Genomic DNA, 72,089 nt, shown 5'->3' on the forward strand with positions numbered 1-72,089 from the left:
ATTGAGGAATTTTTTTAAAAGAAATACATAAGAAGCATAATATGATAATTCTATCTAAATCTCATTATTGTTGGATGCACCTGGAGATGCAATATTTTAAAACTATGAGTTAGTATAACTTTACAACATTGAGTTCTCAATAAAAATTATGTGGGGAGAATATTACCAATGACGACTTGTTGAGAAATTTTTTTCAACTTTTCATGCTTCAAATGTGCTAAATAATGAGCTATTAAATGAAAAACCATCATCGTATTAGATTTGCTTCATTCCCTGAAGCGAATGTAGCAATATATAATGACATAATCTTTGACATGGATGTAGTAAGCGACTATGTAATAATCATAAAAGGGATGATCATAATAATTCTTCTCACCACTAGAAGTGAAAAAATGAAGATAAATAAGAAAAGAACAAGAATTCCCAAGATGACCCTTTAAGGAGTGAAGATAACTTATTGATAACTCTTGAAAAGAGTTATATTTCATGCCTTCAGACCTAGTTAATTGCATGTACTTAGGTACATCTAGTTGTATTTTAGGACATTTCATTAGTATTTTTAGCATTGCATTAGAACTTGGGCTACATTTAAATATTAGGTACTCTTAATTGCTCATGGAAGGGCTATGTTTTGTAGTATTGGCAATTGTAGAATGAGGAATAAGAAACAAAGGAGTGAAATTTTGTCAGGGCAAAATGGTGGTCAGATTGCCAACTCGTATGCCATGGCAATGCAAGGCTATTGAAATTATCCTAAAAAAGAAAAAAACAATTTAAAAAGACAAAGGAGGAAACCCTAGAGAGCGGACAAAAGGGGAAAATATCCTTACGCAAAATAGAAGGCAACGACTGAATAAAAACAGGAAGAGGAAAAACGAAGGCAGTCCTTTTCAGCCACCTCAGGACACTGCGCAGCTGAAGTGTGGATTGGATAAGCGAACGTTCTCCTCCCGACGTTCTTCCATTATTGCTAATATGCTCATTCATGAATTACAGTGATGAAAATGATGTTTGAGTTAAATTTTTTTTTGGCAACCTATGAGCTAAATCTCATAGGGTTGGGGTTACTTTGATGAAACTTTAGTTGTCTTTAATGGCTGCAGTATAAATATGAATTATTTTATTATTTCATTCAATTGCTTTATTCTTTAAAATGTATGTGAGCAATCCCTAGACATAGTTAACTGTGCAGCACACCTTAAATTAATCTAAAGTCTGAAAAGGTTAGATTAGTTAGACCATGGTTGAATGGTATGAGCAAATACTCGACAGATACTTGTAGTAGACTCTAAACATAGATTAAGGTTCATACAGAAGGAAATAGTGTAGGGTACCATATTAATGGCCTATAGACACAGGCAAGGTAACTTGAGGTTTCTGCTCTCGAAAGAGGCAGATCACTTTAGAACTCTTCTGAGTAGTAGGTTAAGTATGATTTTACTAAGGCATTGTTGATAGGAAAAGTAGATTTCTAGTAATCCCGACCTTCCCACTCAACATCGCGTAACCCTTATCTTTTGCTATAGAATCTTTGCCATCGCATTCTTAGTTATTTATTTGTTCATTTACATAATATTCTCATAGTAATTCTCATAATTGCCATTACATTTCTACTCTCATTGCCATAGCATTTCCAAGTATTAATTAATTCCACATATTGCATACATCACTATTTCTTTAATTGCCACTGCATACTTACCATAGCTTTACCATAATATTAATTGTATTTTATACTATAATAACTTGACCACTTTTGTGCCTCATACCAATCCTCGTGGGAACAATACTTACTCATCACTTTATTGCTTGATTCGATGTGTACACTTACACATTCACATATTATATTCACACGTGATAAGTTTTTGGTGTCGTTACCAGGAATCAACAATTTGGTGTAATTTGGTTTGGTTATTTTATTTAAATCTATTAGTTTTATTTAATTTAGTTTAATTTAATTTCTACAGGTTTGCCAGCAGTGTATGAGAAGAGGCATTCTTGCTAACAAAGAATTGAGAAAAGTGAGAAAAATGGCTAAAAACGGGAATGATCCTGGTCTCAACGATAATCTAAATGGTCCTAGTCTCAATGATAATCTAAATGGTCAGGATGTTAATCCTCCTATTTGACAAGTGATAGAAGACTGAGATTAGACCAATCCAAGAGCATGTTGTGCCAATTTTGGATGACCTGAATCCAAGGATAGTCAAGCCACAAATACAAGCTCAGCAATTTGAATTGAAACCTGTAATGTTTCAGATGGTGCAAACAGTAAGACAGTTTGGTGGATTTCCCATTGAAGATCCAAAATTGCATCTACGACTTTTTCTAGAGGTTTGTAACTCGTTCAGGCAACAGGGTGTTCTTGAATACACCCTGCGACTTAAACTGTTTCCATATTCTTCATGAGAACGTGCGAGGTTATAGTTGAATGCTTTGTCATCGAGGGCAATGACATCATGGAATGATCTTTGCTAGATATTTTTGCTACGGTATAATCCACGAAATGTGAATGTCAAGCTTAAAAATGACATTATGTCTTTTCAACAATTAGAGAGTGAAACATTATATAAAGCTTGGGAATGACTTAAAGATTTAATTCAGAAATGTCTGATGCATGGGTTTCAGTACTGGACTCAAATGGAAATATTTTATAATGGTTGAATGCACATACGAGAATGGTAGTTGATGCATCTGCCAATGCTACATTGTTGGATAAATCTTACAACGAAGCATATGAGATTTTGGATAAATTCTACCACAAGAGTTGGGATGTACAAGAGAACTGTTAGTACCATGGAGCTTGACGCAATTACTTCGTTGATAGCCCAATATCTTCTTTAGCTAACATGATTAAAATAATAAAAAAAATCCAACTGCAGTCCAAGAGATGAAATCAGGCGAACTGTCATGCGTTTATTGTGGCAAAGATCATATGTTTGATGAATTCCCATCAAACCTAGCATTGGTATATTACATGGGTAATTTTAACCGAAATAGTAATCCCTATTCCAACATTTACAATCTAGGGTGGAAGTAGCATTTAAATTTTAGTTGGAATAACCAAGGTGCAGGGAGTTCACACAATGTTGCAAGACAAAATATCCACAATGCACCACCCAATTATAATCATCCTATGCCGATGCAAAATGCTCAACAAGGCTAGATATCATCTTCTAATTCTATTGAATCTTTGTTGAATGAGTATATGGCCAAAAATGTTGTTGTGATTCAAAATGAGGATGCGTCTCTCCGAGCTTTTGAAAATCAAGTGGCGCAAATAGCGAACGCTCTAAATTCAAGGCCATAAGGAGCATTGCCAAGTGATACTGCAAATTCAAGAACCCAAAGAAAGGAGTAGTGCAAGGCCATCACTCTTAGAAGTGGCACTCAGTTGGATGAAGTTATTCAAGATGCCACGATAGAGGAAGACAATTCCAGCTGCAATGAGAAAAAGATCTCAGAACCTACTAAATGGTAGACAACACCTGAAAAGGGTACACAGATAAATGTTGCGATAGAATCAGATCATGTTGCCGACAAAAATGCCACAACAAAATAATATCAACAACCTAAAGGACGAAAAGACTTTTCCTTCAATGATTCAAGAATTATAAACAAGATATTCAATTTAAAAGGTTTTTAGATGTTTTGAAGCAACTTCACATCAAGATACCGTTAGTAGAAGCTGTGGAGCAGATGCCCAACTATGTGAAATTTATGAAAGATATACTGTAAAAAAATCACAGATTGAGAGAGTTTAAGGTTGTTGCTCTTACTGAAGGGTGCACAACAATGTTGATAAATAAACTACCTTTGAAGCTGAGGAATCCAAGGAGTTTCACTATCCCTTGTTCAATTGGAAATCATTATGTTGGTAAGGCGTTGTGTGATTTAAGAGCGAGTATAAATCTAATGTCTATATTTATATTTAGGAAGCTAGGAACTGGAAAAGCAAGACCTACTACGGTGACTTTGTAATTAGCTAATCGATCCTATGCCCACCCGGAAGGTAAAATTGAGGATGTGCTAGTAAGAGTAGATAAATTTATCTTTCATGCTAATTTCCTTATTTTAAAATTTGAAGTTGATCAAAATGTGCCAATTAATATTGGAACACCTTTTCTTGTTATAGGCAGAACTCTAATTGATGTACAGAAAGGTGAACTGACCATGAGGGTATATTTTAATGTTTTTTATGCTTTGAAATGTGTAGACAAAAAAGAAGAATGTCACGTTGTTGGTTTGATAGAAATAGTAGTAGAGGAATTCACCAAACTTTGCCACATCAATTCTAATAGTAACGAAGACTCACTATAAATGATTGAGAAGTAAGTTTAGAAGAACTCGGTGAATTTATGGAAGCCAAATAGATAGTGGAGAGACTGGGGAAAAAGTTTGACTCTTTAGATCTATCAAATCTTTCGTTCAAGCCTCTTAAACCTACTATGAAGGAACCTCCTACATTGAAGTTGAAACCTTTGCTGCAGCATTTAAAATATGAATACTTGGGAGATAATAGCACCTTTCCAGTTGTGATTTCTACGGAATTGACATTGAAACAAGAGGTCAGGTTGTTGGGAGTCTTGAGACAATTTAAGAAGGTATTAGGATGGACTTTTATTGATAAAAAGGGAATTAGTCATGTGTTTTGCATGCATAAAATCTTGTGAGAGAATTGTTACAGCAGGTCTATTGAGAAGCAGAGAAGATTGAATCTGATAATGAAGGAAGTTTTCAAAAAAGAGATAGTCAAGTGGCTTGATGCTGGTATTATTTATCCAATCGCAGACAGCTCATGGGTAAGCCTTATACAATGTGTTCCCAAGAAGGGAGGTGTCACAATGGTTAGCAATGACAATAATGACCTCATACCAACTCGCACGGTCACGGGATGAAGAGTGCGTATGGATTATCGTCGGAAGCTTAACAAGGCAACTAGGAAGGACCATTTCCCATTGCCTTTTATTGGTCAGATGTTGGACAGGTTAGCGGGAAAACTTTCTATTGTTTTTTAGACGATTATCCAGGGGTATAATCAGATTGCCATAGCTCCCAATGACCAAGAAAATGCAACTTCCATGTGTCCATATGGTACTTTTGCATTTAGACGGATTCCATTCAGATTATGTAATACCTCGGTAAATTTTCAGCGTTGTATGATGGCTATATTCTCGGATATGGTAGAGAATTTCCTTGAAGTTTTCATGGATGATTTCTCTGTATTAGGAAATGATTTTAAAGATTGTTTGAAAAATCTGGAATTGGTTTTGTGTTGCTGTGAAAAATAAATCTTGTCTTGAACTGGGAAAAATGTCACTTCATGGCTCATAAAAGAATTATCTTAAGGTATAGGATATCATAATGAGGAATTGAAGTAGACAGAGCAAAAATTGAAGTAATAGAAAATTTGCTACCTCCCACCGGTGTTAAGGGTGTTAGAAGTTTTCTAGGTCATGTAAGATTTTATAGAAGATTCGTTAAGGATTTTTCAAAGATATCTAAACCCTTGTGTACACCACTGGAGCAAAATAGATCCTTCGATTTTGATGAACACTGTCTGGTTGCTTTTGAGGAATTAAAGAAAAAGCGGGTAGCAGCACCAATTGTAGTAGCTCTAAAATGGACCTTGCCGTTTGAACTCATGTGCGATGCAAGTGACTATGTTGTAGGAGCAGTGTTGGGGTAGAGGAGAGACAACACTACGTGCAATATATTATGTTAGCAGAACTCTAACGGATGCACAACTTAATTATACCACCACGAAAAAAGAGTAGTTAGATGTGGTGTTCGCGTTCGATAAATTTCATCCTTATCTAGTAGGTACCAAGGCCATGGTTTACACAGATTACTCAACTATTAAGTACTTGGTACGTAAGAAAGTTGCCAAGCTGAGATTGATTAGGTGGATATTGTTACTACAAGAGTTTGACTTAGAGATTCGAGATTGGAAGGGCATTGAAAACCAAATGGCTGATCATTTGTCAAGGTTAGAATCAAGTTGTGAATATGGCAATGATAACTTTATTAAAGAAGATTTCCTAGACGAACAATTGTTAGTTGCCAAGGCATTACCTTGATATGCCAGCATAGTAAATTTCTTGGTAAGTGTTGTGACGCCACCTGATTTAAACACCCACAAAAGGCGTAAATTTCTTCATGAAGCTAAGCACTATTATTGGGATAAACCATTCTTATTTAAACATTATGATGATCAAATCATTCGAAAGTGTGTCCCTGATGAAGAAATACACAGTATTTTACAACATTGTCATTCAGCTTCTTATGGAGGATATTTTGGAGGAATGAGAACCGCCACTAAAATACTTTAATCAGGATTTTAGTGGCCAAATATGTTCAAAGATGCTCATGAATTCTATCAATTGTGTGCCCATTGTCAGAGAATGGGAAATCTATCTAGGAGACATGAAATGCCATTACAAAGTATACTGAAGGTTGAGTTATTTGATTTATGGGGAATAGACTTTATGGCTTCATTTCCACCGTCAATAGACAAATTGTACATACTTTTTGCGGTAGACTATGTTTCTAAATGGTTAGAAGCGGTAACCTTAGCTACTAATGATGCTAAGTCAGTACTGAAGTTCCTACATAAGAACATTTTTACAAGATTTGGTACATCTAGAGCCATTAATAGCGATGAAGGATCCCATTTTGATTGTAAATTGGTGGCCAATACCCTGCGCAGGTATAGGGTGAATCATAAGATTGCTACGGCGTATTATCCCCAGAATAATGGACAAGCTGAGATTTCTAATAGAGAAATTAAACAAATTTTGGAAGAAGTGATGAATCCGTAAGGATTAGTCCACCAGATTGGATGAAGCTTTGTGGGTCTATCGGGTTGCGTTTAAAACACCATTAGGGATGTCGCCTCTTAAACTTATTTATGGGAAGCCATGTCACTTACTTGTTGAGCTTGAGTACAAAGCATTTCGGGCTATCAAGAAGCTGAACATGGACCGAGCTACTACTAGCAATAAAAGGTTGCTAGAGTTGAATGAAATGGAAGAGTTTCGGGCACAATCATATGAGAATACTAAACTATACAAGGAAAAGACCAAGCGATAGCATGATAACAGAATCATGCCAAGACAATTTGAACCAAGACAATATGTATTATTATTTAATTCCAGGCTCAAATTGTTCCTTAGTAAATTGAAATCTCGCTGGTCGGGTCCATTTAAAGTAGTTCAAATATTCTCACACGGAGCTGTTGTTATCAAAGACATGAAAATGGTTGTTACATTCAAAGTTAATGGACAATGCTTGAAGCACTACTGGGGTGCTCATGTGGAGAGCAAAGCATCGACCTTTGAAATGCTTGAGTTAACCATTTTTTATTTTATTTTATTTTATTTATTTGCTTTATTTAGATTCATTTTTTTAGTTATTTATGTTCGTTGGTTACGTGCTAAATTTTTATTTAATGTTGTTTCATTTTTGATTTTTATACAATAGTGCAGCTTTTCAAAGGAAGGATAAAAGAATCAAACTTATTCGTGTGTACTGGAAGGACGATTACCATAGCATTACAAAAGAGCATTATGTCATGACAAATTGGGTGATGATGTGTTAAATTATCATGGGTTAATCGGGTAGAAAAGTCCAAAAGAGAGATTCCTTGAGCAGATTAACCTAATAATTTTTTTGAGAAGCCTTAGGAAGACAACCTATATTGTACGGCTATGTCATTTTATATTTTCTTCCTCAAAAAAATTTCTTTCTTTTCTTCTTGCCACGTCACAAACTTCCGCAGCACATTTCATCTTCCCTAAAACTGTCATCATTAACCATCTTTTTCCCTCTCCCCAATTGTTCACGTTTTACGATTTCTTTATCTTCAACATCTACTCCATTTTCTTTTCACTACATCTCTTAAAAATTTCTCTTTATTCTTTTTTAATGACTCGTGTTAAGAGTGCTTCAAAAACTGTTGAATCATTACGCACTGACGCTTCCCAACCAAAAACATTCTTCAACTCTGCTACGGCCACAAGGTACGCAAAAAATATTCTAAAACGTCCTTTTTGTTTTGAGTAATGATTCTTGTTTAAAGATTAACCCTATATGGGATATGATGAGTCTGTATCATCGATAGTAGAGCAGCATGGGTGGGGCATTTTTTGTTTGCACCCAGAGGATGCAAAGTAGTTAGGGAGTTCTATGCCCATGTGAACTCTCCTGATTCTTCTTTCATCTATGTGTGGGGCACTTCTATATTGTTTAATGAAGACCATATAAATGCTCATTTGGCCTTAGAGAGGTACAAGATGAACATACTGAGTTTGCGGATAATGTCACAATCGAAGGTTTGACAAAAGTTTTGAAGGATTTATGTGTTGAGGGCACACAATAGATTGTCTCTACTTAGGAATGTTACACTGTTGAAAGGGCTTCATTGAAACTGATTGGAAAAGTCTGGTATCATTTCCTGAAAAGTTGACTTATGTCATCCACGCACAATATCACTATTTCTAAGGAAATGATGCTTTTATTTCACTCTATTATAAAACGAAGAACGACTAATGTGGGAAAGATCATCTTTCAAGAAGTACATCGTTGTGCTGAGAAGAATGCTGAAAGTTTAAATTTTCCTTCTCTCATTATTGCATTATGCAAGACTGCTAATGTTCCTCTTACTGATGCTGAGGATATTACCCCTAATAAGGGTGGACTCACAAGGGTAATTTTTTCCAAGCTCTGAGGTAATGTCCTTGAGGCATTAACACTGTCTCGGTAACTCAAGAGATTCAGGCTTCTACTGCCAGTTGCATTCTTACAACAACACCTTCAATCACTCAGGGCTCAATCGACCAGTAATATGGAATTCCCTGAAGCAGCTAGAGAAAAGGATGCCCCTGTTTGAAAGCTAATAATACCAACTAGCTGAAGAGTTTGTCCATGCTAAAGAGCAGTAGGCTCAGTATTGGTCATATGTGAGGGATAAGGATTTGGAAGTTAAGCGATCTCTGCAAAAGAATTTTTTGAAGCCAATGCCATAGTTTCCTATCTTCCTCATGACTTTGCTCCCATCTGCTGAGACTAAAGCAGAATCAGCTCCAACTACTGTCGGAGCTGATTTACTAAATAAAAAGACCAGTACTGATGTTGGACAAACTATTGAAGAAATTGAGAAGTCAACATCCATTAAGCTTGGGAAGGATAAAGAAGAAGGAAAGGAAGGACAGAATGACCCTACTACTACTACAATTCCTGCCACCACAAAAGGAAAACCTCTTGTACCACCATCTCCACCAACCTCTGTGACTGCACAAGATCGTGCAATTGATCAGTTGATCTATGATCTCACGGAGACCGATAAGGAAGGCGAAAATGTAAATCCCATGAAAAGGAAGATGAGGTGCAAGGTCAGTATCCGCAAGTCCACACGAAGAACTAAATATAGTACCTACAATACAGTCTAAGCCAGATAAGTTCTTTTCTTTCTTTTGATGATCATGCATTTCATTTCATTTTTCCATACATTTGTCTATCCATAGCTATATTTTTGTTACATGCACATGCATTGAGGATAATACATCCTTTAGGTTTGGGGGTGAATTGTGCGTTTAGGTTGTATTTTATATAATATAGATGTTTTTCCATTGCATTGTAACCATCGAAGTACTATTTTGTCTATAATAAGTACAGTTTATACTTATGACGTTCGATGATGAGTTTATATTTTTTGATATACCTAGAACATGTGACAATGGATTGGGTGAATTTAGCTTAGGTTAAAATGCTTGAAAATTAATTCCTAAAAATAAGATGTCTCATACTCAGTGTCTTTTTTATTTTTGGATATGGTAAATATCTTTTAATGAACTTAGGGAATTTTGAAGCCAAGCATTAGTTATATTGTCACAACATTATGTAAATAAAGGACAGTAGACACTCCAATGTTTAGAATTGCCAAGTAGGTCGGTCAGCATCACTTTGTTTGCTCCATCGTGTTGTTGATTAGAAAGGTGAGTCTAAGCAAGAGTGTGTTTCATGGAAATAAAATTAGGGGCACTCCGCTGTAGCAAAAATGACTGAGTAGCTAAGGAGGTAGTTGCATGCTCCATCCATCTTTCTAGTAAAAAGTTTGAGCTTCATAGGTGACTTTTAGTTTAAATTGTGACATGATTGAGTACTCGGCAATTCGGTGTATGCTCCACCGTGATTGTTAAGTCAAAGAATTTTGTGACATGCTAAATCCCCTAATAATAATATCACTAAAAAAGCATAAATATGATTTATATATTCTGAGTAGACTTAAAGCAAGTAACTTATGTTTAGGTAATAAATGAACTAAGTAAATTAAAAGATGGTTGCTATAGTCCAAAAAAGAGAATATATGAGTACTTAGGAGATTCTGTGTTTAGGGAGAAATTTTTGCACTACCTTTGTTAAGTAACCATTTGACACTCGAACAAGTTTTAGGAAAGAAATGAGATTTCTGAGAGTTGATGTACTTATTTTTCTTCGAATAGCCTGACAGTATGAGTTGGTTCGGTGTGCTAGCAAAATGTTGGCATTTATGCATGCATGCATATTTTTCTTGAAGAAAAGCAATAACTAAGGTTTTGGGGTGTGATAACTCTTGAAAAGAGTTATATTTCATGCCTGCGGACCTAGTACATCTAGTTGCATTTTAGAACATTTCATTAGTATTTTTAGAATTGCATTAGAACTTGGGTTGCGTTTAAATATTAGGTACTTTTAATTGCTCATGGAAGGGTTATGTTTTGTGGTATTGGCAGGTACAGGATGAGGAACAAGAAATAAAGGAGTGAAGTTTTGTCAGGACAAAAGGATGGTCAAATTGCCAACTAGTATGCCATGGCAATGCCAAGAAGGTGACCAGACAGCATTTAGCGCATATCAGTTTCAGCCTAACTCTACTTGTACCAAATAAATCTACCTAGAAAAGAGGAGAAGATAAATATTGGGCTGTTAGGATTAACCTGAATAAGAAAAAAATTTTAAAAAGCCAAAGAAGGAAACCCTAGGGAGCAGACGAAGGGGGAAAAGATCCTTAGGCGAAATAGAAGGTAGCGACTGAATAGAGACAGGAAGAGGAAAAACGAAGGCAGTCCCTCTCAGCCATCTCAGGACATTGCGCAGCTGGAGTGTGGATTGGACAAGCTAATGTTGTCTTCCCGATGTTCTTCCATTATTTCTAATTTGTTCATTCGTGAATTATAGTGATGAAAATGATGTTTGAGTTGAATTTTATTTACCAACCTATGATTTAAATCTCATCTAAATCTCATAGGGTTGGGGTTACTTTGATGAAACTTTAATTGCCTTTAATGGTTGCAGTATAAATCTGAATTATATTACTACTTCATTCAATTGCTTTATTCTTTAAAATGTATGTAAGCAATCCCTAGGCATAATTGATTGTGCAACATACCCTTAAATTAATCTAAAGTCTGAAAAGGTTAGATTAGTTAGACCATGGTTGAATGATATGAGCAAGTACTCGACAGATAATTGTAGTAAACTCTAGACATAGAACAATGTTCATACATAAAGAAATAGTGCAAGGTACCATATTAAAGGCCTATAGACACAGGAAATGTAACTTGTGGTTTCTACTCTTGAAAGAGGCAGGCCACTTTAGAACTCTTCTGAGTAGTAGGTTAAGTATGATTTTGCTGAGGCATTGCTGACAGAAAAAGTAGATTCCTAGTAATCCCAACCTTCCCACTCAACATCGCGTAACTATTATCTTTTGCCATAGAATCTTTGCCATTGCATTCTTAGCTATTTATTTGTTCATTTACATAATATTCCCGTAGTAATTCTCATAATTTCCATTACATTTCTATTCTTGTTGCCATAGCATTTCCAAGTATTAACTAATTCTATATATTGCATGCATCAATATTCCTTTAATTGCCACTGCATACTTACCATAGCTTTACCACAACATTAATTGGATTTTATATTATAATAACTTGACCAGTTTTGTGCCTCAAATTAATCATCATGGGAACGATACTTACTCATCACTTTATTACTTGATTTGATATGTACACTTGCACATTCGCATATTATATTCACACGCGACACTTATGTTATCAATGTGGTGTGAAAGGCTATAGTTGTATACCTGTCGTACGCTTAAACATTAAGTTTGAATTGTACTTTTTTTGTGGATTGTGACACTAATTACTTAATTATTGGATTTCTTACTAGTAATAATTCTTCTCACCACTAGAACTGGAGATATAGAAATAAATAAGAGAACAAAAAGAGTTCTCAATATAACCCTTTAAAGAAGAGAGACAATTTATAAAAAGTCTTTGGTTATGTTCTGTTGTACACCTGAAAGTTTTATTATTCAATTTATATTTCTTAAAGCAAAGGAAACATATTTCCCATAGACAATACAATAGTATATACTATCTCTAGGGATAAGAAGCATTTTTCTTATTTGGTAATGAATGAACTAACCTTTGGTGATAAAAAATAATTTCAGGCTCTAGAAGAGCTAATATATTGTTACCCTATGTTAAATGTGGTAATGAAACATGTTAATCTTTCATAGTACAAAATTAATTCAAGGCTCCAGAAGAGTTAATACATTATTATCTAAAGAAACAAAATGATAATTAATACACTATGTTTTAGTTAGTCTCAAAAAAATTATTTAAAAAAAAAGATATATGTTGTAACAAATATCATATTGAGATTATGGATGAAGAGCCGATAGATTTCTACATATTACATCTATTATAATAGGTAAGAATTTTGTATTGGAAAATTTATTGTCTTTCCTCTTGTTTGTACTATACATATATTAGTATGGTTAAATCATAGTAAACTAGAAATTTAGTAGTTCAAATATACTAATTAGTTGGCATGATCAGTTAGACCATCCCAATCAATAATGATGTGGCAAGATAAGAATTTACATGAATATTTATTAAAGAACCTGTATATTCTCCATTTACCAGTTATTGCTTGTTCTCAAAGAATATTTATTAAACCTCACTAGCAAAAGTTGAAATTGAATCTCTTGCATTTTTTTAAAGAAATATGAGTCCATTTTATCCAGCAATTGGATGGTTTGATATGATTTTAGTAAATGCACCTACAAAGATAATCATTTATGAGTTATCAACGTGCAACCTGTAGTTTGTGAGATTACTTTCAGATTATGCAATTGAGACAATTCTTGTTAATGTTTGGAAGTTCATTTCTTAGGCTTCAATGATCATTGTAGGTTAAATTGTCGATGCGAGTAAATATCATAAAGTTGATGCGATTTCCCGAACCTGAGTCGAACCTAAAAAATATGCCAACGAGACCTGAACTTAAAAGTTAGGAGAATCGCTTGAATAGGAAGGACCATCTTAAAAATAATCTAAATGGATGGAACCTCGACCTCGTAGTAGTTGCAGTATAAGGAACCATAGCTAGATTAAAACTCCAACCCGCTTAACTCACAAGCTTACTAAAACCTCAGTATAAGGAAGTCGCCACACTCCGTGATGGGAAACAAAACGATAAGACAAATGAACACCACAAACTTTGAAAAGTTTGATAAGTTCGGTTTAGTTCAATAAAGAACCAGAGAGAAATAATCTCACAAATAATTTTTATATTCAAAAGATGGTCTCCTTACAATTGAAAAGTTTCAAACTATTTATAGACTCTTAGAAAGCTAATAGCCATATTTGGCCATAATGTTGTTCACACATAGAATTAAAATTCATTCATGCATAATGTTGATTTAGTGGATACGTGAAGGGTTACATTCTTCCCCCTTTGGATGTTCATGGACGTTCATCCTCTTGTGATTACATGTATTTGGACATTTATACATGTCTTTAGATGTGAATAGGCAATTTGTCCCCCCTTTGAAGTGCATGAATGGGCAAATTCATTCTTTTGAGAAGATTCATGTATGAGCACAATAAATGCTACCATTTTAATGTGGAACTTCTCTCCTTTCCATGCATGCATGTATAGATGAAATGTATGCTTCATTAATCTTGCAATTAAGGCATTTACATATGAATGTTGAGTGAAGAGTCAAGTTTATTCCTCAAATTGGTGCATGCATAGTTGAGGTTTATTGTGTACATTTATGGAGCTTCACCTCCCTTAGACGTCCATGCATATGAGCCATGCATGAATACACTCAAATAGTCATATTAAGCTCCCCTCCTTGCCACCATCCATGTATGTGAAGGATTCCTTGAATTTGGCCATTCATAAAATGCATGTATCCATGTATCTAGTCCACCCATACAAACAGTCACATGAACCAAAAATAATGGCATGTATTTTGAAGTTCCGTGAACATAATTGTGCATGCATTTGGCTTTAATGAAGATGCTTAAAGAGTCTTTAAATGGCTAGTTGAACAATCCCTATGACACACATATAAATAGATGTTAGATCATTTCAAACAATCACACATGAATCAACACAAAGACTCTATTTAACATGATTCTTTAACAACATGACCAACTAGATTAAAACTGGACTTTCAACATGACTAAACGACATACTCAACTAATACAATAGTTAAACAAACCCAATTGTAAGCAACTTAAACACTTGAATAAAAGCATGGCATAACTTATCACATGATGAAAACATAAGATAAAACAAAATCTGTGAATTAAAACGCAATGCGAAACTAAGACACATTAAAGACGCCAAAATCTAAAACATGTTATAAAACACAATTAAAACGATGAAATAACAAGGACACAAATTAATTATCATGAAAAGAATTGAACAAACTTAACTTTAAACAAGCTGTGGAAATAAAACAAGTTAAAAAGCATAAATGGGCTTTAAACGTCCATATGCAAGGTATTGCATGGACTTGAATGTTTTCATCTTGCATTTGGGCCCTTTGAACTTGGCCCAGTTTCGAGGCCTTCAAGACAAATCACATGATTTGACTGGAATCACATTAAAAGTCTGATATTTATGTGTATAAAATGGTTTGGCTGAATTAATAATTAAATGCCTCCAATAAGTAGCTAAACAGTATTTTTTTTAAATAAAAGTTTTTCTATATATATAAGGATATGATATTTTATATGAATTAACACTTATACGCATCATGCCAATAAGTTTTGATAAACACTCTCTATTACAATTGTCTTTTGGTCCTGAGTCAAATACAATCCATTTTATAATTTTGAATGTGAAGTAGATATTCAAGTTACTCCACCACAATGCACGAAATGGGTGTTCAAATAAAGTTGTGAATATATATTAATTACAAGTCTCCTTGTATTATTAGATGTTTTGATCCAATTGAAGATTCAACTATGATATGATTTCATTATTATTTTGATTTGACAATTTTCCTCCAACATTAGGGGGAGAGAAATAATGGTTGGATATAAAGTACTTAGAATGAATCATCATTATTTAGATCCTTATAGAAAGTAATTTGAAGCAGAAGTTCAAGAAAATAATTTACTTTATTACAACTTAACTATCAGATGCATTTACTGACTTTATGAGAATAACCGAGTGTTATAAACCAACTAATATTTTGATTTGAAACGAAGTCTTAGTAGGACAATATGTTAGAATAAATGAAAGTCATGCATGCTTGAAACATGGTAGATCAGTTGGTTTCAAAGGTAAAAATTAGCGTAAAAGAAAATAATAAATCAATATGGTCATATAGTGACGATAAGTGCTCCTGAAGAGACCCAAGACATAACAAGTCATTAAAACTCGAAAAGAGATTTAGGTACTTGAAATTGAATGTGAAAATAATGAAAATAAAGATATCTCGATAAGTTATGTCAATACGAGAAAATATAGAACCATGGAAATAAAAGTTGTCAACAAAAATTTTGCATACAATATTATTATTGAAATCATGAAAAGAAAGAAGATTTTGAATAAATATGTTGAGAAATATAGACATGGAATAGATTGGACAAAAACAAAAAGACACAATTCAAGTAGAATTAAATTGTGAAGTTTCTGAACCAGCAGTCTAAACATTTAAAGGTATAAAGTCGGTGAGGTACAAATGAGTAGTTTTACTTAAAGTATTTAGAATGCGGGAAGCATATAGAAATTTTCAAGAAATTGTTCAAATATTTGAGTAAATATATATTAAATTGATTGAACATATGTATATTATAGAAGGATCATGATTAAAGTTTGTTATGGTTATTATTGGAAATCTTGTAGAGATCAAAAAATATTTCTCCCAAGATTTTTCCTCACTTATGACTTAAATGCTTAGCAAATCCATTCAAGTAATCATTTGAAAAGTTAACATTCAAGATTGAATACGTAGAATTTGAGATATCATGTGATGTTGTCATGAAGGCAAGTAAATACGCTCTGTACTTATTTTCCCTTAATTGAGATTTTATCCCATTAGATTTTATTGGTATGGTTTTTAATGAGGTAGCATATTATGTGTATTATAGATATGTATACTATTTTTCCTTCACTAGGATTTGTTTCCACAAGGTTTTATCTTAGTAAAGATTTAACATGGCACATTATCTACCAATGAACATCTAAGCGAGAGTGTTATAAATATATTATTATTAAGTGGATGTCTATCAACTTCAAGATAAGATTGATGTACTTTAGGACTCTAATATTCAGTAGAAGTAGAGTTTTATTTCATTTATACTTCTTATGTCTATAAATATAAATTTTGGAGAAGCATTATAATCATCCCTATTGATGAATTCTTTATTATTTATTTCATAATATATATAATTGTAATTCAAAAAATATATAAGGTATCAAATCAATCCTCGTATATTTTACTGCATATTAAATTAAAATTTTATATCCCAAAATAAAATAAAAGTATATTGACTTATTTGGCCTTCCAACTTTAAAATATATATTTTAGTCCTTCATTTAATTTTTCTTTTCTTTTATCCTTAAATTAATGTTTTTTTGTCAAAACATCTTGAAATAAATGAAAAAAATTAACATTTATTAACTTTATTTACATAACAGTCCATGTGCATTATGAGTAATTAATTAAAATTTAAAGAAATTCTATAATTTTTCCTCTCAACTACTTTAGAGTGTCACCCTTCCTGGAAAGCATGGGTATCTTCAATATTCTTTTGAAATTGAAAAATGAGATATTATATGAAACAAATATTTTTATGATACCATTACCAGCTGTATCCCAAATTATTTATTTGTCTTCTTCAACATCATTATTCTAATCTTTCATAATATTAGATTATAGTAAAAAGATTATGGCAAAAAAAAATCATGACACACATAGGTGAAAAAATTTTATGTTATATATATATATATTTATAAAAAGATATTTAAAGATGAAATAAAGTTTTAGTCAAAACTAGATTATGGGGCACTTACAAGGTTTAGTGTAACAATTAAATATGACTTTAATTGAAATGGTAAAGTTGAGTTATTAAAAATCATTATGTTCTGGGTTTGAATCATCATTTGCAGTTTTTTTTTTAGATTTTATCTAAAAAGATAAAATTGACCTCAAAATAATAGCTAAAGCTTTTGATAAATTCTACACTAAATTAAAATCCGGTTGAACAGTGATACTAACTCAGTAAAAATCTTAAAAATTAGTATTGATGGTAAAACTATTAAAAATTATGGTGTATTAAGTTCGAATCCCATCAAACATATTTAAGTGTAAAATTAACATGGTTTTACACATTTTTATAATTTTCTTTACTATTAATATTTTAACTATTAATCTTGAATTCATCAATATAATTGTACTTGTGATACATGTGAAATTTTGAATCAATCCTATATGTTTGGCATATCGACTTAAAACTCTATCTGTATTAGTATATATATTTAACCTTTATCATATCAATGTAAAATTGTTTGTATTATTATATATTTAACGGTTGAAATTTTTTTAGTTAAAACGAGTAGTTAGAAATTTTTTATTTATTACAAACTTGGCATATATGACCTATATGAATGAAAATCAACTATGACGGTTGGATTCTTAATATATCAATCATAAAAAGTTATGAAGTATGCAAAATCATGTTAGTTTTATATCAGTGTAAGTTAATCCTTTTTTAACGGAGGAAGAATAGAATTCACATGACAAAAATATTCCCACAATAATGTTTATTATTTTATAAAAAGAAAGATTTTCAATGATTGCCCAACTGCGCTGGGACACGATTAAAGGTGACACAAACTCAATAAATCCCTTGAATATGGTATAGATTATTTGTCGAATATTTGAACTCTAAAAATTGTAAAAATAAAATGGATTTAGTAAAATAAATTTTGATGGTGGACTCAAATATTCAAATATATGATTAACAAAAGTAATGAAATTTTGTATATGGTCCAGCCTAAAATCTGTAGTGAAATAAAAAACAGAAAAATGAAAGTGATATCTTAATGCGAAATGCAGGGAAGGGTGAGCGAGTATTAAGAAAACAAAAAGTAAAGGACCAGTTATTCACACTTCACACAACCAAGTACAATTAACAATATATGAATTCCCCCTACCAAATGCAAAATTACAGGGAAATAAGAGAGAAAAGAACAATGTTTCTATGAATGTGGGGGAAAATGTTGAAGCAAAAATAAAAATGGAAATGCAAAATGCAACAGTTTCTTCAATAGAATGAACTCAATAATAAACATACAATACAATGAGAACTCTATCAAACCAAAATGAAAAAAATAAAAATAAAAAAAAATGAAAGATTGCTGCTGACATTTTAGTCTTGTACTGAAGATGGTGGAGCGCCTACGAAAGCAACTGAGTAAACCAGCTGCGATGACCCATCGTCTAGGATTTCATGTGTCTATGTTCTCTGATCGCTAGAGCGGCAGAGCTCCTCGATTTGGCTCGTCACCTCATCCATTGCAGGACGTTTGTCGGGATATTGAGCAGTACAGTTAATGGCAAGCTGTAAGAGCTGGACCATGTCCTCCTCCACATTCTGGTATCTGAGAAGTTCGAGGTCGAACACCTCGGCAGTCCACTCCTCTCGAACTACGGATTGGACCCATCTTGGGAGGTCTACTCCTTCCTCATTTGTTAATGCATGTGTGGGTGCCTTCCCTGTAAGCAGTTCTAGAAGCAATACACCGAAGCTGTAGACATCGGCTTTTTGAGAAACTTTACGAGCATCTGTTACCTCTGGAGCACGGTAGCCATCTACACGGTTGGGGGTCGATGTTGGGCCAGAAAGCTGAGCAGGACCAAAATCAGACACACAAGCTTCATAGGATGTAGTGAGAAGGATGTTGGAGGATTTGATGTTTCCATGGGAGATTCCTGGTCCCTTGGAATGGAGGTATGCAATGCCTTTGGCAGCTCCAAGGGCTATGCTGGACCTTGTATCCCAATTCAATGGAGTCCTGCCAGCTCCTTTGTTACCTGTTTGAAAATGGCAATTATAAAATTTCAGAGGTAGAAATTTAAGGGTTCTTTAACAAAGTTGCTAAAATGCAACAGCAAACGAAATTGTAAATGCTAGATCAGTCAATAACATATAACCAAGAAATTGATCTACAAGATTTAGCTGATAGAAATTCAAAAAGTTGGTCCATTCCAGCAATCAAAATTGTCAAGAAAAAGGAAGAACATCGATAATAACAGTGCCGCAAAAGCAAGAGTACAATGCCCGCAAAAGAAAGCCTAGTAAAGAAAGTGATACTCACCATGCAAAAGTGCAGACAAGCTTCCTGTGGACATGTAATCATAAACAAGAAGTTTCTCATCTGCACTGAAGTAATAGGCCCTTAATGGGACCAAGTTCTGGTGATCCATGGCTCCCACTACCTCCATTTTCTCCTTGAATTCCTTTTCTGACACCACCACATCCTTCAACCTCTTCACTGCAACAACCACCCCCATATCTAAGGTGGCCTTATAAGCCGTCCCAAATGTTCCCTTCCCCAAAACCTCAGCAGATGCCCTCAATAGATCCTCCAGATCGAATACCCTCGGCGCGTTCCCGAAAAACACCAACTTCTTATTCCCACTGCTCTTAGCATCGTTTTTGACTACCCCAGACAAGGCACCACCATTTCTATTATCACTCTCCCCTGCTGCCTTGTCTGCTGGAATTTCAATCTCAGCCAGTTTTGCAGGGGCTATATCTCTTGTCTCGGTTTTTTTACCACCCTTCCTTCTACATAAACATATCAAGAGAATCAAAACCAATAAAACACCAAGCACAGACCCAATGACAATACCAGCAATTGCTCCACCAGACAACTTGCTCCCACTACTCTCAGTTCCATCACAAGAAACCAAAGGCTTCCCGCATAAAGAATTCCCTTGAAAAGCACTCTTTGGTTTCCCTGATAACCCTTTCGGGATTGATCCGTTTAACTGATTAAAAGAAACATTCAATTGCACAAGCGAAGGCAACTTGATATCTGGTATTGACCCAGATAAGTGATTGTTCTCTAAAAACAATGTGCCCAACCTAGTCGAATTATTGACACTTTCAGGGATGGTACCACTGAAATTATTGTTTGCAAGATTTAACCGGATAAGGTTTTGCAAAGTGAACAAGAATCCCGGGATCTGACCCGAAAACCCATTCCCTTGTAAGTAGAGGTTTCGAAGGGTGGTAAGCTTGGCAAAGTCGGATGGGATTGACCCAGACAGAGCATTGAAACGAAGAGAAAGAGTTTGGAGCTGAGTTAAGTTACCAATGGCAATGGGAAGCTGACCTGACAGTCCCATTCCAGGGAGCCTTAACTCGACGACTCTGTTTTGGACACAATTTACACCAGTCCAACTACATGGGCTGCTTGAAAGATTCCACAAACGGATGCGTCCACCAACAGCTGCTCGAAGAGCCAACAAGGCTGCCCTGTCGGAAGCTAGATCTGAGCTCACACTCACCACCAATGTTGCCCATAAAAACAATGAAAAAACGATTAGCTTCATTGTTTTCGTTGCATGGAAAGAAAAAAAGAAGTGAGACAGAGCAAAACAAACGCAGTGTTGGGGAGTTGTTTTCAGATGGATTTAATGGGTGGTTTGTTTGACAAACATGGAGGTGGGAAATGGTTTTGTAGTTTTACGAATGAATGTGAATAGTTGAAACTTGGAGAATTATTAAAATGTTCTAGTTTTCTGGGAAAGGGAAGTTATGGAAAAAGATCGGGATCTAATAAAAAATAAATAAAAATTAAGCAAAAAGTTGGTGATGTTGATGAGCATTATTAACAACTAAAAACCCTGTAGGAGAAAGAAGCAAAAGTAACTACCGAGTTTGCGTTGGCTTGGCCGCCTACCTGCTTCCCTGTTTTTCTTTTTTCTTTATTAATCTCATTATTTTATGTATCCATATGTAATCCTAATATCATTCCCAATTTCCCTCTTCTTTCCTTTTTTGAGTAAAACCATGTATTTTTAAATTTTCGTATGAAACTATAATTCTACGTCATCTTTATTCCTTTTTAATAACAACATGACAAATCAAATTTTCCATCCTAATTTTTAACATTTTTAGTTAAATTTGAATTTTTTTCAAGAAAAAAAAAGTTAAAAATCAAGTGTAAAAATTTCATACAATTCTTTCTCCATATAGATGTTATGCAGCAATTAGTTAATTTTTTTAATTTAAAAATTCAAAAAATTATAAAATTATTTTCAAACTATTAAAAATTACTAAAATTATTTAAAAGTATAAAAAAACTATAAAAAATATTTTTAAATTATTTTAATTTTAAAAATTAATGAATTGTTAACGGGCATACATGTAGTTTAAAATTTTAAAAAATATATTAAAAATTTAATATCTTAAATAAATAAATTTAGAGTTAAATTTTAATTGTATGACAAATAATGCAAAATATATATATGATGAAGTAAGATATGATACCAAAAAAAAAAAGTTATATCCAAATGTATCATAAAATAAAAAATATCATGAATATGATACAAATACATAAATATTATAATATATAAAAATTATTATAAACTATTAATAATAAATTCTTTTTATGGATATAATAATGAATTTTAATGCTTTTAACATTAAAAAATACGATGAAGAACAAAATATTTTGTTTTCTCAATTTCTCTCTTTACTCCTTTTTCCTCCCACTCTTATTTACCCTTTCCTATCTCATCCAAAGCTAAAAAAGAAAAAAAGAAGAATAAACAGCAAAAAGTAAAAATAAAAGAATGAATCAAACTGGACATGTATTCTCTTTTTATATTATTTTTATAGATTTATGTTATATAATTTTTTATATTGATATACTTTTATCAAATTTTATATAATAAATAAAATATAAATGGTTTTATATTTAGTGCTTTTAGTGTATACAAATAAACAAGGGTAAGATTATAAATTTTTTAATTTTTTAAAAAATTTAAAATTTAAAATTTTTTTATTTAATGAAAATTTTTTAAAAAAATTAAATTAATATTTTTTATTTTAATTTTGGAGAAGAGGTATAAAGCAATTTTTCCATTTAGCCAGCCTTCCCTGATAATGAACTATTAAAATGTTTAATAATCTGTAATTGTTTTTAAATGTCATTAATGACATCTCAACATATGATTTATTATTCAGTATAAATTTATTTATTAAGGCATAATGATTTTTTTGACCCTTCAATTTTACATTAAAAAAGAAAAAAGAAAGTCATTTTTGTCATCCATTTAATTTCTCACCTTTTTTTAGCCTTTAAACTTGTATTTTTTTTATTAAATCACCTAAAATAGATGAAAAGGTTAATGTCTGTTAATTTTGTTGATATGACATACACAGATTACCACATGGATAACACGTTAGCATTTAATTAATTTTTATATTTTTTATAATTTTTAAATGATTTTCATGATTTTAATCTTTAAATTCTAAAAAATTAATTAAATACTGATTTGTCATCCACATGTATGCTACATCAGCAAAATTAAAAAATTTAATGTTTTCATCTATTTTAGAATGATTTGACAAAAAAACGTAAATTTAAAGTCTAAAAAATGACAAATTAATTTTTTTTTTATAAAATTAGAGAGTCAAATAAACCGTGTATGAAATACAAATCCTAAAATCTAAATTTAAGTAATGCTCTTAGTACTGATTTTAAAAACTTCAAGGGCTGTAGAGTTAAGCAAGTTAGTTTATTTTTATTCTATCGAATTTTAATATTATTATGGCTAAGTTTTGGATTTAATATTTGTTTTTAATTTTTATATTTTTTTAATTTTAGTTTTTATATTTTTTAAAATTTAAAATTTCAATTTTAAACCAAACTGTAATAGTTAAATTTGTCAAATCAAATTCGATTATTAGTTATGTATTATGTATAAATTGTAAATTTAATTCATGGTCTCCATTTTGATAATTTTTAATCTCCATACATTTTAAAATTTTAAAATTCTCAATCTTGACTCAAATAATAGCCAATAAATCTATTAACTAAAATAACGATTTTTTGTGAGTATTATGTGAAAAGATCAGGTTGACATGACATTATACATGTGATAATATGAACTTATTGATTCACATTTAATTAGGATCGAAATTTTAAACTTTAAAAAAACATTAAAATAAATTCGAAATTTATGCAAAATACAAAAATTAAAAGAATTTAACTATTTGACTAATTGCCTTTAATTGAAAGAGACAAAGACAATTTGAAGAAGGTTTAAAGATGTCTAAAATGAGTTTAGTATTAAATTAATAAATAATAAAATGGATTGAATTGATTCCAGCCAGATTTCTTCTAATTCTCACATGAACCGACCGACAACATGTTTTAAATGATCAAGTTGCTAAATTAAATAGAAGACAAATTCTTAACCAGCGTACTGCACCCACATGGTCACCACATGCTTTCAATTCATTCCAATCTTCTTTTTTATTTTAATATATATATATGTCTTTAAAAATTACAAGATAAATAATATATATTCGAATAATCAGAGTTAAAATAAATCTCGAAATATCAAAATAAATTTAAATAAAATTCATATGAAAATCCAACAAATTCCAATTCTTCAAAATTTGGTTGCAAACAATAAACAAATCCTAAATTACACTAGAAATGCATTTTAATGTATTTGGAAAAAAATAAAAGCATTTTGATCTTTGTATGTATAATTGAGTAAAGCACATTATAAAACCCCATTTATTTTTATTTTTTTCAATTTGGTCCTTATTATTTTCTGAATTAAAAAATAAAAATGTCGACTGAAACATTATTTTTTCAACAAAGTTGACATGACAATTCACAAAGCAATTTACATGTACTTCATGCTAATATGGCACTATTTGTCTTATATGTACATTAATAAATAATTTAAAAAATTATTAAAATATTCAAAAAATTAAAAATTTTATAATAATTCAAAAAAGTTAGCATGAAGTACATATGGATTACCATACAAGTTACCATGTTTAAAAAATTAACATTTTAGTCAATATTTCCATTAAAAATAGTAATTCAGCTCTTTTTTTGAAAGGTCGATAGTCAAATTCAACTTTTTCTTTTAAGGTTAACGGTTTAATCTGATTCTTTTTAAAAGGTTGAGGGCCAAATTTAACTAAAAAAAAAGAATAAAGGCCTAATTGATAAAAGGTGAAAGCTTTAATGGTTGAATTTAGCATTATGCCTTTAATTTATTATAATTTAATTTCATACTTTATAAAAAGGGTAAAGTAAACCATTAGTAACTAAATTATGGGTAATTTTTCATTTTGGTTAATTAACTAAAAAAAGTTACCATTTGGTCACTGAACTATCCAAAAGTTTTCATTTAAGTCACTAGGCTGTTAAAATCAATGATATATGGCTTTCTCTATTCACATTACTTGCACAAATCGAAAGCCCTCTTTTCCCTTCTTTTTTATAATTCAATTTTTTTTCATGAAACAGCTTTGGACATCATGAATTTGTGAACCAAAATTCAAACAACTTTTTTCTAATCTCTGACACTGACCGTCAGATCGACTTAGATCTAAGGTATATTCTTCTACTCGTTGATGGGTACCGATCCACTGTATCGATCGTCAAATTGTCGCTTAGAGCTCGCTGATAGAATTTAAATAAAAAAAACTTAGCAGCCCAGTGACTTAAATAATTTTTTTTTGAATAGTTTAGTGACTTAAATAATTTTTTTTGAATAGCTCAGTGATTTAAATGAAAACTTTCGAATAGTTTAGTGATCAAATTGTAACTTTTTGTAGTTAAGTGACCAAAACGAAAACTTACTCATGGTTTAGTGACTAACGGTGTAGTTAGCCCTTATAAAAAATATAAATTTAATTGTTGATAAAGAGATAAATCTCAAAACTATACATGAACTATGGTTTAATGTGCAATTTTATACATGCTTTGATTTTGTGTAATTTTATACATGAAATTTTTATTTGATCAAATTATTAACACAATTATTGATACAACATCATTGTATATTTATATATTGCATACATAAATAATTATATTTATCTAATAAAAAATAAATTTATGTATTTATTTAAATGTGTATGATTAAATCAAAATTAAATTTCTAAATATATATTTGAATCACAATTAGAGTTTCGCGTATATAATTATACCAAATTAAAGTTTATATATACAATTGGACATTGAATCACTAATTTCTTGCATATAAATTACTAAACTATTATTTTTTAGGTTAATGATTTATTAGGAAGATTTAATAATATTATCTAATTAGAGGTTATATTTTAATAAATTAAAGTAAATAAAAATTAACTTCTCGAGTCCAGAAGTTTTGCAAAAAAAACAAATATGATTTTTTTTTATTAGTTAAAAGTTTTTATCTCAAGGCACCCAATGATTGGACACATTTTGTTTAAGCTGGGATTGGAAGCTTCTCAATACAATTTTTTTAAAAGAAAATTACGTCCTATTATTGGATTTTTTTATTTAATATATACAAAAATTATTTATTTGCTCCATTACATAAATATATGATTAAAATGCATGAACTTTTAGTACACACAATTTGTTTTTTATGGGCTTTCTTTGGGCCCTTTATTTTTTACGTGGCTCAATGGGCTGCTACATCCAATCCAGATTTTTGTACGTCAACCAACGAAGCAAGTTTGACTCTTTATGAATGAAGACAGTCCACAATATTATTAATCTGAATTTGATAGGTTAATTAAGGGTATTATTTTAATATAAAATAGCTCACGAAAAATGTTTTATTTCTTTTATTTTTGGAAAAAAGTTTGACCATGAAAATTGATAATTGGAAATATTTTTTTTCCTACAAATTGACTTTCCTTATTTAAAACGCAAATAATTTTTCAGAAAAAAGAATTGTTTATAAGTAATTTGATTTTTATATAAAACTAGCTTTTATCCTAGTCTGATGTACGGGCTAATGCAATGTAAAAGAGGTATGTTATTTTATATTAATTATGTTAAGTTGTAATTATAGAATAAAGGTAAGTGATAGTTGTGGAGGCAAGATATGCTGGTTAAGCTAAGTGGCACTTGGAAGTGCCCACTGTGAGTTGATAATTTAATGAAGAAAATCCTTAGACTTGTTAATGTGTTGTTATATTAAAGATACTATGGTCTATCTATGGAAACCAATCCTTGGTTATAGAAGATTATATTGGATCTGAGTGAATCAATTCAACCATTGGAATGTGAAGATTTGATCGAGATCCTGTTGTTAATTTTGGAAAGCATGTCTTTGACTGATTGTGTTTTGAAAATTTATGTTGTAATTGCTATTTTTCAAAGAGTTACTTCTATTAACTTAGATTCTATGTTAGCAACACAAAAATAGATATATACTTTGAGGAGAAAATCAGATAAGTCTCTATGTTGACTCTTGTTTATATGATACTAATACTTGTAGATCTGTAAGAGAGTGGTTGAAAGATTATGTTGTGATCTTTGAGGTTACAATATGTTATGTATGCGACCTTGTGTGTGATTATTGAAGTATGTTTATGTCCGTGATAATGTTTGATAAGAATGATATGCATACTTGGTATAGACCTATTGAGTTCAACTAGTTTGATGTGAAGTATGGTTGCATCTGGATGCAAGGATTGTGTATATGTGTCTTAGTAATATGCAATACAATATGTTCCGATAAGAGTGGATCTGAGCATGATGAGTCTGTGTCTATCTCCGCGGAGTCGTTAAAGGGGTCCATCGAAACTATAAACATTAGCATGCTACTAACTATAAACATTGGTATAGACCTCTTTAGACGATATTAAACATACCGTATTGCATGCTACTAAGACGCATATACACAATCCATACATCCAGATGCAACCATACTTCACATCGACCTACTTGAACTCAACAGGTCTATACCAAGTATGCATATCATTCTTATTAAACATTAGCACGGTTATAAACATACTTTAATGATCACACATAAGGTCACATACATAACATATTGTAACCTCAAGGATCACAACATCATCTTTCAGCCACTCTTGCAAATCTACAAGTACTAGCATCAAATAAACAAGAGTCAACATAGAGACTTACCTGATTCTCTTCTACTGCAGTGTAGTATTTTTGTCTAAGTACACTTGTAATTTGTTGAATAGATTAGTTAATAAAACTATTCATGAATTACATTAATACTTTTTATATTGTCCTTAGATGGCTTTTTCATACAAAACAAAATGGAAGCAAATGTTGCTCACTGGTTGTTTAATGTTTAACTAATATTAAACGGTATTACATGGTCGGGTCGTAATACAGAAAGACAACATGTATTAGTAGACGAACCTAAACATGTCTTTAATCTAATCGAAAATGAGCAAATTGGTTGAAAGTTTAATATTCAGTCTATCAAGTCCAATTAGGGAGATGCCTTGTCTTGGGCATCAGAGCGGACGACTTCTAGAAGATAGAGACATTGATGTGACTAATTGGACTGATAGTACATCGGACTAGATCCAAGCAGAATAGATCTTGAATCCGTTTATAGATTTATTCATTTGTGACATTCATAGCATGGCATACCTAAATCCAAAATGGATGACGGACTATGTATGCGCGACTCGTACACTTTGATGTAAGTAAAAGCCTGAGTTTGAATAGATAAGAAACCGAAAGTTGGTACGCGTTGGGTGTACGACTTCTGTAGTACGTAACGTCATTCACAATAGTGGAATTCATAGCCTGAGACATGGGTGATACGAACTCACTTACGAGATGTAATTGAGTCGTTTGAATGCCCGATCGAAAATTAAGTAGTTCTCGTTTTAGTTTAGCAAAAGTATAATTTTAAGAAGATAGTCCAAAATAGGCAGCGGATAAATTAAAGATAGTTGATGGGAAAGATGGATTAAGAACTCAAAACAAGAAAGAACCCTTAATAGAAATTAAGGACCCGAATCTTATAAGTTTCAAGGTGAAAGGATGGATAGTTCGATAGGATCGTGACCCACTATCTAGCAAGATAGGAACCAACGATATAAGTTTAAATGCCACGCTCGGTTGAGTGATAAGTTCAGAAAAGAAACAAGGATGACGCCACTAGTTTAACTAGATAAGTCAAGTTGAATTTTAAAGAAAAACGAGAGTGAAAACTCACAAGTTTATAAATGTCCAAATTTCAAAAGTTGTTTCTAATGTTTACAAGATAAACTATTTATAGGCTGAAATATTACCAGATGAATAGACAAAAATCATTAAAAGCAAATAATTAAGCTAAATTAATGTTCAGCTAAAAATAATGAACTTGGTGAAGGGCCAATGCTTGTTCGTCTTGATTTATGTTGATAGAAGATCTAAATGTAGCTTGATTCGGTGTATGGATTTGAGAAGTGTAGGTGCATCGAATGGAAGGTCAGCTGATGAATGAACTTATGGGCAACTGATCGGTCTTGAAGTGTGAACATGCGGTTTTGTAGATGTGAACAACAACAAACGAATGACCACTTAAAAAGATAGCTGTTCAACTCATATTCTTTAGCAAAAATTCATGCATCATTTGGCGAGAGAAATGCACCAAACAGCCCAAGGTACATGCACAATCAGGTGCATGCATACTTCATTAATAAGCTACAATGTATCGGCTAGATACATGTATATTCGGCTGAATAATAGCTCCCTTTGTTCATGTATACTCCAGGTACGTTGCTCCTCATTAGATGGCTTCAATGAATCGGCTAAGTACATGAATGTTCAGCTAAGAATCAGCTCCCAACATTCATGCATTTTCAAGTACATGCGCCATATTGAATGAGCTTCATGGAATCGGTTCTGTGCATGTATTTGTTCCAGCCAATTGTTTTAATTCCTGTTAAGACAATTTAAAACAACTTAAAAACAAATCACACAAATAAATATTTAATAGGCTAAGACATATTTAATAAATGTAATTCAAGCTGTTGTAAACTCAACCATAATTAAATAAGCTAAAATAAAGATGTCCTAAGTCTAGCTAGCTAAGTGAGCTAGCTGATTTGAATTCAGCTTCCAGCAAGTTGAAAATGCTTCTTGTTGGTTCGTCCAGCTCCTTTGGAGCTTTCTCCCAAGCTTGTTCAACTAGAGTCGATAAAGACTCTTTAAATTGCTTAGCTCGAGCTCGAGTAATTGGTCCGATATGGAGCTCGAGGGCATCACATTTGATGTTAGCTAGGCCCGTTGGCTGGTTCGTATCAATGGGTAAATGATATCCTTTACATTGACTTTACATGGTTGATGAAAAGTAAATGTGGCCAAGAGTTGTTCATCCTTGCGATGAATGACTTGAATACTATTTAATAGTAATTGACTTTTCATGAAGGAAGATGTAATGGTTACCATGAGATAAAATATGATCATATTAGGAGAATGAATATTATCCCAAAGAGATCAATGATAGGGTAACACACCTATGACAAGGTCATTGGATGAGCACTGAGTAGTTGCTTTCGTAATGGCATGTCGTTAGGGAGAGCTCAGTTACGATACTATAGTGGAATGACTTCGTGACTAAATGAGTTTATAATTAATAGGCGAAAAGCCGAAACTTAATTATTAATCATTTGAGCCCTAATTACATATGTCTAATCGGTTCTTCCGCTAACTCATTGAAACCAGAAATAAATTGTGTGTTTGAATCGAAATGAACATAATGAATAGAAATAGAGAAATGAGAAACATTCAGGAATGATTATGGTTTTCTCTGAAACAAAGAAATGAAATCATTTGGAAATGAATGTAGGTTTCTCAAAATGGAAATGAAAATGAGAAATAATATATTTGCAAATGTACATGATTACTTAAAAATGATAGGAAGAATGTGTTTTTGTTTTTGAGTTATTTTAAAGCCTGAAAATAAAAACAAACCATTCAGTCATAGTGAACATGATGAGTGGTGAAATTTTAAATATTTTTTCAAAAATTTTACTAGGGGTAAAATCATTATAATTTTATCGGGGGTAAATTTGGAATGAGAAAATTTTTTAATATAAAATATTGAATTTTATTTTGGGAAATAGAATAACAGAATCGGGTTGGATCAAATTACAAAGTATTGGGTTAAAAAGTTCGGGAAGTACTCGTAATTAGACCTGATGTGAGAGAGGCCCAAAATCTCCTCATAGAATATGAAGGGGCGATAACCGTAGTAGGAATACTAGGGGATGTCGTCCACCCTACTCCTACTCTAAGTAGGAAGTTGCTTTTCTAGTTGAAATAAACTTCTACGATTCAACAAGGGTTATACTTTCTCTTCCTATAAATAGATGGCACCGGTAGAGCTATGAACACAATTTTGAGAGATTGTTACTCTGCCCAAAAATATAGAGACTTTATTCTCAACTATTAAATATACTTTTCCAGAATAAAAATTCTACCGGTTTCTATTAAAGAAGAGAATTTACATTTTCATCCCAAAAGGAAAAGAAAACTTTTTCTAGTTCTATATTTTGATTCAATTGGTTTGAACCCACACTCGAAGCAGTTTGTGGTACGAGAATAGCGGAGAAGATCATTTGGTTGAAAGTCGAAAAACATCAAGGATCCGTTTATCCGAAAACATAGGTAATATTTTGGTCTAAGGCTTATTGTTATAAATATCACAAACCGGGTCGGTTTTCAAAATTTTAATTTTCTGTTGTGCAAGAAAACTGTTTTCAAATTGGATTTTTTCCAACATATAACTTTTTGTATGTCATAGAGGCTTGTCACTTTGTGTATGTGTAAATGGATGTGGTGGTGAACTAATATAACCTTTTGTATGCAATTGTAGGTTGTCACTTTTGTATGTTTAAACGAGTGTGGTGGTGGAGTAATATAACTTTTTGTATGTAATTGCAGGATGATATAATGACATGGAAGTATGTCATACTAATATTATCACTTTTGTATATGTGTAAATGAGTTTTCTATTGTAATTGGACTCTTGAAAGCTGGCCATGGTTTGTTTGTTATGTTACTTAGATGCTGAGATGATGGTTGGATTATGTTGGTGCTACTTCTTTAACAATTTTTTTACAGTAGCACTCTTTAACAATACTATTAAACAAAATAAACAAAAAAAAAGAGAGAAATTTTGATACAGAAGCTTTGTAGATCTAGGTTATTGTTGTACTAAGCTTTATTTGATAAATTATTTTGATATAACAAATAAAATGTTTTTGAATAAAGATGGTTTTTAAACAAAGAATTAATGAAGTTCAAAGTAAAAACCTATTTTAAAGTCTCCAAATAATTTAGAGAATACTTTGAACACTTAGAAATATTTTGGGACAAGTTCAAAAATTCTTCAACAATTTTGAGTCAAGTGAAATTTTTTTAAATCGAGTAAAACCGTTTTAAATTGAGTGAAATTTTTTTGACTCAAGTGAAAAACAATTTAAATCGAGTGAAACGATTTTAAATCAAGTGAAATTTTTTTAAATCGAGTGAAACAATTTTAAATCAGGTGAAATTTTTTTTACCCGAGTGAAAAAAATTTTAAATCGAGTGAATTTTTTTTGACTCAAGTGAAAAACTACTCCCTAACAAAAAGAATCGATACTTATAAAAGCATCGATACCAAAATGCCATTCTGACTTCAAAGGAATTTGATCAAACAAATTTTTATCGATAGTTTGCAAAAAGTATCGATACCTCAAGAAAAATCATCGATACCTTTTTCAGTATCGATACCAAAATAACTTGTGACTTCGAAGGAATTTGAGCAAGCATGTTTTTATCGATACTTTGCAAAAAGTATCAATACTTACAAAATATTATCGATACATTTTTCGGTATCGATATTAAAATGACATTCAACGTAAAATTTGGATAAATTCATATTGGTGGCTGATGGTGGCGGAAGGTAGCAACAATGATAGTGGTCTATTGGATTCTGGAAAAAAGTTGGAGAGGAAGATGAAGATGAATTTGGGGAGACAGCGAACCAACGAATATGAAGATGGAGAAACTAAAAAAAATATATATATAAAATATTATTTCCACGTTTTAGAAAATATAAAAATAAAATCTTTTTATATAATTTAATATAAAATATTGTTTAAATATTTTATGTTAAATTATTATTCTTTTGATAGAATATATTATTCTTTAATATTAAATTGGTGTAAGAAATATATTAAAATATTAAAAGACATATTTACATTCGAGTATCTTTTTTGTTATTACATATCTATTCATCTCAACTAAATGTATGAATATTACTACAATACTCATTCCATTTCATTCCGTCTAACCAAATCACTGTTATATATTTAATTTCATTATAGTACTATTTCTTTCCCATCAAAACTCTATTAATTTCATTGATCCAAAAATGTGCATTAATTAGCGTTTTAGTTGTGGACAACGGGTATCTATTATTGCTACCTTCCAATTAATGTAGTGTGTCAAGGACAAACCTTGTGAGCACGTAATAATATACACAAGCTGATGATCACTATGTATATAAACCAACTGCTTGCAAGATCCAAACTTCGATAACCTCGTCACACTACAAAACTTGGTCTATAAATTTCCAACATTCCCACTGATTTCTCCACTTCAAATCAAATAGAAAATATTGAGAGAAGATCACCTAGCTTCCTAAATTAAGATGTCAAAGGCAAAGCTTGTTATTCTTGACTGCTGGGTTAGTCCCTTTTGCATGAGGGTTAAGATTGCTTTGAATGAGAAAGGCCTTGAATATGAAGCTCAAGCCGAGGACTTATTTGGCGGTAAAAGCGAGTTGTTGCTCAGCTCAAACCCCATTTACAAGAAAGTCCCGGTGTTCCTCCACGACGGAACACCCTTGTGCGAGTCCATTATCATCGTTAACTACATCGATGAAACCTGGTCTTCCCCTCCACTGCTCCCGCCATGTTCATATGGCCGAGCTCAGGCACGCTTTTGGGCTGATTTCATTGACAAAAAGGTGCTTATATATATATGACTAATTCTTTTAACTTGTTGGGTTAACTAATTTATGGTCCATCCTTGATAACAACATATTGCGAGTTGGGTCAGGTATTTGACGCATGCGGTAATATATGGAGAAGCAAAGGAGAGGTACCAGTGGAAGCCAAAAAGGAGTTCATAGAGATATTGAAGCAGTTAGAAGAAGCCTTAGGGGACAAAGATTACTTCATTGGCACCACATTTGGGTTCGTTGACATCATATTAATCCCTCTAACGAGCTGGTTCTTTGCCGTTGAGAAGATCGGCGGGTTTACGGTGGAGGCCGAGTGCCCCAAGTTTTCGAATTGGATGAAGAGGTGTTTGCAAAGAGAAAGCGTCGCCAAAGTAGTTCCACCCCCTGAGAAAGTGTATGAGTTCGTGTTGATGTTTAGGAAAATGCAAGGCATCGACTAAGAGACCCCGTAGGATGCAGTAATAACTGACGGGAGAAACAGAGCAATGATAAACTGATGTATTTTCTTTTTTCTTTTTTTAATAATTGGCAATGCCTGATGGTTTTATCTTGGTTTTACGCTTCTCTTCAATAATTAAAGCAAATAAAACGGAATATATACGACCAATTCATGTTGGTCAAATTCCACTCTAAGTTATTTGTACTCTTATAAATTTAGTCTTTTATATTTTAATTTGATTAATTTTTAATGTTTATATTTTTTAAAATTTGAAATTTCGGTCCTCACTAAATAGTAACAGTTAAATTTATTTGGTTAAATTTTACTATTAATTTTGTTTTGTGCCTAACGTTGTATATTTAGGCTTTCTTTGGATGCAGAATCAACCATGGTGAGATGAAATTTTAAAAGAATATTCTTTTTCCCTACACTGTGTTGGTGTTTGGAGAAACAATGGTGAGGTGCAGTTGAAGGTTTGAACCTCACTGCCAGCCTCATTTCCAACTGGAGGTAAAAGCTCCAGCTTAAACACAGTGGAGAGTCAAGTTTTATTACAGAAAAAAATACCCATATTTTCATTTATTATTTTATAATTTTATAAAGTATATTCTTTCCCAACCTTATTTGTTTTTAGATTTGGGAAAATCTTCAGACCTTTTCTTTTTCATTGAGGTTAGGTTCCCTCAATTCTATGCCAGAAATTTATTTCTCCTTACTTCCTCACGAATAACAGAGATAAATCCTTTGAATCTAAGGTAACCCATCTAAATATTCTCCCAAGATTCAAACTTTTTCTATCTTTGCTTCTATCGTTCATTGATTTTAACTCAATGCTTCCACAAGTTGTTTGAATTATTATTTTCTGTTTACATGATTATCATGCCTGGATCTGATTTAAAATTTTTATTTTTTTTCTCCCAACTAAAGAGCTGGAATTGTTCAGTTATCTATTGTATTGATTGGGTTCTTGTGATTTGTTGTTGTTCAGATAGTTTCAGCCTCTGGTTGAGTTAATAGCTTTTCAGTTCTTTTAGTTCTTTTTGTGTGTTCAATATGCCTGGGTTCCTAGATTGAAATCACTGCAGATAATAAAGGTAATTACGTTGTAAAAGTGGATGGAGTCGACATATCACCTAATCCTGTGATTAGTGGGAAACCGGCCACCTTCACGATCTCAGCTTCTACTAGTAACTTTCAGCTTTTGCAATTTCTAAATGGTTTTTGACTTCTTCTTTTTTTTGTGAGCTTTAGGGTTTGTTTAGTTCTTTGGATCATAAACTAAAGATAATAAAATCTTTTTCTAAGTTTGTTGTGGGTAAGACTAGAAGTGTGTAAGGATAATTTTTATCTATGTTACTTAAACTAGAGTATGAATACAATTGTTTCTTCAGTTTATCATGTATTTAAAGGGTTTTTGAAGATCATATATCATACCATGTTTAAATCTTAGGGACATTAAGCATGAAGGTTAAACAAATCTAGGTTAAAAGCTTCAGGTTTTCTTTTAATTAAGAATCTAACCTTCAATGTATTGACTTGTATGAAACAATGGTTAAAGCTCTTGTCAAACTTAACCTTAAAACCCCTAAATAACGGTCTCAGTACTGTTCAAGATGCAGCACAACCCCAAAACCCATATCATTAATTTATCAATTCTTTAGAAACCCTCTTGATGAAAGTTAATTCTTCCTAGTATTCTTTCTGATTTACAATACCCTACATTATTATCCAATTTATCTAGTAAATACATTTCTAATCTTAGTGGACTATGATCTTGCATGTAAAGTTCATTCTTAATTGCTCAAATTGTGCTGTCTTTTACTGGCAAAGCCATTTCTTGGCATTGAGAACCTTCTTCATTTGTGTCAATGAGTGCCTTTTTTATGCGGTACACTTGGTGTATATTTATATGAGAATTGTCTTTTGTTTTCACATCCACGGTTCATAGAGGGGGCCTTCTTTGGCATCTTATGAATGCATTTTTACAGGTCAAGCTATCACTGGTGGCAAAGCGGTGATTGAAGTTTACTTCTTTGGGTTTCATATCCATCAAGAAACTCATGACCTTTGTGAGGAAACATCTTGCCCTGTTACAGTTGGCAACTTTGTGCTCTCTCACAATGAAGTTTTACCTGGTTTTACTCCACCTGTAAGTTTCACTTAACTGGGACACACTTTTTGTTTTCGAAGCTATGTTCAAATTATAACACTTGTGAGGTTCCCTTATAACTTGAACTTTTGAGATATTCAACTAACCTGTTCTTTTATATATTCAGTTAAAGAAACCACCAATTGTTTGCAATGCTTCATGATTGATCTTAGTATCTCTCTTTTCTAAGCCTCACTTCAATATTTATATTTGTATGTACATTTGTATTATATAAACGACTCAATATCCTCAAGTTTTGCTAGGCTCAGTAAGAAAACCTCATAAACACTTTTCATATGTGACATCTTTTGCTAATACCAACCTGAACTTTCTAATAAAATGGATGGTTACATTCATATATCTATATTGTGTTGTACTTACTTCCTTGCACAGGATATTCTCTGAGGTTCAAGTAAGAATAAGAAGACTGTAACTTGTTCTGATTTCAGATTATGCTACCCTGGCTTTATTCTGTTAAATCCTTGCTTGTTTGATATTCTTTAGTGAACGATGAGCTTAGAGACCTTAAAGCAATGATATCCTATTTCCTGAGGTCTCATTTCTCTGTTGGGCAGTATCCTCTCTGAGAAGCCTTAAACTGATAGTTTATGAGTTGTTTGCCACTTGGCCTTTTATGATGCCATCTTCCCGCTCTTGATTTGTTAACCTGTGATGTGCTCCAACCATTAGCAAAGCTATATAAAGAGTAATCTAAACAAAAGTAAACAATCTGGAGTTATCGAAAAAAATAGTCTCAAGGAAGAAGTAACTTGAACTTATATTTTTAAAATTTTTAGCGTAATGAATATTTCAAGGGATTTTTATATTCCACCTACTGGCTGTCGTTTCTCTTTAAAAGTAGAACTCCGACGCCTTTGTTCAAACCAAGGACCTCGTCTTGCACTCAAGCTGATGAACTTATAACCAAGTCCGTCTTTCACTGCAGTCATGAATGGACTGTTTCAGCTCCCTTTTTCTTGTATTCTGCTAACTGGTTTGCTATCATTCCATTGATTAATCTTTCTTAATTGGTTTTCTTTAGAGCTTGTTTTCACTTGGGATTTTTGTTAGATTTCAGAATGTAGTCAATTTGGTAATTTCTCCCCCTATCTAGTTTTTCATATGGAAGATATGCTCCACTTGGTTGATTACTTTTTTATTATTATACTCGGTTACATACTTAAACTGTCAATAGTGACCAGAATCTAGAGGTTTATCCTTTGTAGCACCTATGTATTAGCTCCATTTAGCTGCCTTGGTGGTTCTATCCCAAAAGAACTCTGGTGGTAAGTGAAAACAGATCATATGGGTTTCAAAATTCTGAGATCCTAATTAGATTCTTTTAGGCTTCGTTCACCAACCAGTTACATTACAATTGACATAAATAGGTAATTATCTTTACTTTTTATTTTGCAGGGTTCCTACAAACTTAAGATGACATTATCAGGTGCGGGAATTAAACAGTTAATTTGCATTTCCTTCGATTTCAAAATCAATTTTGGTGCTTCTGAATCTTCAGTCTCTGATAGCTGATCAGCCCACCAAGTATATATATGAAATGTGGAATGTAGTAGGATGTTATACCTTATTTATTGCGAACAGATCTCACATTCTTCAATATTTTGTACTTGTATTCCGTATTATCGTTCTTGTGAAGATGTCATTTACATGGAAGTCTGTAAACAAGGGATTTTTTTTAGGGGGTTAGAGAACGAGCTCTACGACTCTGGGGCTTGAGATGTTGATATTCAGCTCAAAATAATAAGGCTTATTGGTATTATAAGCTCTCAAATTTTTTTCAAAATAATCAATTGAATCCTTCTGAACTTTTTACATCCAATTGAGTTTTTGAATTAACAATAGATCCTTTTACTAACATTGACCGTTAATATTTAATGATAATATTTAATCATCAAGTATCTGGAAAAAGAAATTTTTAATCATGCCCATTCTTTGTTACGCTCTGTGATTGAACGAACATTTGGAGTGTGGAAAAAAATGGCCAATATTAAGAGATATTCCAAGTTATTCATTCAATAAGCAAGTTTTAATAGTTATTGCAACAATGGTTTTGCATAATTACATTCGAAGACATGCTTGGTCAAATGATGAGGATTTTCGAGAATTTGAGAATATACCTGACATGCCAATCTCTTTAAGCCAGTTTGATAGAGGTGAATCGAGTTCTTCTAACAGAGAAAGTGACCTTGAAATCACGATGTTAAGGGAAACCATTGCAACTAGTTTAATGAATCCATATTTGTAAAAACATTTTGTATCATAACCTAATTTCTAGTAATAATGAAATTTGTTATGTCTTATGTTACTATATTTTTTTTATTAAAAATCATCCGTTTAGATACTTTAAAATTTGATCCAAGTATAATGTTATTGTTTGTGAAAATAATATTTACCGTTGTTATAAAAAAATATTTAACTATAAAAAATTAAAAAATAATTATCATTTTATCTAATAAATAATTTAAATTAATTATATAATTCATTAAAATATTGGAAGATACATTTTAATATTTTATTAAATGAATTTATAAATTCACATATTTTAATAATTTTAAAAAAGTAAAATAATTTAAAAAACTTCTATTATATATCAATTCTAATATGATGTCCTTAATAGTCATTTTTTATTCTCACCTCACCGCTACAGCTGCGTTTGAATCCAAATACACACTCCACCATTGTTTCTAATCTCACCGCTACAGTAACTAATCTCACCACCACCGTTGTTTTTAACCTCACCGGAGGTAAACACACCGCCCATCCAAACTAAACCTTAGTCCATGTGTAACACCACTAACCCGTAGCCGTCGCCGGATTGGAGTTATGAAGCATTATTAAATATAAAGCTTATTTCAAACTTTGGTTAACAAATAAGATAATTTAATTCAAGTATATAAACTAATCAATCAAACAAAAATAATAAAAAAAATAATACAAGCACATAATAGCCAATTTGATATCTACCTATAAGGCCGATTATAGGTACATATAATTTGAATTTAAATCTAGCCGAATGAAGTTTGGTTATAGAGTACATAAATATTATATACCAACTATTGTGTACCAAATAATTTAGCTAATGACATAGCATTTTTAAATTTTCATGTAATTCTTATATTTAGCATACTCATGACTTAATTATTCACTTACTATCAAAACATGTTAAATAAGTTAAACATATACTTATCTTAACCAAGATTATTCACCAAACACAAACAAAATAATTATGTTACATATAAAACAAGCTAAAGTCAATTTATTAAACCGACTTCAATATGCACATATACAAGAAGAAGCTTATACTATAGCCGAGCCTATAATTTACCAAAACCAATTTACACAATATAAGTACATTATATTTACTAATGCCGATTCACATATACATTTCATTAAGCACCAACCAAAATATATAAATATGTTTTCGGTAATTAGTTCATCTTGTAACCAAATCAATCCATCACCCAAATGCATAACAAATATACATGTACTAATCATTCAACCGAATTTCATATGTCCAACTATATGTATATAAGTTATAATTATCACATGAACTTACCTATCTTAAATTTATACCAAATCCGAATTTGCATACATATAATTGCTCATACTTAAATCACTTCCAAAGGTCTATATTTCATTACCTTATAAACTAAGCATTTCGTTTCCAATTTTATACATATATACTATCATTTAAAATCAAACACCACGAATTAAACATACCATTTGCATATTCATGTCCAAACACAAATCCAAAACAATACACACTTGAACATTTGAACATTCATTTATTCTATCTATAATACGAAAGTAAATCATCTCCAACGTCCACAAGTACACTTCCATTTATAAAGCATGTTATATATTTATCTTATAACTAATTCAAATAAGCCACACATAACATTCATTTATATAATATCATTCATAAAATGCTAAACCATAATCAAAATATGCATAACCTATGATTCAAACCAAAACCGAACAAAACAAGCTAATTAAGCCATATTCGCATGGCTTTAATACATATACACTTTCAAATTAAGTAACTTCAAAGTTAGTCTATACATGCCATAATCCCAAAATAAATTTCAGCTTATAAGATACCGTAGTTATTTGATAGTGTGATGAGCTTTACTAACGAATCCCCGAGCTCGTAACAACTTCAAAAAATCTGTAAAACAGAAGTGAACAAATAATAACACACGGTAAGCTATTCGTAGCTTAGTAAGTCAACAGCATAGAAATAATTAAACTAGTAAAATTAAAAGGCAATTAACTTATTTTATAAATGTAATAGACATTACATGATTACACTTTGATCACATATATCTTTTATTAACCCGAACATACCTTAACATATATATATATAACCTTCACCTTGGCAACCTAGTTATCAACTAAAGCTGAATTGCATCTATAAATAAACATGATAATTTTCAAACTTATAATCACTTATAATATATAATCTCAAATAACCAACTTATCTTATTTCCATATATTCATTTAACAATTACGTACCTGCAGATAAAACTCATTTCCATATCCGTCTGTGTTTAACATTGCCCATTGAACCGTTCGGAATTAAATAGGATACGCGAATAATCGGAAAGCTCGAACAACGCCAACGTCCCAAACGTGGTCTTACATGTAATCACAAATCGATGCCACTGTCCCAAACAGGGTCTTACACGAAAATACAAATCGATGCCAACGTCCCAAACGTGGTCTTACACGAAAACACTTATAAAAAATCCTATGAAATTCTTAAGGTACGTACGAGCTTACAGACATTATTTATAAATTGAACCGAACTCAAATACCTCCCTATTTCAATATTCAAATTCGGCTAAGGACATTAATAATTTCAATAACACAATTTATCATCTATCTATTATATATTCATGACTTAAACAAAATTCAAATGCTTATCGACTTACCTCAGATTTCGACGGACATAGTCAACTACTCGACTTCTTTCGACTTTCTCCGATCTAGTTCCGTTTTCTTCAATTCTTGATCTTAAATTGAGCTCATCAATGGCCAAACCTAGCTAGGTTTTATCCTTTTTCTTTTGTTTCAAATTCGGCAATAGGAAGATGATGATGAATTTATTTTCTTTTTGTTTTATTTAACATACATTAACATGTATTTTTAGTTTACTATTTTAACCTTATTTGAATAAATTAGAAAATATATAATATAAGGGCAATGTTGACCATTGCCACCCACTATCATTTAAATGGCCTAATTGCAATTTAAAACCCCCATTTTTAAAAGACAACAATAATTAGGTGCTTTTAAATTTGACCCCTAAATTTTCATTTTACGCGATTAAGTTATTTCCTTTAATCAGTCATTCAAACGATAAAATTTAAACACGAAAATTTCACACAATCAAATTCACACATAATAAACACACAAAATAATATTAAAATATTTTTTTGACTCGAATTTGTAGTCTGAACCACTATGTCCGATTAGGGTCAAAATCGGGCTGTTACACCATGTTATCCAATCAGATTATTTAGTAGTCCTTATATTTTTTGAATTTCAAAATTTTAGTATTGACATAAATGACCGTCTTTAAATCCTTGACCTTTTTTTTTAATAATATGTAGAAATAGCAGTTGATATGTCATTATATATGTGATAATATGTTTATTACATCAAAATTTGAAAATAATAGAATTTAACTTAATGACTTTAATAATTACTATCTGGTTAGAACTAAAATTTTAAAATCTATAAAGTACAGGGATTAAAAATGACCAGATTAAAATGCATAGACTAGTGGGGAAAGATTTTAATCCACGGATCGAACGTCCATAACAAGCAGTGGAAAATTCTTTTCCCCGATTTTAGTTGGTCGTCTAAGCTATAAGATGTTTTAAAAAGTCTAGTTCGAAAATAGTTTTCTTGTTTCTTTTATTTTTCGAGGGATCTGGGTCGACGTTAGTTATGGGTTAAAAAAAACAAAACATTTCATCAATTCACAAACAATTTCACATTATGTTGCTAATTTAATCGACTTTTACATTTTATTCAATTTAGTCCTTAAAACCGTGGCTAACATAACTTTCAAACTTAACTTCCAATTTTTATACCAAGTTCACTCTAAGCCTAGCTTAAATTTCTACTTCACATTTTCACCACTAAATTTGAAATTTTGTGTATTTTAGTCCCTATTGCACAAAATCATCAATTGACTTTACAATTTAATCCTTTATCAATTCTAAACTTAAAATCTATCAAAATAACACCTCAAGCTCCAAATATTCAAAAATGGTAACATCCTAAATATTTAATAGTAATGAAAAATACAACATAGGTCGGCTAGGTTAAGCTACCGAGATTCCTAAAACATAAAAATTACAAGAAAATGACTATATTTCACTAACCAAATAAAGCTCCAACAATTGAACTCAATAGCGGAAAGCTTCTTTTCTTCTTCTCCATTTCGGCATGCAAAAGATGGTGAAGGGAAATGTTTTTGTTTTTCTCCACTATCTTTCTTTTCTTTATATTTTATTATCAACTTCAATTATGTTTTTTTTAACTAACAAATTTTAAAACCTATATATATATTCTTACCGTCCACTAAATATTAGGAATACATAATTTCCTTTTTAACCCTTACTTAATTTCTAATTAGAAAACCTTTAATAATTTGCACTTTCACCACTTTTATGATTTAGTCATTGGATGCTAATTAAGCACTAATTCAACAAAATTACCTAACTAAAGTTCTATTCGCTTCTAATATAATTTCGTAAATATTTAATAAAAATATATATGAGTTCAGTTTACGGGTTGTTACACAACTACAACTACACTTTTCGAAACCACTGACTTTCGGGTTGTTACACCACCATAACAAAAATTCTCGCAAACCCATCAGTTTTAGGAAGACGCACAATAAACTCCATTGATACACTTTCCCATGGGTGTTCAGGATTGGGCTAAGGTTGTAACAATCCATTTGGACACACAATTGTCTAAGATTGCTTTTGAAATCAAAGTTGCGTAGCGGTAACGTGACGATCAGTTTGGAATGAAAAATTTTAGATTTTGTGGCTAAGAGAATGATGTGACAATGGGAATTTCAAGGATAAAATTCTTTTAAGGAGGAAAGAGTTGTCACATCCCAAAAATCGGGTTAGAAGGAATTGGGTTAATGTAACCAAGAGTGGTCTCATCTGAATATTTAGTTTGATTGTGAAAATTATGATAAGTGAATTGATTTGATTTAGTGATTAAATGTTGTGTTTGTGTGTGTGAGATCCTATGTTCAAATCCCTTCCCTTGAGATATTGTTAATTTTTAGTTCAGTTCACATCCCTAGTCTTTTGGCTTAAATCTTATTTCTGTGCAAGTTATTACAAAATGAGCTTGTTGGTTCAGTGGTAAGGTGTAAGCTTACCCTATGGTCTTGTTTTTAAATCTTTGTGCGTGCAAATGAAAATTTTCTTTTGTAACTAATCAGATTTATTGGGGGTAATGGGTAGTTTTTTTTAAAAAGGTTTTAATTAATTAAGGATTTATTTCCTAAAAGTTCTCCCACTCTCCATATCACTTCCCACTTCCCCATCTTTTCTATTTTTTTGTTTTCTTTCTTTTTTTCTTTTTCCTTTTCTTTTTGTTAATTCTTCTATTTCAAATTTTCTCCTACAATTTCTGGAATTAATTTTGCCATTACGGTGTTCCATTTTCGGGTGTTTTCCATTGTCGTGTATTCATCTTTTGAAATTCGAGTCACATGACATTTTTCAGTAGAATAGGTACTTTGGGGATGTTGTTTTTGTCAAGAGATTTGGAGTGCGTTGTTGTTTGGTTTATCATAAATAACATCAGGTGTTTGAAACTAACTCGATTTATCGCTTGAAACTCGAGAAAAATATGAAATAGTAGTTGTTTTCAAAACTGCCCAGCACCACACGACCGTGTGCCAGGCCGTGTGTGCCACATGGTCGTGTGTGATTTTATAGACCACGTGGGGAGGTCGTGTGGGGCACACAGCTGTGTGTAATTTTGTAGCCTGTATGGGACACAAGGCCGTGTGATATCATGTTGGTCGTGTGGGACACACAGCCTTGTGAAATCATGCAGACCGTGTGGGTAGACCGTGTTGACCATACGGGCTAGCTTTTTGAGCCGTGTGGGCCTTTTGGGCTAATTTTGAGGCCCAATTAGGGGTCGACTAAGGGATTCAAAATTTGGGTCCAGGGGTATTATGTAGGCCCAAAAAAGCATAAATGTCAGTAAATCAAACATAGGTAAGTGTACGAAGTAAGTTAAATAAATTCCGATAAGTATAATAATGCAACATGATATGCTATAAGTAGGTACGTGAGTTAAGCATGACTATTTTGTAAATCATGTGTGTTATTCATATTATGTTATCTATTCTGATAAATTATCCGATCCAACCATAAAATATGATATGCTATGATTTGTATAAATTATGTGTATGTTACGTTTTGTATAAAATCTATTTATGTATGAGTGCATACAACCTATGTGATACATATGTATGTCAACAGATTTTGCATATGCATTGGGGTAGGTTCTGATTTGTTGGAGGAAGTGTTTTCCAGCAGTATTACTGCATTTTTGGCGGTTAAATCAAAATATATGTTTGGCAACTTAGCTGTACTATTATGAGTGGCATACCACCACGACCTAGTGTGATTGGATGGATGGACTCTTGAAGTCCTAATTGGTGTGATTGCTTGGACGGAGTTGATGTGTAGTGGATGGGGGTAGGATCTGTGTTTGCTTTTGTTCTAGTCTGATATGACATTCTGTTCTGATATATGTTTCTGAAAATATGATATTTCGATCCAAAATATGTTCTGAAAATATGACATTATGATCTGATGTATGTTTCTGGTAATACAATATTTTGATATGCTAGTTGTACATTAAAAGAAAATTTTGTTATGACATTTACAAATGTGCTTGTTAAATCAAAATTATGCTTATGAGCTGAGTCACACATTAGGCTTCTAGCTTATTCATTTTTTTAATACATGTCAGGTTAACTTCCGACTTAGGACTAGACGGCGTGCGGGAGCTCAGATTGGTTACCGGTTAAAATATATGTTGGTTTATGTTTTAGTTATTTCTGGTTGTAATCTGGTTTTGGGTTTGGTTTTGGTTTTTGTTTTATCCGTCGGCATTTGATGTTTTCAAGCATAAAACTGCAAATCACACGAGCTAACAAATTAGATTTCGATTTTCAAATAACTAAAAATCTGGTAATTTTCCACTGCAAGATTAGGTAACCACTTAAGTATTTCCCGTAAGTAAAATATATGGTTTTTAACGAATGACTGTTTTAATACTGGAAATGATCTGCCAACGTTAGTACTTTCAAAACGCACGACTTTGAATGTGAATTCTGGTTTTAAATAAACATTTTCAAACTTCGGTTTTTCTAATCATTTATAGGAGTTTTTGCCAAAATTTTATATTTTCTAAACATGCATTGAGTTTGATTTAAAACAAAGCTTTGAACGAGTTGATGTAATTCCTCGGTATCCGGTCACAACTTCTAGGTCAAGTTTCGGGGTGTTATAGGGACAATCCTTTTCAAATACCCTCCGAAAGGGAACTATCAAGTTGGCTAATGGCTACAAACTACATTTTTTGGCTAAGTACATCAGCCACTGTTTTTGCTCTCCCTAGCTTATACTCTATGTTGAAATCAAATTCTGCTAGGAAAATGTAACACCCCCTAACCCCAAACCGTCGTCGGAACAGGGTTACGAGGCATTACTGGACATATCAAACAATTTACAAATAATTCTTAAATAAATAACGAACATATATAAAAGAATCATAAATTCATATAAATTTATGCTAATTGGCTTCTTTTTTATTTTAAAAATTTCGACAGTATTTTTGCTTATTTTTACTTAAAACCCCCTGCAAACTTAAAACCAAAAACAACCTAATACCAATATTTCAATCAATAATTTTATACTTTAAAACGCTACTAATCATACTTAATAAATTGATTCACTATTTTATTTATCATTCAAAAGTTTATAACCATTTACTCACAACCAAGATCATTTAGCATATATATTTATATATATACAACTCGTGTTCAATCACCTAGTACATGTCACTTAAATAAAAGGAAGAAATACATCACCAAAATTTTCTTAATGGAGTCGGGATCTTTCTAGATGCTGAACTGGACCTTGAACCCTAATGACTTGCGCACGGAAACAACCGTACGCTGAGTATTTCATACTCAGTGGTATTACTATAATTTAAATTATTTAACTAAAATAACAAATAAACATGTCAAATTATATAACTCTTAATTCATAAATAAACTAATTTATTCTTAACTTTCATTTCTCAACAATAACAACTCAATTTGGCTATTCATCAATTTAATATCATATAACATTTCATTTGAACATAAATCTCTTCATAAATCTTTGATTCATTCTTTTCATTCTCATTTCTCAATTTCATTTCACTTTTCATTTCATGAATAAAGTCGATCATTTTCATTCGATTTTTTTGCTATTCCATTTATTTGCCCCTATTAACAAGACTTGGACTTTGGCGGATACACGGATCCAACCAAACACAACAGAATGGCACCCAGTACCTCATCGGATAGTTCGAAGCAAAGTTGACACCTAGTGTCTCATCGGCCAAGCCGAAGTAAGTTGGTACCTAGTACCTCATGAATCTATCCGAAGAAATATAGTGACACCCAGTGTCTCATCGACTCGAGGTTGAAGTATCCCTGAACTCTTCCAATCCTATGGCATGCCAACTATATCTGACTCAGCCCGACTAGTTAATAGGGTATTCAAATCATTTTTCTATTTCAAATTCACTTTCGATTTAATCACAATTCAATTCAATTTCACCTTCCACTTTTTAATCAATACACAGTTCAGATAATTTCACTTCGATTCAATTCATTTCATTCACTTTTATTCAATGCAATATTTTAATACTCACCTCAATTTCACTTACCAAGTACTTTAATTGAAATTTAACAATTGAAAATAAATAAATTCAAATTATAGTAATACAAACCGTAAATCTCCCGTTTTAGTCCTCGATAGCTTTCTCCTTTCCTTTTGATGCCGACGTCTCGGGTTCTTTGTTAGCTACAAAAATAATAAAAATTTTCGCTATTAATTACAACATTAAAATTAAATAAATAATTGAATTTCTAATCAATTCTTACCTTATTCCCAATTTAATCTTAACTAAGTTTACTTACTTTCCTAATTCAATTCACACTCTATTTCTATTCAAATTTCATCCAAACTCAAATTTAACTATTAAAATTTCAGCATATTTTCCTAATTTTGAATTTCCCTCAATTTAGTTCCTAAAACATAAAACTTATAACTTACTTCACAATTTAATCCTTTTATCAATTCTAACTTAAAATTTATTCAATTAAATCCCTAATTTAACAATTTGTCCAACATGAACCATGCTTAAAAACCTATAAACTTCCAAAACCTCAATTTATTTTCAACAAAACTTTATTTTAAAACTTCTAAAACATCAAAATTAAGTAAAAAAAGGCTTAATTGACTTACCAATCAAAGCTTTAAGCTTCAAAATCCTAGTTTTCCCTTTTCTTTTTCTTTTCTTCTTTCCTTTCCCTTGTTTCGAATTGCTCTCTGTTTCTTTTCTTCTTTGTTTTGTTTCTTTCTTTTCTTTTGTTTTATTTTTATTTCTTTACTTTATATTATAATAATATAATTTATTAATAATCATTTAATTAATAAATATCTTTTAATTATAACACAAGTGTATATACATACTTTACTACATTTGTACAACTTTATCACCCTACATTAGGCACCATTTCATTTATTTATTTTATATTTAATTAATTAATATTTATAAATATCTTTATACTTAAATTTTAAGTAATCATACATTTATTTTACAAGTGTAAAAATATATGCATGTCACATGTATAATTTTTACACCCTACATTTATCTTTTCTTAATTTATTACATAATATGATAATAATAAAAATAATTACAATAATAATTTAATAAAATATCTATTTAATAATTAATTATAAGTATTACAAATGTATGTATTTTATTAACACACTTGTATTAAATCATCACCATACATTTGTCTTTATTTAATTTATTTCTTAATATAATATCTTAACTTTAATTAATATAATTTATAATTTTTTTAATTAAATAATATTTTTATAATATTAATCAAGAAAAAAATCTAAGATTTTTCCATGTATTGCCGCCTATTCTTAAGCCATTGGTTTATTTACCTATCTAGTCCCTCTTATTTTCTTTTGATCTATAATTAGACTTTTACCCTTTATTCAATTTAATCCTTTTTCCTAGTTTCTCTTAATTAAGCTAAATTCACCTATCTAAAACCTAATTAATCACACAACTAGTCTCGCAAATATTTCTAATAATTATTTTCAAACTTAATTTACTAAGACGGAGACCCGATAATGTACTTTTCCGATGTTTGTGAATTTTGGGTCATTACAGAAAACCTACCAACGAACCTATTTGGGAGACAACTTTTTCTGGGTTAGAAATAGTTATTTGCAACATCATCCGTAAATACCACGAAACTGGAACCCAGTAAATTGTTTCTCCATGTGCGCAAGCAATGCACCACAGTGGTCATTTATTTCTCTTGGACTGTATATCGATGCTCCGTCTCATTAAGCTTTCAACTCTCGAAAGCAACCGAGTGCCTATCCTGCATCAATGTAGTGCAAAACCCAAAAGAAAATAAATTGTATTTTGCACCCATGCTACAATCCATTATAAAAAAAACTATACAGAACCAAAACAAATTTTATAAAACAAAGTTTAAAATACATTTATTCAAAACCAATGATAGTGCTCCGAGTGCCGAGTCCGAGCCTAACCTTACGAGTTATTTGGAAAAGAGGGAAACTAAAGGGGTGAGCTATGGAGCTCAGTGTGGTCTTAACACATGAGTAGTAAGTATATAAAGCAGTAAATAATAACAAACAGGCATGCCGTACAAAGTACAAATCAGAATCATAATATTCATAGAATTCACAGTATATATTTGCTCATGGATGATAGTGCAGTCAACTACCCAATCCAGCCCTACACACCACAATAAGAGTTCCCATGAATTTGTCTAGCCCTGCACACCAAATCAGTATTTGTGGACGAACTGTCAGTATATCAGTAAGAGCCTAAGCTCATGTGGATGAGCCACCTGTAGATATGTGGGTGAACCACTAGTAAATAATGATCAGTGAACTGATCCAACATTTAATGCCTGAACTTTCTCTTTCAACAACCCAAACCTTAATACAACAGTATGGTAGGTTATTGAAGATAGTAATAGCAACTGTAGCAGTACCAATCGATTATTAACATACGAACAGTAACAATTTAATATTTAAGCAATGACAATAGGCGCGTGTCAACAATATTTCATGCATGCATCAATAATAACTTAACCAACAAGTACAGCCTAACATGGAATCACAAGTTATACACGTTGTAACGCATATTTATATAGACCACATATTTCAAAACAACAATAGTAACATAACACAACCTACATTACCGTACATAGTTGTGGTTCCAACAGTGCCAAACCTTCAGACTTTCAGAACCTCAACAAAGATTGTAACCTTAATAGATCTGGTGTTACTAAACCAAAAGCATTATGTCCATATAATCAGTATAATAAAAAATTCAGCAGCCTACACACATAACTTAGGACCTACACATTCAGCCAAAGCAGAAACATACACGTTTGTGACACCAAATAACATGGTAAAGACACACAACTTTACTCCATACGCCTATGCGACACTTTTGCTACTCCGACACACTCCTTCGATTCAATTATGATATGATTCACCTAGACCTAGTCTTTCAAACGTCATACATACAAATATACATAACATCATAATCGACAACACAGGTTTCAGAAAGATCCAAAAGAAATCAATTAAGCGAAGCGGAAGAGAGTAAACCACAACTTAGTTGCGCATCTGAAAATAGAGTCTAACCAATATAAGGGATCTCGCTTACCAACCTACAGGAATTGGAAATAGACACAATCATTGACAGACCTAAGCACCAATGGGATTTGAACGAACAAGATGTGATTCGATAAGGAGAAAGAAATCGACAGCTCAAGAGTGGTGAAAGATGCTTCCGTAACAAAGGTGTAATATGAATGTTGTAGATACGGTGGCTAAAAAAGAAAGAAAAGAGAAAAAAAGAGAGAAGAGAAGAAACAACTTAAGGGATCCTGATTAACCTTAAGATGAATGTTCGGGCGCATTGTTTTCTTTCAACGGCACTCGCAGAGTTGTCGATATAATTGAATTTTTTCCAACCATTTCATCTCTACCCGACTACCAAAAAACTTATCCCGCACCTTGCTTAATAGTTGCTCGTAAATTGCTCTCCAATCGCCAACGCCCACTACCCCCGTAATGATTGACCCATCCACCGGTAAATTGAGTTGTAAAGTTATATCCTCAAATGTAATTGTACACTCACCACATAGAATATGAAATGTGTGTGTCTCGAGTCTTCATTTTCCATCAAAGCGTTGATAAGTGCGGGATTCAATTCAGTCCCCCAAACATATGAGAAATATGCAAGAATCCCGCCTCTTGCAACTGTTGTTCAATAACACTCGGTGCCCTCGTAATTAAATTGTGTATGTAAGTCTCTAAAATCCGATCTTTGGCTTGATTATATATATATATATAATTATAAAATTAATAATGAACTTAATTAAAATTAAAAATTATAATAATATTTTCTTACGATTTACAATTGGACGCTGAAAATGTGCTTGTCATCCAAATGAATAAGTGGAATTACCATTATAAAAATAAATTAAAAACAAAATATAAAATTAAAACAACAAGATTTTAAGAGAAATTTAATGAAAAATTGAGAGCTACAAAGTTAAAAGAATACATGAATTAAAAGAATTGAGAGAATTAGGAGAATGAGATTGAGATATCAAAGGAATAACATGGCTTGGGTTTATATAGCAAATAAATTAAGGGTAAATTACACCAATAGTCACTCAACTTTGGAGTAGCTAACAAAACAGTCATCTAGGTTTCATTTCAGTCTCTCAAATTTTGAAAAATAACAAAACAGTCACTAACGTTATAAAAAAGTGACAAAACAGTCACCGATTAACAGTTTCCGTTAGTGTCTTAACGGGACCGCTGATGTGACAAGTTAACTAGCGAGCGAATGTGGCCAATTAACTTACCACGTTGGATGTCCACAGTAGAAACCCACCCAATTTAAGAAATTGAACAAAAGAAACCTTAATAACAGAGAGGAAGAAGAAGAAGACTATAAAAAAAGTCTTCTTTGCCTAATTTGGCGGGGTCTGATTATTTTCCATTGAAACATCATGTCTTTACTCTTCTTCTTCTTCTTCTTCTTCTTCTTGACTCTCTTCTTCTGTAACCTTCCACCATTATTGTCCCAGCAAGATCGATCCTTCAATTTCTCGAATTTCCCATGGACTCCATCTCAAAACAAATTTCTTATTTCTTCAAACAAAGTCTTCGCTGTTGGGTTTAAGTCAATGAGTTCTTCTGTAAAACTCTACACTTTCTCTATTTGGTATTACAACACATCTAGAAATAACATCCTTGTTTGGTCGGCTAATGATGATTCTCCGGTGACCGAAAATTTGTCTCTTGTCATCTGCCACTGATGGTGTAATTTACTCGAGTAAGACAGCAAAAAAAAAGTGATGACAAGCAAGCAATTTGTTGTAGCAGCAGCTAAAGTTGCAGTGGTATAAACAAGGGCGATACCATTGATATCCAAGCTTAAAGTTATCCTGAAATCAAAAATTTCTCAATTGTTGATATGGTTTCTTCCACTGTAATGGCTACGCAAAAACCTTAACAGCATTCATAGCTCTTCTTTCTCTACAAAAACCCAATATAAAAGTATTATAATGCACAATATCAGGGTTACACCCTTTAACTTTCATTCTACAAAGAAGCTTATAAGCTTCTCTAAGCTTCTTCTTCCTACACAAACTATTCAACAAAGTAGTATAACTCAATGAATCCAGTACGATCCTTTATTTAACATATCTTCTAACAAATCTACTGTTTTATTCACTTGACTCTTCCTGCATATCCCTTGCATAAATCCTATAAAACTCGACATTAGGCATAACGTCTCTCTTAAACATTTTGTTGAATAGTTTGTACGCAATTCTCAAATCCCCGTTCAAATAAAACGCATGCATCAAAATGTTGTAAGATTTAGTATTGGGGAAAACACCTTATTTATGGGCAGTCTTGAAAAGGTCGAAAGCAGGCATGATGAAGTTACGATGAGAAACAAGCAACTCGAGGATACGATTTAAGTTTCTGGGTAAAGGCTTAACGTTGAATTCAAGCATTTTGTAGAACACATTGAGAGCTTTCTCGGGTAAATCAGCTTCGGCGTAGATTTTGATGAGGTAAAAAAAGAGAGTCGGGGTTACCTGATATTGATCGAATTTGAGACGAACGAGAAGGTCATCGATAAGAGAGAAGTGCTTGGAACGGTCAAGTTTGAGAATGAGGATGAGGAAGGAAGAGTAAGAGTGACGAAAATCGGGTTGAGTGGTGGCTGCATTGAAGATTTCTTTAGCAATGAGAGGGTTGAACTGGGCAGATATCAGTTTCAGGACTCGCGTAGGGGAAGCTATTGGCAATGGCGACGATTGCCGTTGATTCGAAAATTAGAGGCATCTCTATTTTTTCTCTTCTCCTCCTTTTTCTTTTTCTCCTCTTCTTCTTCTTTTCTTTTTTCTCTTCTTAAACCTTAAATTAGTGCTGATAAGTCTGTTAAATTGGTGGTAATGGCCAATTGGAGGGTTTTTTTGACACCAAGCATGTCGTCATCTACAATGTCACTTTACCGTGACAGTTGTGACAAAAAATAGCAGAAAGGATTGTTTTGTCGCTTTTCTAAAATTGAGTGATTAAAATAAAATTAATGTGACTATTTTGTCAGTTGGTGTAATTTACCCATAAATTAATCGGTTTTAGCCGTTGGAAAAAAATTGCCATTGAACTATTTTTTATTGTCGGGGAGAAGTTACAGTTGACAAAAAATATTTTCTCTCTTCAAAATCGACTTATTTTTTTATCTAAATATAATAAAAATCAACTAACACGTTAAATATTTTTTAAAAACGTACAGTATGTTGGTTGGGTGTAATGATTATGCCATTATAATCTTATTCCGTGAACCCCACCTAATCATCTGTTTGGTTGGGTGTAATACACTGTTACGGGCTTATTACATTATGTGTGTATTCCCAAAATTGGCTGCTTAATGGCCGATTTCTATTCCCTTCCAAAAGCAGCGTATGGCTATTCATTCCCTCTGTTCTGACTTTCTTTTTCTCATTTTTCAATTTTCGCCCTCAGCTTCATCTTCTGCTTCTGTAATTTTCTTTCCAACCGTCTCTACATTTCCCTTTTTTTTCCATTGATTGCAAAGGAGACCTAGATATTTCAGGTAATTTTTATTTTTTCCTTCTTTATGATTTTCCTTCTTTAACGTTTGGGTTATAATTTTCCCTTCTCTCCTCTTTGTTCTGTTTCTGGGTTTTCAAGCTAAAAAAAATTTCAAAAGCTCTCTCATGGAAAGTCTTATATCATGATTTCTTATTACGGTTGCCTTTGGCTCGTTAGCTTGCTCAACCTTGTTTGGTGTTTCGTTCAGGTTTGTGGGTTTTTTCCCCTCTAATTAATTTTAATGAGTTGTTGTTTTTCTTTAATTTGATTATTGGATCTTTTAGACTATGGTTGTTTCCTTGACATGGTTGCTTTTTATTTTTATTGTAAAGCAAATTGCAATGGAAATTACTGTAACAGACTAGCTGATATTGAAAAGTAAAATTAATAATTGATTAAATGAAGGAATTGCTAAAATCTGACATTAGTTATAGACAAAATCTAATTAGTCAACTTATAAGTCAGGCATTTTGCATCCAAATAACAATGTACTTTCTTGTTTTAATTCTTCACAAATTTGTTTAGTTGATATCCAAAATACTCTTTTTTGTTCTTGCTTCTGTGAGTCTGGGACAACGCAATAAGTAATGCTACTTAAATTAGTGGAATGTAACTTGGGTGTCTTGGTCTCATTAGACAGGGTGCAAAAGTTGTTCGACAATTTTTTCGCATTGTAAACTTAAGAACAAGATTATTGGACAGGAAAGCTATCTAGTATGAGTTTTTTAGGTGATGCTCCTTTGATGTTGTATCTAAGAACAATGCAGAGAAGCCAATAATGAATAATATAGATCAATAGAATGGAAATATGTATAGTAAAAGCCTTCTTTCAAAAGCTTGCGTTCGATAGCTGTGTCTCTTTTAGTGTGGCATGAGCTAACATCTAACTCATTTACCATTTTGAATGGTCAATTTTCCCTTTTTTCTTAAGTGAGAGAAAATCTGTTTACTTTATCCTTTCACATATGAATTGTATCTTAGTGATCGTTACCAAATAGCGTTTTCTGCTTAACATGGCTTATTTGAAAATGATTTATGTTAAGCAGCTGGGCATCTTATTCTTTGATAGTATGAATGAGTTAGGTTAGTAAACTATATGTTTTTAGGAAAATCATAGCCATCAAGATTAATGAAATATGATTGAACCCTGAAGATCATAATTCTAGTTGACAGTAACTTTATTTCTCCATGCAGGCCTGGGAATGCACTCCTGAAAAGGAAATGGCATGGAATATCTTATCATTGTTCACAACTTCTGGGATGCTATTCCTGGAAATTAGCTTGTTGGCATTTCTACTGCAAGGAAATCATGCTAGTGGGTTGCAAGCTTTGACACAGACATTTGTTATTTCAGGGCTTATTGTTGGTTTGGACTTACTTCTCAAGGTATTTATTTTATTCTTAAATATTTCACCTTTCTTGGAAGTTGCATATCTATTGTTGGTGAATCAGATGGTGGTGGAATAACATTACAGGTTCTTCCTTCCTGCAAACTTTACTATTAATAGCAGAGTCACCATTCTTGTGGCCTATAGTTAGATCATTGATCTACTTTAACTTCTTAAGCAATCTCAAATTTGAAATATGATCGTGCATACTTGTTTTTTAATTGTTTTCATTTTCTAATATGGAAAACACACGATGTTGTTCCATTTAGTATTTTTCTTGTAGTGAATTGTTTTAACATTTCTCTGTTGATGCTTTATATATTATGATATTAATATTTCAATGTATGTTTTCCCTCCTTTAGGCTATTTACCTATTTGGATTCGGTGTGCCCTTGTTCATTGACAACTCCGAACATCCACGTCAGATAAAATGGGGTCTGTGGGTTGTTCACAGGCTAGTGCTGACTGCTATTTATGGCTCCATACTGTTTATGTACCATTACAAGTGGAGAGAAAGATAACCTGGTATGTTCATCTAAGTTACTTACACTTTTTGCAAGTTGCTTAATCATATACAAATATGTTGCTTCTTTGTCCTTCTGCAGCAAGACCTGCATTCTACAAATATGTTGCCTTCATGTTCATCTTGAATGCACTAGAACTGTTTGGTTGTGCACTAACTGGAAATGGAGCTAGCTTTGGGTTTTGGTAAATACAAGCTTGTTGCCAATTTATAATCCAAATATTATTTATATTAGTATATTATATTCCTTTTCAAACGGTTTTCTAAAGAGGTGTACAAAACACATTTACAGGTTGTACAGCGCCACAATCGTTTACTACCATGCCTTTTACCTTCCTCTTCTGTATATTACTTTTCTAGCAAATTTTTTTGAGGTAATAATTTATTTTCATATTCATAGTAAAAAATGCATCTGTTTAATTGATTTTTAGCACAGATTTATAACATGTAAGCATGGCCAAAATATCTTTTAATGAATGCAGGAGGAAGACATGCATTTAGAGAATGTGTACTACTCAGAGATGAAAGATGCTAGTTTCTTTGATGCTGACTGGGAGTAAGCATTGAATGAACTTTGAATTAGTAGCTTCTCTATACATAAAGCTTTGTAAATATAAAGTGCAGTTCAAATTGTAAAATATCTGTTCAAACGGATGATGGATCTATGTCTCAATATACCGATATTGCTGCGGGAACAAATCCAATAATGTAGAATGTGCTTTACCTAAAGCTTCTTCCTAAAGATCAGTTAGTCCTTGATTTTTTTTTTCAGTATGTACTATGTGTTATCAAGTAGATTTGGAGTTTGAATATCTACATCTAAATTATTTTCATTTCCAAGCAGAGATCTTTTCTGTTCAATTTTCTTGTAACAAAATAAATAGTATCATTGTGTTTGTTATTGTAGAATTCCAAGAGTATTGTATTGATAGAATTTGATGGAATTTGAATGGCTCGCAGGTTTGATGGAGTTTATTTTTTAATTTTTTAATTCTGTTCAATTATAATTAACACTACAAAAATTATCTCAACAAACGAAACAAAAAAAAGATGTAAAATACAAACAAATCATTTTTTTAAAGGAAGATATTTAACACGCTATATTAATCAAATGGGGTTTTTTTAATAATAATTATTAAGTCATCAATTAATCAAATCCACAAAAACACTTTCTTTTCTTTTCTTTTTTGGGTGATTGATAAAGAAATGAATTTCAACTTTTTTATAGTATTATACATTATAAAGTAGATTATATATTATTTTTATAGTATTATATATTATGATTTTAGTAAATTCATATAAGAATAATTATATTAAGAATTTTATTAAATTATATATTTTTATTAAATTATATTTAATAATTATTATTTTAGATTATATTTTATAGTATTATATATTATGATTTTAGTAAATTCATTTAAGAATATTTAATATTAAGAATTTTATTAAATTATATATTTTTATTAAATTATATTTAATAATTATTATTTTAGATTATATTTTATAGTATTATATATTATGATTTTATTAAATTCATATAAGAATATTTAATATTAAGAATTTTATTAAATTATATATTTTATTAAATTATATTTAATAATAATTATGTTAAAATATGATTAAATTATTTATTATTTATATTAATAATCTTATTAAAATTTAATAATAATAACAATAATCATCTATCTAAAAAAATTCTACTAATGGGTATTCTAGTCATTTTAATTTTTTTCCTTATGCTATTCAACATCATTTCATTCAACCAAACACAAGAATACTATTATGGATCTATTAAATTTCATTCAACCAAACAACTAAATTACTATTACGTCTTTATTCTATTACACCTCTATTCTATTACAACGAACTAAACGTGCCAGTAATATATTGCTAATTTACCCTTAATAGACACAATTTTCGGAAAGAAAAGCATTACTTTACAAGCTTAATTTAAAACGATAACGTATGGAAACCCAAAGGCAGACCATGTGGAGAAAAACGGGTCAACTTGAAACCCGAATTGTGGGAATCACACGCCTTTCATTTCATTTCAGTGCAAACTCGAAATCTGTCGCCACTCTTTCTCAGCTCCAACAAAGAAGCTAAGAGATCTCACCGTACTGGAAAAATGGGATTAGGGTTGTTAGCTTCAAGAACCCTTAAGACCTCCAGGGTTCTCTCTTCTCAGTACTCTCGATTCCGACCCATCGTCACCAAACCTGGCCTCCAATCCCCCGATGCATCAGCTGCCGCACCAGCAACGCAGCCGGAGCCCACTCCGCCTCTGCCTAAGAAACCTGTGGGCGGTGCCCGGGTCCACTTCACCAACCCAGATGATGCTCTCGAGGTGTTCGTTGATGGATACCCTGTGAAAATCCCTAAGGGCATGACTGTTCTTCAGGCCTGCGAGATCGCTGGAGTTGACATTCCTAGGTTTTGTTATCATAGCCGACTTTCGATCGCGGGAAACTGCCGTATGTGCCTTGTTGAGGTTGAAAAATCCCCCAAGCCCGTCGCCTCTTGCGCCATGCCTGCCCTTCCTGGTGAGCCTTTCCGTTTCATTGCCCTTTCTTTTTTCTTTTATTTTGGATAGATAAATTCATTCATTTGTTTGGATTTAACCTTCACGGAGGAACGATTTTGATTTCCTATATACAGATTCGTGACTTAATTAGGTGGATTTAGTGATTTAGATTTGGGTATCAAATTAATTGAATACTATTTAGTTTGCTTCAACTTTTCCTTGCTATTTTTATGCTGCTATTTGTTCTGTCTAATGTTAAGAAATATACAACGCTACGATTCATTACACTATGATCCAATTCTCTCTCTTTTAAAGTATTTATATTCGCATAAATTTCTTTTTTATTTTACCTTTTTAGCAATATGGCTTTGGAAATGCTAAGCTCTTGTGTGAAACTGCTCTTGCAAGTCGAAAGTGCTTTTCATTTAAACAATTTAACCTTCACGGAATTAGGCTGCTCTTTATCTAAATCTGTCCTTTTGTTTTATATTTTGGTTTGGTTCTGGTATTTCCCAGTACATTCTTTATTTATCTTCTTCTTCTTGTTATTATTATGTTCTCTAATTCTCCTGGGACTCTAATATAGGAATGAAGATTAAGACAGATACGCCATTGGCAAAGAAGGCACGTGAAGGAGTGATGGAGTTTTTGCTGATGAACCATCCACTGGATTGTCCAATTTGTGATCAGGGTGGAGAATGTGATCTCCAGGATCAGTCTATGGCATTTGGATCTGATCGTGGCCGTTTTACTGAAATGAAGAGATCTGTTGTTGACAAGAATCTTGGTCCTTTGGTGAAGACTGTCATGACTCGGTGCATTCAGTGTACTAGGTCTGAAATTATCCTAATAATATTCCCAAGGGCTTTATTTATTTATATTTTCAAAGATTTTAAGATTTGAATCCAAAGGATAACTGCTTCCACTGATGATTTTCTTTTAAATAAACAAATGCATTGGAGAATTTTTAGCTTTAGATATTTATGGCTACATATAGGTGCCGAGAATTTATATTCCAATAAATCCCACTTAAGAATGACTGATATTGCTTGTTTATGTGTTCACTACCTTTTTAATCATGTGTTGCCCTACACTTAGAATTGTTTATATCAGATTGTGATTAAGTTGGCCTATACAATTTGCTTTGCGAATTTTGCTTTACTTCATTATGTTAGACTGATGCACTTTTTCTATTACACAAATCAGTCTGAGTTCTAAAGCTTTGTGATTCATAAATAGGTCTTTCAAGGCCTCTCTAGTGTTTTTTCCTTTTTGAGTATTAAGCTAAAAGTTGCAGCTTCTTCTTTAAGGCATTTTTGGGCCAAATTGTTGTGATCTTTTGAGGATTTGTTTGTTTGAGAAATTATCTATAAGCAATTTTCTTTCTGTTCTATGTTCGATAGGTCAGAGCTTGAGGCAACTAACTTTTTGTGGTCTCATCAGGTGTGTCAGGTTTGCAACAGAAGTTGCTGGGGTTCAGGATCTTGGCATGTTGGGTCGTGGTAGTGGAGAAGAAATTGGGACTTACGTTGAAAAGCTTATGACAAGTGAGCTTTCTGGAAATGTAATTGATATTTGCCCTGTTGGAGCTCTTACCTCTAAACCCTTTGCATTTAAGGCCCGAAACTGGGAGTTGAAAGGAACAGAGACCATTGATGTGACTGATGCAGTTGGATCCAACATTCGAATTGATAGCAGAGGTCCGGAGGTTATGCGTATCCTTCCGCGTTTAAATGAGGTAAGTGTAAATTGTCATATGATGCTTATGGTACACTCATTTCTAGGAATCTTTTGTCTGATGCCCATGAAGCAATGAACTATCCGTTGAGTGTTGACTGCTTTTGTGCTAGTACTTTTAAGTGTTCTGGTCTTATCACTTCAGTAACTCTACGACCTGTATTATTTCTGTTTATGAGATAAGCAGCCTCTATATTCAGTTCTTAAGGAGATGTGATAATATAAGATTGACTTATACCAGCTTTAAATTGTCATTTTGATTACTGTGGCATATGTAACAACACATTAATGATATTGCTTTGTACATTTTCCGCTGTAGTTTTAGCTAGACACATCTTATTTTCCAGTTGTGACTGTAAATTTGTGGCATGGGCTGCATGGGATAGAGTTATTATGGTCTTGTTAACATCTGAGAAGGGCTTGGTTAGCAAATTTATCCCACAATTTACTGCTACCCCTAAAGAATGTGGAAATTGGGAATTGTGGACTTTTCTAATAGAGTTTGTTTCATTTAGGTAATATGGTTAAATGTTACTCTTCCAGTTTGTGCAAGGTTCGAAGTAACTAAGGTTTCTTGTCATGAACTTCTGAAGTTTCAATGATTAAAATTTTAAGAAGGGAATTTGCACTTTCAAAGCTGATTATTTTTTCCAACTGGTGCAGTCCTTTTTATCTGAGTAACATGCATTAGTCATTGAAATGTTTATAATTATCAATAAAAAGAAAAAAAAGAAGGAACTGTTCTTTTTTTTTTATGAAGAAAAAGGTTTCTCAATGTTCTGTTTGCCTGCCTAAATCAGATTTTGTCCGTTAGAAAAACACTGAACTTAATTGTTCTGCTAATAGCCAGAGTGTTGATCTGTTTGACAAGATAAGTAACTTTTGCCTGTTTTATTGACCTTTGTAGGATATAAATGAAGAATGGATATCAGATAAGACTCGTTTCTGTTATGATGGGCTGAAGAGACAGAGGCTAAATGACCCCATGATTCGTGATGCTAATGGACGCTTTAAGGCTGTGAGCTGGCGTGATGCATTGGCTGTTGTTGCTGAGGTTGCCCTTCAGGTTAAACCAGAGGAAATTGTTGGGATTGCCGGTAAGCTTTCCGATGCTGAATCCATGATGGCACTGAAAGATTTGTTAAACAACATGGGATCAAACAATGTTTGGTGCGAAGGAACTGGCATAAGCCCTAATGCTGATCTAAGATATAGATATCTCATGAATAGCAGTATTGCTGGGCTTGAGAAGGCTGACGTATTCCTTTTGGTTGGTACCCAGGTAATGCTCTAGCAACCCCAATTCTTATATTGTATGCTTCTTGCCTGTGCTCATTCTGAATGTCACAATGTCTTTTATCCAATTTCACTGCGCATGGTTAGCAATTACTTATCAGTATGGGTTACATTTTCCTTCTAAATCAAATTAATATTTTTGGATGCATGCTGTCGGTTCATTCTCTGAATTATTTCTGTAGGTTTGAATCATGTCTTCTGTGTGGCTTGTGTAGGTTTATAGAAGAATTTAGTTCTATACTTCTATTTATATAATATTGAGTTTTAAATAGTATTTCTTTCTGCTATGAAAGCAAAAGGGTGTTAGATATATATGTTTTTAAGTATATGGTGTCTTTAGTCGCCTATACTATATTAGTGCTATATTTGCCATCCTAGTCTTACAGTTCTAGTTCTTTGGATGTCTCTTAAATTTTATTAAAGCCTCATAAAGTATTGCTAAATCAATAAAATGCTAAAATAGTAAAGGTCCAGTAAGTTCTTTATTGGCATAAACTAAAATGATTAAAATCAAAATGTATAGTGATTCTGGGGAAAAGAAAACACAATGGATGACACGAACCGTTGAATTGAGGTTTAAAGTCATACGGGCTTACCAAATAGAAGCCAAAAGGAATGTTGAGAGAAATCTGAGTAGCTCCAAAGGTGTAAGGGAATGGAAATTTTGATACCAATATAGCCCGACATTCTAAGCCATAAACAGAGTGCTAGATCACTAATCAAGTAAAGAAAAAAAGATACTGTTGCCCAAACAATAAAATGTGTGTGAATAGTGCGGATAGATTGGATTTTAGAATATGGAAAGTATAAGGTATGATGATCATAAAATTTCTTGTTAATTTTCAGCTTAATAATCTTATAATTTCGTGTTAAATTTCAGCCAAGGGTTGAAGCTGCTATGGTAAATGCTAGAATTCGTAAAACGGTTCGAGCATCAAATGCTAAAGTTGCCTATATTGGTCCGCCAACCGAATTCAACTATGATTGCCAGCATCTTGGTACTGGCCCACAAACACTTACAGAAATTGCTGAGGGTCGTCATTCTTTTTGCTCGGCCATCTCAAATGCCAAAAACCCAGCCATCATTGTTGGTGCTGGCCTGTTTGAGAGGGACGACAAAGATGCAATTTTTGCTGCTGTTGAAGCCATTGCGAAGAATGGAAATGTCATCAGACCTGACTGGAATGGATTCAATGTTTTACTTCTCAATGCGGCCCAGGCTGCAGCCCTCGACCTTGGACTTGTACCAGAATCCAGCAACAGCATTGAGTCCGCGAAATTCTTGTATTTAATGGGTGCTGATGATTTGAACTTGGACAAAGTTCCAGCAGATGCTTTTGTAGTGTATATGGGGCACCATGGGGACCAAAGCGTCTATCGTGCCAATGTAATTCTTCCTTCAGCAGCATTCAGTGAGAAGGAGGGTACATATGAAAATACAGAAGGGTGCTCTCAGCAAACATTGCCTGCAGTCCCTACAGTGGGTGATGCTAGGGATGATTGGAAGATTATTCGAGCACTCTCTGAGGTTGCAGGAATTCGTTTACCTTATGATACGTTAGGAGCCATACGATCCAGGATGAGGACTGTGGCACCAAACCTACTCAACACAGATGAGATAGAGCCAGCTGCTTTTGGACCTTCATTGAGTCCGGACTGTAGTCAGAAGATAAGCTCGACACCGTTCAAGGCTGCTGTTGAGAATTTCTACATGACTGATTCGATTACCAGGGCATCAAAGATAATGGCACAATGCAGCGCTATGCTACTAAAGAAGTGAGTGATAGGATTCAGGTATTAATAAACATTTGAGATTCACTTGTTTTTTTGGTTCATTTCTGTCATGCCTTAAGCAGTGTACTGGCTTAACTTCTTGAACAGTGACAGTATGTGAATAAAGGAAACTAAGGTCCTTGGCGTTTTGCTTTAAATGTAGTATTTAAAAGCATTTGCTTGTGTTGTGTAAGACTCGTTGTTTCCAAAGTCATACTCCCTTGTGTTCAGCTTGGTTCTTTCGACGGGAAGCCTGGAACCAGAGAACTCGATAAAATTGGAGTGTTTTTAACCTCCCCCACAAAAAAAAAATATATATGGTCAATTTATATTTTTATTTTCATTCTTATCCAAGTCGATTTATTTATGCATCAACCTTGATAGTAATGATGATGATTAAGATGATGAAATAGTGTTTTTTTTTTATTTAAAAGAAAGAAAGAACTACTGTATATTTTTTATTTTATGAATTATATTCAGCTGGTTTTTTTAATATTTTATGAATTATGATGATTAAGCTTCACTAATACTTTAAGCTATACTTATATAATGTGTGCTACAAATTAATTTAACATCAACTTAATTTAAAAAATTACATGAAATCAATTTTTACAAAACAATGAATGTTAATATAATAATGTTTTTGCATTTTATTATTTTTATATGAAATATTTAAATTAAACAACTGAAAATAAAAATAAATGTTTTTGAGGATTAAACCCATATTCGAGATGAGGTAATACAGTTTGACCTCATATTTAAAAATTTTAAGTAAGACTTCATGCTATTAAATAATTTTTTATGCAAATAATTTTAATGACGAAATAAAAAAGGGAAATTGGGGTGGGAGGATCCAGTCCAGCAAGGAATCAATTGACAAATTCCGTGGTTTCCATTTCCTCTCAATTTTCCCACTTCTCGATAGTTGGTTTTGAATTATTTATTTATATTACAGTGAAACAAAGAATAAAAAAAAATTCAAGGGGCCGGTTCTGACAATTTTTGTAGTTTTGTATACGGATAAACTGGGCGTGCAAGTCAAGAATCCCGTAGAATAGAAAAGAAGGTGGAAATTAAATTCAAACCCAGTGGGCGACTGGAGTGAAAAATCGTTATAAGAATTCAAAAAAGAGAAGAAAAGAAAAAAGCAGAGAAAAGATGGAGATGATAATGGGAAAGGAATACGGTTATGTAGCGATAGTGGTGGTTGTTTACTGCTGCCTCAACATGTGGATGGGGTTCCAAGTTGTGAAAGCTCGCAAGAAGTATAAGGTCAATTTCCCAAACCTCTACGCTCTCGAATCCGAAAACAAAAATGCCAAAATCTTCAACTGTGTTCAGGTTTGCTTATTTCGCCTTCGCCTTCGCCTTTGATCTTGATTTGTTTGTCAATACGTTGAATTGAATGCGTATAAAATGTAAATGCAGAGAGGGCACCAGAACTCGCTGGAGATGATGCCCGTGTTCTTCATTTTGATAGTATTGGGAGGGATGGGGCATCCTTGCGTCTCCGCTGCACTGGGTCTTTTCTACACCGTCACCCGTTATTTTTACTTCACCGGCTATTCCACCGGCGATCCTCAGAACCGTCTCACTATCGGGTATTTCATTTTCTCGATCTCTTTTCTCGGTATTTGTTTGTAATTGATTCATTAAAAGAAAAAGAAAAAAAACCCAGAAAACCGACTTAACTGAACTAATTAGACCCTTCCCTGTGAAAACTGAGATGTTGAAGTTGAACTTTATATTTTATTTATATAATTTCTTATGTTTCATATATGTGCTTACATTTTAATTAGAACCCTTAGATTTTCTTTTTTTGTTGCCATAAATTTAGAAGTTAATATAATAATGAAATTATAAATTTACTTTTCCAGAATTCTATAATTTAATCCAGAATTTTTAAAAATCTTTTTCACGAGAATTAATTTAGGTACCAATTAAAGTTTTAAGGGTTTATTTGGATGTAGTTTATAAAAATTTTAAATCATATATTTTATTTTTATTATATTACTAAATTCACATTCAAAAATAATTATAATATTTAATTTAGAATTATTAGTTAAAAATTTGAAATAAAATTAAAGTTGTAATAATTATATAGTTAATTTTAGAATAAATTTATTACTTGAATACAACTCTAAAATTTGTTTCACTGCATTTATTGGTTAAATCTCACAAATTTTATGGTAAACGCTTTACTTGTGAACAATTCATATTTTTTAATCCACCATGCCACATTAATTACACCAATAATTTTTGTGAAAAATACTAAATTACATTGAAGTTTCCGAAAATATATATTAGGTAATAAATTAATATATTTACTTAATTGATTTCTTGTCATAGAAACATAAACGTATTAATATGTTAAATTCATTGGTGACATATGGAAAGTTTCTAATTTTATTCAAAACCTGGCTATAGAATATATATATGTATTAGATTTGAATAGAATTTTAAAATTTTTAATTATTATTAGAGTTAATTACTTATTATTTTAAATAATATTATGTTATACTAATTACATAAAATAAAATTATATGGAATGTTGAATGTGTTAAAAAATCTTTTAATTATTATTTAAAATTTTCTATTATAATATTTAAATTAATAAATTAATATATTTTAATTACATTCAATAATTCAAGTAAGAAATATTGTTTTATGTTAATTGTTATAATTAGAAATACAAATAAATTAAATATTAGATACATAAAATTATATATGACATTAAAAGTTAGTTTAAATAAAGTAACAAAGTTTAATGTAATTTAATCAAATCAACTTAAGTTGGCGGATTGAATCGTATTTCTTTTTCTAATTCATATATTCTATTAAAAAATTAATTAATTTTATAATTTTATTTAATATTTAATATATTTAAATTATGTGGGTCGAGCTATCAATTACATCAACTGAATTAACATATTTAAGTTAGAATTCTTTAATTGACATCAATGGGATCTGCATTAATCAAATTGAATAATGTGAATTAATTGATTAGTTCTTGTTGTTATTCGATAGAAAAATAAAAATGATAATATTATGATGTGCAGGAAATATGGGTTTTTGGCATTGTTTGGGCTGATGATTTGCACCATTTCATTCGGAATCAAGCTGCTTCGATCATGATTAACTGCCTTTGCAGATACTTTTCCCTTTTTTGCTTTACCAATTAAATAATTTAGTGTCTGGTCTTTAGTGTTTTCAAACAGACTTCCTTCTTGTATTCTGTTTGTAGGTTTTTGTGTGTTTTGGAGGTTGAATTTACTCTTTATTCCACATTTTAACCTTTGATTGAATATTGTAATTTTGGTGGGTTATGTCAATCTGTTTTTTTTTTCAAGTTAATGAAATTAAATAATACAATTATGCAACTATGAGTTTAGCAATGTGATTATTGTTGCGTATAGGTTTACAATATTAGAAGTTTGTGAAGTATCGTTTGTTGAGAATTAGTGTGGTTCCAATGAACTTCTCAACCGGTTGCTATTGTTTTTAGTGGGGGATTTTGTCTCCCAATTTTGTTTAGAGCTTAAGTGCCTAAATAGGTGGTCTAAAGAGGCAGTGGGTGAGTTCACAAAGCGGGAGCTTCCTGAGAAGGCAAACCTGGCGTGTTGCATAAGGTTGTTGAGGGGAGGTTGACTTTATTAGGATAAGTCTACGAAGTGTGGTTCCTTAGGAGCCGACGAACCCCTCAACAAGTCATTACTGTCCTTAGTGGAGGGTTTTGTCTCTCAACTCTTCCAAGAGCCCGAGTACCTAGAGAGGTAACAAGTTTACAAAGTCGAAACACCTTTTCAGGTGGCTAAGAAGGTGAACGTGCATGGTTGTTGAGGGGAGGTTAACTTCGTCAAGAGAAGTTTGCTAGTGTCATTTTTCGGGAGTCGATGGACCCTTTAATAAGTCAATTTTATCCTTAATAGAGTTTTATCTCTTGACCCTCTCGAAAGCTCAAGTGCGACTCATAAAGCAAAAGTGCCAAAGAAGGCGAGCCATGTGTGACGCACATGGTTGGACTTGAACCCATTCCCTATAGCATATAGTACACTTATGGTTGAGTTGTCACCACTTAGTCTACTACAAAGTATCATCTGCAAAGAGCGATGGGACTCCTCAATGGATTGATAGTTTTCACAGTAAGGGTTTCGTCTCCTAACTCGACGAATGTTTAAAGAAGTGGCGGGTTCATAGAGTAAGATTGCCTAGTTAAGTGCTTGATCAAGCAAACCATACACCACCAAGGACAATATCAACTTTTTGAGGAGATTATTGGCTTTCGATGGATGATGCTTCACTGACTTCTCCTGACAAAGTCGATCTCTCTTCAACAATTAGCAAAGCATGTCAAGTTTCAGTCCTTAAATTTAATATACAAAAAATTTAAATGATTTCTAGTTACATTTTCTAATATACTATTCTCCTTAAATCCCTAACTAATTATACTCACACAAGAAAAACAATGTGCTTAAATCCACTCAAATTTGCAACATTAACGAGTTTATAACATCAGCCATACCAACTACTATGCTTAAAACCTTAAATATATATTTCGTTTTGTAGATATTTAGCTATCAATGAAAAGTATTCAAATATCTTAATACAAATCACCGACCTTATTATCCATGCTAATATTAGTGTTATTTTAAACCATGTCAAACTGGCTGATTAGATTAGAAACCGGTTGATATATTAACCTGAACATAGGGTTGAACCAATTTCTAAGTAAATTACTTGGAATCGATAAAAAATTGAAAATCGAGACAAACTAATGATTGAATTGATTTTATAATTTTTTAAATATATTTTATTTTAAATATTTATTTAATTATTGTTGAACTAAAAGCCAATGGTCTCACTAGTTTGACCTTCAATCCAATTATTAAAACATTGGCTAGTATGATATATAAGTGGTCCTCACAAAATAAGGTGAAGATGAGCTAGCCGGCTAAAATCAGAATACCATGTTACAGTTGTTCTAATCATGGTAGCCAATGTCCTTATGATATTAGTGTTGGTCTGGTGGCCTAAGTGTAGTATTTTTGTCTAATTACACTTGTAATTTTTTCGAACAGATTGGTTAATAAAATTATTCATGAATTACATTAATACTTTGTATATTGTCCTCACGTGGCTTTTGCACACAAAGCAAAATGGAAGCAAATGTTTCTTACTGGTTGTCTAATGTTTAACTAATACTAAGCAATATTGTCTGGTCAGATCGTAATACAAAAAGACAACTTATATTAGTAAATGAACTTAAACATGTCATTAGTCCAATTGAAAATGAGCAAACTAATTTAAAGACTAATATGTTGTCTATCAAGTCCAATTGGGGAGATGTCTTGTCTTGGGCATCGAAGCAAATGACTCCTAGAAGATATAAACATAGATGTGAATGACTGGACTAACAGTACATCAGACATGACCTAAGCATAATAGATCCTGATCTTTTTATGGATTTATTCACTTGTGACGTTCATAGTGTGGCATACCTAAATCCTGAGTGGATGGCGGACTATGTATGCGTGACTTGTACACTTTGATGTAAGTAAAAACCTGAGTTCAAATAGATAAGGAACCGAAAGCTGGTGCATTAGGTGTACGACTTCTGTAGTATGTAGAATCATTCATAGCACATAGCCCAAAACATGGGTAATGATATCCTCTCATTGGCATTACATGGTTGATAAAAAGTAAACGTGGCCACAGGTTGTCCGTCTTTGTGATAGATGACTTTATCACTATTTGATAATGATTGACTTTTCATGAAGAAATATGTAATGACTACCATGAGATAAAATATGGTCATATTAGGAGAATGAATATTATCCCCAAGAGATCAAGGATATCCTATGAGGGTAATACACTTATGACAAGGTCATTGGACGAGCATTGAGTAGTTGCTTTTGTTGGTAATGTAGCTAGGGAGAGCTCAGTCACAATACTATAGTGGAATGACTTTGTGACTAAATGAGTTTATAATTAATAAGTGAAAAGTCGAAACTTAATTATAAATCATTTGAGCCTCAACTACATATGTCTGATCGGTCCCTCTGCCAGCTCATTGAAACCAGGAATGAATTGCGTGTTTTAATAAAAATGAATGGAATGAATAGGAAAAAAGAAATGGGAAACATTCATGAATGATTATGATTTTCTCTGAAATGGAGAAATTGAATCATTTGGAAATGAATGTAGGTTTCCAAAAATGGAAATGAAAATGAAATTGATCCATTTGCAATCCTATATGGATTATTTAAAAAATTATCAGAAGAATGAGTTTATGTTTTTAAACTGTTTTGAAGCCCGAAAATGCAAATAAACCATTCAATCATAGTGAACATGTTGAGTTGTGAAACTTTGAACATATTTTCTGAAAATTTTACCAGAGGCAAATTAGTCAAAATTTTACCAGGGATAAAATTATCAAAATTTTATTGGGGATAAAATAGGGATGAGAAAAATATTTTATATATAAATATTAATTTTTATTTTGGGAAATAGAAAAACTAAACCGGGTTGGATCACATTACAAAGTACTGGGTTAAAAATGCCTAGAAAGTACTCGTAATTGGACCCGATATGAGAGAAGCCTAAAAATCCCTCATGGACATGAAGAGGGTGACAACCCTAGTAGGAATACTAGGGTGTGTCATCCACCGTAGTTCTATTCTAAGTAGGATGTTATTTTTCTATTTAAAATAAATCACTACAACTCAACAAGGATTCTACCTTCTCTTTCTATAAATAGATGACACCAGTATAGTTATTAACATAATTTTTAAGAAGTTTTTATTCTATCGAAATATAGAGAGAATTTATTCTCAATTATTACATATATTTTTTGAAAATAACAATTCTACCAATTTTTATTAAGAAAAGAGAATTTTCATTTTCACCCCAAAAGAAGAGAAAACTTTTTCTAATTCTGTGTTTCGATTCAATTAGTTCGAGCCCACACTCGAAGCAGTTCGTGATACAAAAATAGCGAAGAAAATTGTTTGGTTGAAAGTTGAGAACAACAAATGTCCTCTAAGTCAAAAACACATGTACAAATTCAGTTAAGGTTTATTACTATAAATATCACAAACCGGGTCGATTTTCAAAATTTTAATTTTCTGTTATGCAAGAAAATCATTTTCAAACCAGATTTTTTCGAACAATTAGCCGATGTAATTTTGGTCTTAAAATTAGTATCAAGTAGTTTAAGTATTGTTTGGATTAAAATTTCTGTTTATTGAGACCATGTCGATGTGTTTCAAATTTTTTCAGTTAATATCAATCCATATTGACCCATATTGATTGGTATAAAATTTTAATATTTAAAACTAATTTTTTTATTTTTTAGCTTAATTATATTTAATTATTATTACATTTAAAAATTAAATATAATGATTTAATTAAGTTACTATTAAAGGTGATCATAGGTTGGGATGGGTTCGAGTTGGGCTATAACAAAATTTTAGGCCTTTTTTATAGGCCCAGACCTGACCTAACAAAAAAATGGGTTTAAAATTTTGACCAAGCCCGACCCAGATAAAAAAGCTAAAACTTGAGTCCAGCCTGACCTGACCCACTCGTATTAGTTTTTTATATTATTTTTATATAAAAATAAATTTAAAGATATAATAAATCAAATACACTAAAAACATTAACATAAATGTTTCCCAACAAATTGAAAATAAATTTAAAAAAATTCTTTATACTTAAATAACACTAAGATAGGTGCAACTTAACAAGCAAATGCCTCTAAAATAGTAGCCAAATTAACAATAAAACAAGAGTTGTATAATATCTAAACAATAACAACAAAATAGTAGCAATATAGTAGTGAAATGGCAGCAAAACAGTGGAAAAAGAGAAGCAATTTTTTTTTTTGTAAATTCGAGTTGGGCCAGGCCTGGGCCGAAAAAAGTTTACCAGAGTCCCGACCTGTTTTCTAACCAGGCCTTTTTTTACCCAAGCCCATTTTTCGGGCTATATTTTTGTCCAAAACCTTCCACCCGGATCGGCCCATGATCAAGTCTAATTACTATTCTTAATTATTCATTTTAAAACTTATATTTACATATAAATATATTTATTTTATATTTATGTAGTTAAGGCATATTTGTCACACCCTGGTATGGCAAGCTAGACTGGTTTGGGGACTACGCTGGAGAAGACTACCTTAGTTGCGAAACTTAGACCGAATAAGGTTAGTAACTTTATGGTGAAATACCTCGAAGAACTTTGCCAAAACTACGGAGTTCTACTTCGCGGTGAAGAGCTCGTGCCCTATCGAAGAAAATAAATAGTATATCCATGAATGCAAATAATATATATGTTAAATAATGAAAATAATAATAATATTTACTACACACTCATGTTAATAACATGTCACTGCTCAGCATCCTTATGAAATTAACCCATGTAATTTGACCCAAAATGACATATACAGTACCTATGGTGTGCATGATCTCATAGGCTTCCACGTCGACCAATTGCAGGTTGTATTCCAAGTGCCCTATCAGAAATAATGCATATATTGGGTTGTGGCACAATATGCTTTCTCAAGTTAGTTAAGAAGAAATCACAAACATCAGCGGTTTCTTGTTTAAAAATTGCAAAAGCTATTGGTAGGATTTTTCTATTACCATCTTGTGCAATAGGCAACAGCATGTGATGCTCATATCTCTCGTACATGAATATGCCATCAATTTGGACTAATGGCTTAAAGTACCAGAATGTTTCAATGCATGGCTTGAACGTCCAAAAAAGACGATGGAAAATTCTTTTCCCTTAGTCCATTCGATTGCTATTATATACAAGTTCCATTTGCCTATTGATGATGGTACCTGGTATGTACTAATTCAGTACCTTATACCATTGCCACAAATCATTATATGATTTATCCCACCTGTTATACATCTATCCCATAGCCTTCTATTTTGCAGCCAATGTCTTGTAGTACGACATGGTATAATCTTACTGACTACGGATATTAGCAATCAAAACTAGCATCAATCTTAGGACTCACTTTCACCATAGGTAAGATAATGTCAGAGATCATAGTAATATCCAAATTTGAATGATCCTATACATACACTTGTAACAACACAAGTATTTCACCATACGTAAGACAATGTCAAAGATCAGGTCAAAATCCAATTTCGGATGATCCTGTAGCATACCTACAATACACAAGTTGTGGAGCGTTATATTTTTTTATTATCCAAAACCTCGTCTTCTTCCTCACAAGTGTCATGATTTTTCATGGACATCTATTGTCACAAACTATGCACTTGGCCTCATATTTTTCGACTCGGGATTTTATAACATATAAGTGATCCCATGCTTTATGTTATATA

General features: G+C 32.2%; 4 protein-coding genes, 1 non-coding gene and 2 pseudogenes across 6 annotated transcripts; 4 read left to right on the top strand and 3 right to left on the bottom strand.

The window, feature by feature from the left end:
* Nucleotides 1–2,514: 2,514 nt before the first annotated feature.
* Nucleotides 2,515–2,621, bottom strand: LOC121219703 (small nucleolar RNA R71). Its single transcript, XR_005916594.1, has one exon. It is a non-coding gene; the product is annotated as a small nucleolar RNA R71 (small nucleolar RNA).
* Nucleotides 2,622–18,432: 15,811 nt separating this feature from the next.
* LOC107954822 (probable inactive receptor kinase At1g48480) lies at nt 18,433–21,301 on the bottom strand. The gene is made up of 2 exons (XM_016890507.2): nt 19,678–21,301; nt 18,433–19,393 (listed from the first exon to the last, which is right to left on the bottom strand). The coding sequence occupies exons 1-2, from the start codon at nt 20,918–20,920 to the stop codon at nt 18,816–18,818; spliced, it is 1,821 nt and encodes a 606-aa protein (XP_016745996.1). The 5' UTR covers nt 20,921–21,301; the 3' UTR covers nt 18,433–18,815.
* An 11,600-nt stretch (nt 21,302–32,901) lies between these two features.
* On the top strand, nt 32,902–35,918 carry LOC107956202 (probable glutathione S-transferase). 2 transcript variants are annotated; one of them, XM_041097753.1, is made up of 4 exons: nt 32,902–33,331; nt 33,424–34,522; nt 34,853–34,954; nt 35,756–35,903. In XM_041097753.1, the coding sequence occupies exons 1-2, from the start codon at nt 33,014–33,016 to the stop codon at nt 33,766–33,768; spliced, it is 663 nt and encodes a 220-aa protein (XP_040953687.1). In that variant the 5' UTR covers nt 32,902–33,013; the 3' UTR covers nt 33,769–34,522; nt 34,853–34,954; nt 35,756–35,903. The 2 variants fall into 2 exon arrangements, with proteins under 2 accessions (XP_040953687.1, XP_040953688.1); XM_041097754.1 differs by lacking the exon at nt 34,853–34,954 and having other exon boundaries at nt 35,756–35,918.
* Nucleotides 35,919–50,961: 15,043 nt separating this feature from the next.
* LOC107954823 (pentatricopeptide repeat-containing protein At4g01400, mitochondrial-like) lies at nt 50,962–52,708 on the bottom strand (annotated as a pseudogene).
* Nucleotides 52,709–52,828: 120 nt separating this feature from the next.
* On the top strand, nt 52,829–56,240 carry LOC107956203 (protein CANDIDATE G-PROTEIN COUPLED RECEPTOR 2-like; annotated as a pseudogene).
* Nucleotides 56,241–57,373: 1,133 nt separating this feature from the next.
* Nucleotides 57,374–62,891, top strand: LOC107954824 (NADH dehydrogenase [ubiquinone] iron-sulfur protein 1, mitochondrial). The gene is made up of 5 exons (XM_016890508.2): nt 57,374–57,946; nt 58,514–58,760; nt 59,371–59,665; nt 60,572–60,946; nt 61,841–62,891. The coding sequence occupies exons 1-5, from the start codon at nt 57,532–57,534 to the stop codon at nt 62,738–62,740; spliced, it is 2,232 nt and encodes a 743-aa protein (XP_016745997.2). The 5' UTR covers nt 57,374–57,531; the 3' UTR covers nt 62,741–62,891.
* A 648-nt stretch (nt 62,892–63,539) lies between these two features.
* Nucleotides 63,540–66,113, top strand: LOC107954825 (microsomal glutathione S-transferase 3). Its single transcript, XM_016890509.2, has 3 exons — nt 63,540–64,074; nt 64,162–64,334; nt 65,793–66,113. Exons 1-3 carry the CDS (start codon nt 63,892–63,894, stop codon nt 65,866–65,868), a joined length of 432 nt encoding a protein of 143 aa, XP_016745998.2. The 5' UTR covers nt 63,540–63,891; the 3' UTR covers nt 65,869–66,113.
* The last annotated feature ends 5,976 nt before the right edge of the window (nt 66,114–72,089 follow it).

The sequence above is a fragment of the Gossypium hirsutum genome, chromosome D07, assembly GCF_007990345.1.
Source record: "Gossypium hirsutum isolate 1008001.06 chromosome D07, Gossypium_hirsutum_v2.1, whole genome shotgun sequence".
Taxonomy (NCBI): Eukaryota; Viridiplantae; Streptophyta; class Magnoliopsida; order Malvales; family Malvaceae; genus Gossypium; species Gossypium hirsutum.

Excerpts from the sequence above, each read along its gene's own strand:
- LOC107954825 (XM_016890509.2), top strand. The coding sequence starts at position 63,892 with ATGGAGATGATAATGGGAAAGGAATACGGTTATGTAGCGATAGTGGTG. Across the intron at positions 64,075-64,161 it reads AAATCTTCAACTGTGTTCAG|AGAGGGCACCAGAACTCGCT; the intron begins GTTTGCTTATTT and ends ATGTAAATGCAG. Across the intron at positions 64,335-65,792 it reads CAGAACCGTCTCACTATCGG|GAAATATGGGTTTTTGGCAT; the intron begins GTATTTCATTTT and ends TATGATGTGCAG.
- LOC107954822 (XM_016890507.2), bottom strand. The coding sequence starts at position 20,920 with ATGAAGCTAATCGTTTTTTCATTGTTTTTATGGGCAACATTGGTGGTG. Across the intron at positions 19,394-19,677 it reads CTTGTCTGCACTTTTGCATG|GTAACAAAGGAGCTGGCAGG; the intron begins GTGAGTATCACT and ends ATTTTCAAACAG.
- LOC107956202 (XM_041097754.1), top strand. The coding sequence starts at position 33,014 with ATGTCAAAGGCAAAGCTTGTTATTCTTGACTGCTGGGTTAGTCCCTTT. Across the intron at positions 33,332-33,423 it reads CTGATTTCATTGACAAAAAG|GTATTTGACGCATGCGGTAA; the intron begins GTGCTTATATAT and ends GAGTTGGGTCAG.
- LOC107954824 (XM_016890508.2), top strand. The coding sequence starts at position 57,532 with ATGGGATTAGGGTTGTTAGCTTCAAGAACCCTTAAGACCTCCAGGGTT. Across the intron at positions 57,947-58,513 it reads CGCCATGCCTGCCCTTCCTG|GAATGAAGATTAAGACAGAT; the intron begins GTGAGCCTTTCC and ends ACTCTAATATAG. Across the intron at positions 59,666-60,571 it reads TCCTTCCGCGTTTAAATGAG|GATATAAATGAAGAATGGAT; the intron begins GTAAGTGTAAAT and ends TGACCTTTGTAG.